The sequence below is a fragment of the Ornithorhynchus anatinus genome, chromosome 17 (assembly GCF_004115215.2).
Source record: "Ornithorhynchus anatinus isolate Pmale09 chromosome 17, mOrnAna1.pri.v4, whole genome shotgun sequence".
In the NCBI taxonomy this organism is placed as follows: domain Eukaryota; kingdom Metazoa; phylum Chordata; class Mammalia; order Monotremata; family Ornithorhynchidae; genus Ornithorhynchus; species Ornithorhynchus anatinus.
In genome coordinates, this window is record NC_041744.1 from 12741234 (window position 1) to 12808255 (window position 67022).

The 67022-nt window shown below is 50.2% G+C and overlaps 1 protein-coding gene across 2 annotated transcripts; it reads right to left on the bottom strand.

The window, feature by feature from the left end:
• Positions 1-692: 692 nt before the first annotated feature.
• Positions 693-40903, bottom strand: TBX4 (T-box transcription factor 4). 2 transcript variants are annotated; one of them, XM_029081599.2, is made up of 9 exons: positions 40875-40903; positions 34141-34296; positions 30522-30616; positions 17788-17907; positions 15478-15625; positions 6404-6556; positions 4774-4862; positions 4397-4632; positions 693-2790 (listed from the first exon to the last, which is right to left on the bottom strand). In XM_029081599.2, the coding sequence occupies exons 2-9, from the start codon at positions 34291-34293 to the stop codon at positions 2174-2176; spliced, it is 1611 nt and encodes a 536-aa protein (XP_028937432.1). In that variant the 5' UTR covers positions 34294-34296; positions 40875-40903; the 3' UTR covers positions 693-2173. The 2 variants fall into 2 exon arrangements, with proteins under 2 accessions (XP_028937432.1, XP_028937431.1); XM_029081598.2 differs by lacking the exon at positions 40875-40903 and adding an exon at positions 38032-38178.
• Positions 40904-67022: the final 26119 nt, after the last annotated feature.

Genomic DNA, 67022 nt, shown 5'->3' on the forward strand with positions numbered 1-67022 from the left:
GCTGCCCGAAAAGAGCTTGGAGCCGGGAAGCCCAGGCCAGAAGCCAGGGAGCAGGCTGGAGACTCAGCTGCAGGCTCCCCGTTGGTCAGGAAGAACCTTCTCTCACCCCAGGGGTTCTTGGTAAACACGGGAACCAGCTTCTCCAGCGACAGGGTCAGCCAGTGCTGCAAGTGAGCAAGGGCCATTATCTTGGAAAGAGAATTTGCTCTCTGGGTCTGCCCAGACCAATCCACAGGACAGTTTCCATCCCAGCCTTGCCACACAGGTGGACCTGACATCCTCCTGACAGATGGACTCGGGTCCAGCACCCCCGGCCCGGCTGTGCCCCAGGTTTTTTCCAGAGGTTGCCTATTGAAAATGGAAAGATATGAGGGACTTCCCTTCAGCTAAGACAACCTGGTCCCCCCGCAGAGAGAGATTCAATCGCTCCTGATCCTATGCCGGGTGTGCCCCATCCCTGCCGAGTCCAGAAACAGGACTGGGGATTCTCATTCCAGCACGGCCCTCCCACCTCTCCTTGTGACTCGCCTGCATATCAGACCTGGAAGTGGCATTTAAAAGTGACCAGCAGCTGGTGGCAGAACTCGGCTCTTTCTCCGGAGACTGGCTTGATCTCTCAGGCCGAGAGAGAAGCAACGTCAATCTCAATCCAAGGGACCCACAGTCAGGATTGAATGCACCCGGACACGGCAGAGTTGTAAAATGGCTTTATGTTCTGATACATAAAATAAAATGTCCATGCTATGTAACAACACATAAAGTTCACCACCTGTATCTAATGTGGTTTCTAATAGATTGATCTGTAGTATATATATATTTATATATATGTTTTATCTAACCAATTCTTAGTTTTTACATCAAAATGTGTAATAAAAAAATCTTAAATAGATGCCTCTCCAAAACCCTTGCAACATTCATTTTATTAAGTATTTTCACTTGTAAAAGCAAAGCTGAATTGGACATGTGGCCTGCATTTGTGATATATATTTATATAATATATATATAAATAGCTATTCAGCATGCAAAGTTTGTAGTGATTTCCCAAATGTAATTACAGTCCACACTAGTCACCCACGGAGTCTGGCGACTTTCAGTATGGCAGATTCAGTTGAAAATAGCCTCTGTGGCAAAGTCCTCTGAAGGACTCTGTCAGAGAAATTCGGGTTTGGGGTTCGCTGAGCTCCCTGGAATGGATTCTTCTGAAGGAGCTAGTGTTTTCTCAATTCCCGATTTACTGCTATGGGTCTGCTTCCTTCCAAGCGGGAAATCTCTCGGAGGTCGACCCCGCTTCGAGAAATGCCTGAAAGTCGATCCATAATGGCTTCCCAGCTGCCCTGCTCGGCTAGATTGGTTTTAATTCTGGGAGGCAGATGGAAACCATAGATTTCGGAGGGATTGAGGCCACAGCCAAGATCACTGACAAGAGGGGCAATGGGTCACGTGCTTTTCCCTGCTGACTGACTAGTTGATGACAATACTCTATAAGAATAATTGGCATCACATGGCACTTTGCACGTCCGTGGCCCTGCCCAGTTGAGGATCTCCCTTCCTCTTCCTCCTCAGACCTCAGGGAAGGTGGGAATTCTTTCCCCAAGATGATGAGAGAGGAAGCAGCCTGCCCAAAGCTGGGTGAGAGTCCGTGTCACCAGCCCCAGTCCTGGGCTGATGTTACACACATCCTTTCTCTCAGCCAGCAGCCCGGGGATTTAGAAAAAAAAGATCGGGGACCAACCCATGCCTTGAGGCTCTCAGCTCCCCGAGAAAACAGAAGCGGAAAGCCAGCAGATAAGAGCACCTCTGTGCCCCAAGATTTAGGACAGTTTCAACCTATGAGGAGACCTGTCTGCTTGAGTGAACTGGAATTGTGCTGAAAACCTCATAATAGTACACCACCCCGGCAGCCCCGAGGGGCTGTGTTGGGAAGAGTCCTGTCAGATAGCGACGGGCCCAGGCCAGAGAACTAAAGTTTCTTCCTTGGTCACTGTTCCGTCTCCCTGACACGGCATCAGCTGGGGGTCAGAAGGGCAGTGAACTGCCTTCCTCCTCACACCCTTTCTTTGAAACACGCGTTTGTGTGGGTTTCTCTGTAGTGCCGGTAACCCACGGGTACTAACACTGGATTAACACTGTCCTGGATCGTCGACGTTCTCTGTCGGGGCCCTGGGCCTCGGAGTCATCCGTCAGTCCAGTTCTCCACAGTTCCCATTCCTGCATGGTACTGTAAGGACGATTCTCTAGACAAGGAGAAGCTCTGGGAATAAAGGAATTCATTGGCAGTGTTCAGGTGCGGAGACGGGGGCTTCCTCTCGCAGCCCGGCGGGAGCCCACGCTCCCGGGGGAAGGAGGCAGGCGGCCCCCGCTCCCGGCCCGGGGCCTGCGAGATTTGGTTGTAGACGCTGAAGTGGGTGTTTCCCGGTGGCGGGGCGCTCTGGCTGGTGATGGAGGGGAGACGGGGCATCATGGTGGTGGCAGTGAAGTGGGTGGGGAAAGGCTGGTATGGCACAGTCTCCATCGTCTGGACACTGTAGCTGGTGTAGGGGGAGACTGAAGTCCACATGTTACAGCTCAGGGGGGGCGGGGGGAGGTCATCCACCGCTGACACCCCGGCGATCTCGGCCCCCGAGCTCGAGTACATACAGGCCTCCCGGGGGGTCACCTCGCTGCAGTAGGACGGACTCAGCATCTGTTGGTCATAGGGGGGAGGCGAGCGGAAATAGTGATCGTCTCCAACGGAGGAGGAGGCGTCCAGGTAGGAGCGCTTGCAGGGCAAGTCCAAGTGCCGGGTGCTCTCTGCCAGGACAGAAACAAACCTTTAAGGAGAGGCGCCTGCCGGACGGCCCCTCGGGTTCCAGAGACGTGGACCCTTCCTGCACTTTCCCGCCCACGGCACCGATAGGGCTCCCAGAGCTTTTTTTTTATCAACTGTGGTATTTCTGCAAGGCATGTGAAGGGGAAGGGAAGGAGTTAGGGCAGAATCCACGTGCAGCACCATAAGCTAGCACAACGCACATGAATCCTGCAGTTTAGGCCAGTGCTGACTCCACCTTGCTGCTTTCCCAGCTCTGCCACTTGCCTCCTGAAGGACCTTGGGCAAGTGTCTGAACTTCTCTGCACCTCAATTCCTCATCAGTAAAATGGGGATTAAATGTCTGTTGCTCATGTGGGACTCTGAGCCCCAAGTGGGACATGGACTGTTTCTGACCTGATTATCTTAAATTTACCCTAGGGCTTAATATGGTGCTTGGCACATAGTAAGCGCTTAACAAATATCACAATTATTATTATTATTTCCTAGTTTGAGTCTGGACAATATTGTGAGACTCCAAGGAGAAGAGGAGCTTTGGGACAAAGCCAGATTACTTTCATGAAAAATTCAAATAGAATGCTTTTGACTGGATTATTCAGGTAGCTGAGGTTAGATTGACTTCTCCTTGAATTTTCAGGAAAGATAGCTCTGGTTTCCTACTTTAGATTTGGCCCAAAAATGTAGAAACCATATAAATCCAAGTTGTTACAGTTGCTATTGTATTATGGCACATATTTCCCCAAAGAACATTAATTCCTAAAGTTACGTTCCTAAAACCTACATTGAACAGAAAATAGAAGGGGTTGGATTAGTCAAAGAAAAAAACACCTTCTATTTGGAAAGATAATATCTGTTCCTCCCACAGAGGATCCTGCTGATGCTGATGTCCCCAGTCCATCTGAAAACATTTAAGGGTTGTGGTTTCCATAACTTGGCGATTTCTGTTACCATAGAGATAGTCACTCTTTCCTGCACAGATAACCTGACCAGGGGGACTCTGTAGCCTTTCTCTTGATAAATCCAAGATGTCTTTGAAAAGGTCTTATCGTATCCTCTTTTTCTGCCTTACACACAGCACTCTACATTTACCAGGTACCTTGCTGATGGTTTTGGACATGTTTCTAGATAAGGTCTAAGGCCTTTTCAACTAGCTCTCCGTCCCCCATAGCTCACCCCTCACCCAGTCCATGTCCCTATTCCAGATCCTCCTACTCCACCTCATTCCCCTCTTCTCCCCCTTTCCTCTGAATTACTCAGTGGTTACACCATTATAGGAGTATGAGGGAGAGGAGTTGTTTGTGGGAAAACACCCTTTGTAGCTCTAGATAGAGCCCTGTATGGCCTAAATTCCCCAGGCTTCTTTATTTTGGCTTTAATCTCCTCCAGTATCTAAATATACATTTAGTCATCTGGTTATCCAGGAGAACACAAACAGCAAGGAGAGAGGAAGGAGCGGCGAGGACAAATGGCATGGACCGGAAGCATCCCCCAGGCCTAACTCTCTCGGAAGACCAAGCAAACCACTGCCAAGAAAACCTAGCATGACAGCCAGCACGAGGTGTAGAACAGTTCGGTCGGAAGGACAGTTACCTCGTCTCTTCAGGCAGTGATAGAAGAGCCCTGAGTCTCTCTGTGCTGGGAAGGTGTTGAGGGGCAGGTCCTGAGCATCAGCTGTGGCAAACTGCATGTGGGCTCCATTCTCATATTGATAGTGCTGCAGGGCCTGGTGGGGGCCATGCAGGGGACTCACATCCGGCTTGGTGGAAAGCTGAGTGGAGACAAGTCTCTGCCGCATGATGCTCTTGGAGATCACAGGATATTCTTTACTGTAAGGGGCGGGGGAAAGAGAGACTCAGTGAGTACCTGCTCTGGTTGTCCCTGGCCATGCCTTCCCCTCCCCTGCCCCTCTAGGCTTCAACCCCGCCAGGGTTCAAACCCTGGCGGGGAGGCACCGATTCCCTTCACACCTCTGTAGCCGAGCCACACGTAGGTCACTATCGTCGCTGCCCCGGAAACCCTTGGCAAAGGGGTTGTTCTCGATTTTCAGCTGGGTGATCTGTCACGGGAGAACAAAAAAAAACAGTCATGGGCTTGCTCCTTCCTGCACCAATATCCACATCACCAGGAGAGGCAGAGATCCTGTTCATCAAAGCCCCTGGGGACTTCTGGGGCCTGGGACCCAAGAAAGTAGTCATCACCCCACTTCTCCTGACTTGAGTCCCTCCTCCCCTCACTGGAGCCCATCTTCAGGCCCTGCTCTGCCATTTGTCAGCTGTATGACTGTGGGCAAGTCACTTAACTTCTCTGGGCCTCAGTTCCCTCATCTGTAAAATGGGGATTAAGACTGTGAGCCTCACGTGGGACAACCTGATTACCCTGCATCTACCCTAGCGCTTAGAACAGTGCTCTGCACATAGTAAGCACTTTACAAATACTAACATTATTATTATTATTATTAACAACTCTCCTTCCTCTTAAGTCAATCCGAACGGCTCTCCCATCCTCTTTTCGCCAAACCACTTCCTTAAAAAAAGTCTACTGACAGCTCACCTCCACCAGGAAGTCACCCCTAATTGACCCTCCCACCTAAACTCCAGGTGTTCCAGGAATCCCTCAACGACTATAGGAAGAGTGGGGAAAGTAGTCCAAGTGTGGAGATGGCACAGGTGATGGCTCGGAGGCAACGCTCCCAGGGACAAATTAGGGGAAAGGTATAAGCCTCACACCTTGTTACCCACACAGATTATTAGAGTCAACTCTCAACTATCTGGGTTATAGAAGGAGCGGCAGAGACGGTTGAATAAATGAGATCTAGGATCATCCCCAAACCTTATTTTAGCCAACAGCCTGAACCTCTACCCCTAGACAAACGAGGAGCTAATATGGAACCGCTTTGGGCCAGCCGGGGGCGGAGGCAAGGGGAGCCTCTATCCCAGGGACAGGACCGTCTCTTCCCCGAATCCCACGGCTCATTCTCAGCAGGCCTGTGCCCCACGATACTTATTTTGTGCTTTTTCCATCTGGCAACCCAGATCTAGGGGCCAGCCCGACCCGGCATCCCTTCCCGCGGCCGTGCCAAGGAAAGAGGAGAGAAGAGGAAGAGAGACAAAGCCGCCGCTGCCTCAAATCCTAACCACAGTGCTGGCTCCTCACTGCAGCGTTTCAGGCCCACATTCCTGGTGTGTCTCCCTAAATGCATACACAGTAATTACTTTTCACTTGAGATTTACGAGTCAGCTTTGCTGGTCATTATTAGATTTGCTTGCTGCTCTGAGTGGCATCCCCTAGTTTATGAGCTCCTCGATTCATTAGGCACAGGGTTGAGGGCTGCTGCCAAGGTATTCCTACCACCTCTCCCTTTGCCCTTGGCCTCCTCCTCCTCTAATGGCTACGGGTCTTTTCTGGGAACTGGTTGTCCTGTCATACACCTGGTGCCTGTTTTGGCCTGGCAGCTCTCGGGCTCGGTTTCTATGGGGTCCACGCGCGGTGCCTCCCCCCAGTCCCTGTTCCCTATTAGCAGGGCTATCGGGTGGGGGCTCCCGGCCGGCCTCACTGGGCTTCGGGCCGGCGGAGGGTGCGGGGGTGCGGGAGGGGTACCTTGTGGTTCTGGTACGAGGTGACCGAGATGAAGGAGGTCTCCGGGAACACGTGAGTGCAGAAAGCCGTGTTCTTGGAGCCAAAAGCGTTGTTTTCATCAGCCTTGACGATGTGCAGCCGCGGCTGGTACTTGTGCATGGAGTTGAGGATAATCTGGAAAAGAGCCGTCCCGTGTGAGGTCCCCCGGCCGCTGGGGACCGCATGCTGCCCGAATGGGGGCCGGTGGCCAGAGGGATATCCGGCACCTCCTGGGTGCAGCTAAGACCCCCAAGCAGCTGGGCTAGTCAGCCAAACTACGGCCCTAGTCCTCAGGGGCAGAGGCTGTAGGCAGAGAGTCCCGTCACCTTCCCCCTGCTCTCGGACTCGTGGCTGATCTGGCGGGAGACTCAGGGAGGAGTGGAGGGTGTGAAACCCTGGCCTCAAGCCATCTTCCTTCCCTCATCCCCCACTTACCCCAACCTCCCCCAGCCCGGCCAGGCCTAAACCTCCCTTAGCCTCCCCTTCTTCTACTCCCAAGGGCTGGAGCTCGGACAGGCAGAGCCGGAGCCGACGCTGTGGCTTTTTCTGGATGCCCTAGAGACAGAGGCTGCTGCTCCCCTATGACCTGGGGAGGCCCCAGGGCGACCCGGTTGGCCCCCAACCCCGCAGGCTGGGAAACGGCAGCCCCGATCGGAGGCGGGCGAGGGAGGGGCCCGGGCCCTTTCAGCTCGTCGCGGCAGGGCTCTCCCCACGGTAGCCGCGGCGGCATCGTGTGCCATTAAAATGTATTTTTTATTGTTGACAGTTTCCAGACAGCCCCCGCCCCCCACCGGAGGCAGAATGAGGAATTTGGGGCATTTTATCAGTGCGGCCCGGGCCGCCTGTTAACCCTTCCCCTGTCGGGCTCCTACTCCTTTTCCCTTTCCCTTTTAGCTCCTTTCCCATCCACCACAGGACCCGCTTCCTCCCAGCCCCACCGTGGCACAGTGGGGGCTGGGCCAGAAAAGGCCAGGGTCAGGGGAGTCGAGGGAGGGTCTGGCATCTGGAAGGGCCCAACCCGAGGGAGGTGGTGACGCCAGTCACTTCACTCTGTGCCTTAGTTATCTCATCTGTAAAATGGGGATCGAGATTGTGAGCCCCACGTGGGACAGGGATTGAGTATCCACGCTTGGCACATAGTAAGCCCTTAAATATCACAATTACTATTATTATTATCTCCTCACCCTGCACTTAGGTCAGTACTCCTTGACTTTGATAACCAACCCATCCCCATAGCACTTACATATATATCCCCATATTCTGCCACTTCCCCTTTGTGTAATTTTAATGTCTGTGGCCCCCACTAGGCTGTAAACATCTTAAGGATGGGGATTATGTCTACCTACTCTACTGTATCGTATGCCCCTACCAGTTTAGTATAGTGCTCTGCATACAGTAAGTGCTCAATATAGGCTATTCATTGACTGACCTGGAATGCCCCATCCTCTGCAATGACCTGGATGTGGGGCAGAGGTAGTGGTAGCCAGGCCCCTGGGCCTCTCTGTGAAGTTCCCAAGTGACAGTTGGAAAGAGAGGAAGCTTTGCAGAGACGGGAGAAGAGACGGCAGTAGTTTGGATGAGTCAAGCCTCAAAACCCCCAGTAGGGAAATAGATAGAAGAGTGAGGGAAAAGGCAGGGAGAGGAGGGAAACCTTTCTGCAGGTCATCTAGCTTCCGAAGAGCAACGTTTGGTGACAGAATGGGTGAAGATTAAAGACACCGTTTGGTGAGGTTTAGGGATGATGGGTGGATTTCATCCCCCTCCACAGGCTTTCCCTTCATCCTGACATCTTCCTGCACATTACAAGGCATGCCCAGATCTGGGCACCTACAGCATTTCTGGCCTAGTGGGGGACAGAGGGGAAGCACATGACTCTCAGGGGCAAAGAGCAGAGGGCAAAAATCTTTCTGGCTAAACCCAGAGGGACACTGCGAATTTGCAGCTGTTAGTGAAACTGCTGAATAACGCAGACACAGCTTCAGCGCAGGCCGACCAGAGACAGAAAACAGAGCAAAATGAGAGCAGAAATGCCTCAGCCTCATGCTACCTACACATACAAACACACACACACACACCACACACACACAGTATCTTCGCAACATATCTCCCCATCTCAATCGCCCTCCCTTCTCTGTCACCTTTGCAATTAAGTCTACACTCCAAAGCACTTAGTCGCCCCACCCACACTGCACCATGGTATAGTGGATAGAGCCTGGGCCTGGGAGTCAGAAGGTCTTGGGTTCTAATCCCGACTCAGCCACTTGTCTGCTGGGTGACCTTGGGCACATCACTTCATTTCGCTGTACCTCAGTTACCTCATCTGTAAAATGGGAATTGAGACTGTGAGCTTCTAAGTGGGACAGGGACTGTGTCCAACTCAGTTGGCTTGTATCTACCCCAGCATTTAGTACAGTGCCTGGCACACAGTAAGTGCTTAATAAATACCCTAATTATTATTATTATTATTTATATCCTTATACTTGGTTGCTTCCCCTTTCTGAAACTTTAATGTTTACCTACTCTACTGTATTTTGTTGTACTCTCCCAAGCACTTAGTACAGTGTCCTGCACACAATCAGCGCTCAATAAATACAATTGATTGATATTTGGTACAGGGATCTTGCCGCAGTAAGTGCTCAATAAATATTACTGATTGATCTTCCACCAGATTGTAAGCTCCTCGAAGGCAGGGACCATTCTACCTACTCTACTGTACTCTTAAAAGCACTTAGTATAGTGCTCTGCACACTGTAAATGTTCAGTAAATATTGATTAACTAAAGTTAGTGATAATTACTCAATTACTTTGTGCCCTGTAAAGAACCAAATCACTTTGGGGCCCATAATAGCCTATATGGTTCTCTTCATCAATCATATTAATGGTATAATGGCCAAATTTCCACTTCTCATTTTGCTATCCAGACACAGCAGACCCAAGAGATCAAACCTCGCCAAGGAGAGCAGGATGGAAGAGAAAATTACATCATTTAGTGACAACACCCCAAATGATCAGCAGTAACCAAGAGGGAAAAAGGCAGAAGAACAAAGAGACCCAGTAGCTGAGCCAGAAAGAGTGAAATCTCTCAAGCCCAAGCCAGAGAGGCAGAGTCACCACCCCATCACTTCTAGGAGAGAGGCGAGGCCAGTCGGATCAGTTGAGACAGGAAAGACATAAATGAGGAGTCTGCAGACAGAGAGAACCCAATACTCCCATCACATGGACGAGATAAAAAGTGAGGGTGAAACAGCTACAGGCACCTGTTCTGACATGGCCCAGTCACTACTCCTTCAATCACTCGTATTTATTGAGTGCTGTGTGCAGAGAACTGTACCAAGCACTTGGGAAAATACAATATAAGAGAGTTGGCCCTCCTCTCATTAGGGAATCTCTCTCAGCACCTCCTATTCCCTTTCAGCAGCAAGAGAAGTGCTCTTGCTATTAGCACTCTCAGCTCCAACAGAGAGGGAGATGGTTGGGGATGATGAGGATGATTCTACTCTCCCTGTTCTCACTTCCCCAAAGGCAGCTGAGACTTTGGGACGGAATACAGTGCTTTCCTCTAGGAGAAGGAGCTCAGAAAGGATTAAACACCACACCCAGGCTAGAGGTGGTCTTTTGGCTCCGACCCACTTGGCGAGAGGGGACAATTCAAACTCCCCTACCCTGGGGTAACTGGAGCTGAACTTATGCTCCATAAAGCATGGTTAGACTGTGTGTGACTAATACCCACTTCACTCTGGGTTGGCTAATTAACCAGTTAATTTGATACATGTAGACAGCCAAACCGGACAGCACGGGCCAAAATAATCCACATGGATCAAATTAACCAGATAATTGACAAATCTCCACTTCCTTTTGGGCTTTGCCAAGAGCCTTGATCTAAGGAGAAACCAAGCTGAGCAGACACAGCAACAATCCCCTGGCCTCAATGGGAAGGGAGATGGGCGGGTAGAAGAAACCTCTTTTCCCAATCTCTATGAATGAGTAAACTTTGCCAACACTGCTCCAAAAACCAAGCGGGTTAACCGGCCCATCATCCCTCTCTCCAGCTGTACAAACACACGCGGCCCACACAGACAGCGCGCTCCGGCTGAAGCTGCCCGCTACGCTTTTCCAACGCGGAAGCATTTCTGGAATTCCAATCACCAGTTATTCCCCACAGAAAAGAGTGTTCCCATCTAATAAATGGCAGCCTGGCCAAGCCCTCCCCACTCCCCCTTCCACTATGGCTGGCACTGCAAATTAGTACAGAGAAGAGGGAAGGATTTTTTCCATTGCACCTAGTGATGAGAGCAGCTCCAAAGATGTTCCCAGTAGTCATGGTATTTATTGAGTGCAACACACTGGATTAGCACTTAGGAAGGGAAAGCTGAAGCAAAGGACATACTCCCTGCCCACAGGGACTTTACAATCAAACAAATAGCTCACCCTGCAATGGCTAAAAACCTAGGCTCCAGAGCTTGACAGGTTTTCCACAAAAATTAGAAACCAGAATGTAAACTCCTTGTGGACAGGGAACGTGTTACTCCTTTGTTCTGTACTTCCCCAGTGCCAAGCACAGAGCGCTGCACCAAATGGGTGCTCAATGAATATTACTACTACTATTGTGATAGGGGGTTCTTTCAAATTCTTTTAGTAGCTGAACAAGGTTTGCCATTCCAGAGGAGCCAAAGGCTGCTTGGAATTGGCTATCCCAGCACCACCTTCTTCCTCTGGCCAAGCTGCCCCTGAATCTGAATTATCTCCAAAGTCTGGGCCTAATTCACAGAGAAGGCTTCATTTCTTGGTTTCCGGACAAGCAGGTGAAAATTGCCAAAACCAAATGGAACCCTAGAGAAGCAGCGTGGCTCATTGTAAAGAGCCCGGGCTTGGGAGTCAGAGGTCATGGGTTCGAATCCCGGCTCTGCCACTTGTCAGCTGTGTGACTGTGGGCAGGTCACTTAACTTCTCTGTGCCTCGGTTCCCTCATCTGTAAAGTGGGGATTAACTGTGAGCCTCGCGTGGGACAACCTGATTACCCTGTATCTACCCCAGCGCTTAGAACAGTGCTCTGCACATAGTAAGCGCTTAACAAATACCAACATTATTATTAAATGGAACACCTAGCAGTCCATTTAGAGCTGAAGGGAGGAAAGTGGTTGGGGCGGACCAAGAAGAGAAAGGAGTTGGACTTGGAAAAGAAAAAGACGGACGCAACTGGCGGATGACTTCCAAGGACTCTGGTACCACTGGTGAGGCACACTCAGTCTAGGACGCAGTCGCCCTTGTCTTCATTCTAGCAGACTAGAGGGAGTCAACTGTGCTCCTTGCTGCATTCTAGATGGAACTGGAGAGAAGAGGAGAGATTACGGGTAAAAGGGGCTTGTCCATGGTACCCGGCCCATTGAGAGTAAAGAGGAAGTCCTGAACCTATAAATTTCCCAAGTAAGCAAGCTCTGCTGGAGCCAAGACAGAAAACGGAATCGATTATTATTCAAGCTGAGGTGTTTGGAGCCCTGAATTTTGGGGATAATTGTCTCAATGATCCATTTTTTGCTTTGCCTGTAGACCTGAGAGAAGGGAAAAGAGGAATGAAAGAAGATAGGGAGAAGCTAAGAGGAAGAGGAGTCAATGACACGGCAGTTGTCCCTCATATCCTTTGTCCCAACAACTCTTCAGAATTCACACCTGACTCAAATCTTGCCGATAAAGCCAGCAGTTGAGCCAACTAGACTTCCTGCCTTCCCACACAACACAGGTACTAACCTCTACCCCACATGAGAGTGAGTTTTTCCAATTAGATTTTCAGTAGAAAGCTACCACAGCTATGAAACCTTGCGGGGCAAATCTGACACTCACTTGCTGACTAATGCTAGCAATGAGTGGGTTCAAATGGAGGAAACAAATACCAGGAGAGGCATTTCAATCTATCAATATGATTGCTTGATCAGTAATATTTATTGAACGCCTAGGGTGAGCAGAGCACCAAGTTCTAAACTAAATGCTTGGAGAATACAATAGTGTTAGAAGACACAATCCTTGCACCCAAGGAGCTTAAAGATGCAAATTACAAAGAAGAGGGAAAAGGAGAAGGGAAAGATGAATACGTGGAAGAATAAGGACTTAAATAGTAGAGTGTGTACATTGGCGTACAGGAGCGCTAAAGGTGGTTGCGAAGGCATCAGGGTGGAGGCCAATCAGTCAATAGTATTTTATAAGCACTTACTTTATGCAGAACACTGAGCTAAGCACTTGGGAGGATACACTACAGCATGATGCCTACCCTTAAGGAGTTTATAGTCTAATGGGGCGGTTAGAGGTGAGTCTTATGAACCACTACCCTGCATTCCAATCCACTCTAGGGCATCCTGATATTGGCACAGCTGATGGACACAAAGTGCCACCCTCCACCTTCCCCACCATCTGTCTCCACATTCTTTTGGCCAGCTTGGGTGTCCTCAGAATAGACATAAGTGTAGGTGGGTTGGAATTGGGGCAAGGCCATATGCCTTAGCTGTCAATTGGGCAGACATGAAGGCCAAACAAGAGGCCCTTACAAAGAAGCTCTATTCAGTCTTGCTGACTGGTGTCCTTAAACCAAGAATTCTCAAGATAAAGTTGAGCTCAAATGCAACAAAAACTGGTTCCTAATCCCACTTGCACTAGTAAAAACAAGACAGAGAGCAGTGTAACCATGAAGCAGCATGCGGAATTTACTCTTATCCTTTATTTGCCCCCACCCCAAACTACCATATAGTTAGCTCCTAAGGACACAATAACAGAATGAGAAAAGGCAATATGTACTCCTAACCCAGGTACCATGACCACCCTATGACTAGAATGACTGTTTTGTGCAACTGGCAGGGAAGGAAGGGGTGGTGAGGATGGTGTGATCAAGGGAGAGAAGGAAGAGGAAAAGGAAGTCAGGGAGAAGGACAACGTGAAAGGAGATTATAAGAAGTGTTTTTCCGGCTTTTCTGGAAGGAGAACCACTCCCCAACCCACTCTATCAACTCCCTCCAGTAGCCAAGTACGGGTACCACAACCATGGATCATTCCATTTTCACTTCCAGGAGGGGGAGTCTCCAGAAGTTTCCACCAGGTTTGAAGGTTTTATAGGGAAACATGATTAAAAGCTGCTGCATAAAATCCCTCTCGGGAGGCTCCGAGTCCCTTTTTAAACCTTGTTTGAGCTTTTTCCCATCTCACTTTTGGCAAGAGAAGACCTTTCCCTCTTCCCACTCCATAACCCCCATCCTCATGCTCTCGCCCAAGTTGCACCCTCCCCCTAGGGCCTGTGGATTAAAGAGGCGCCGCTCTGTGTGTGTGTAAGGGACGGGACGCTTGCCCATCTCAATCCTGCGCAGACCTCCTGGGTTCTAGGGCTCCTCCGCTGGGGCCCTGTGGGGAGGGAGCCTTGGTTTTGCCTGGTTCAAGGCCATATCCTGAGGGAAGGGAAGGGACAGACTGAACAGCTGTGCTTGGCCAGGGTCATCAGGCCCAGGAGGCTGTGAGGGTGATACGTGGTTTTCTATCTAGGAGGCTTAATGGAGAAGCCCTTTTCCCTTTATGCCCCACTGCCCTTCAAACCCAAAGAGATTAAAAAAAAAAAAACAGAGACAAAGATAGTGGGGCTTAGCTTAAACCCTAAACACTGGGGCAGCGATTTTCCTCCTCCAGGGGTACTACCAGCCCCGCCGATATACACTTTTGCTCAAGGAATTCTAACAATATTACAAAAGTCTCGAGACACTGTGGTATATATCCACGCTGTGGGCATCTCTATAGAGAGGAAACGTATTGTAGGATGAATATATAGACAACTGGACCTGTTCTACTTTCAATATGGCCCAAAATAAAAAGGTCTGCTTGCTTTTTCTACATCTGTCGTTCATAAACCCACTGAAACATTGAGCCTAAATTTAAACTAGTATAACCACCTAGATGGTTTGGTGATTTCAGAGCACTCATTTGGGTTGAGAATTTCATGCAGTATGAGTAAGGGTTTCCTTATTTCCTTATATTGACAATTGAATTTTAAAAAGTATTTTTATCTCTGGCCGCCTTGTGGATAGGAAAAGAGTTCACATATTTATAATGAAGGAGATAAAACACATACTAGGAGGTCCTCAATATGGATTAACAGTAGATGCTGAAGAACAAGCACCTAGGCTAAGAAAAGTTTAGTGTAAGAGGAGGGGGCCAGTTTGAAGAGTTCCCTACCCCTGCCACCACCAAAATGCTGTGGTTAGTCCTTCTAGTTTCAAGAAGCAACATTTCTGAGGACTCTTACCAATAGTTTGAATAATTCTTAACAGAAAAAAAATACAAATTTAAGTTATCTCTATGTACATACTTCATAGTTTAACTGTGGGCCATATGAAAAATACACACCACGCTCTGAAAATATGAAACCTCTATGTTTACTCTCACAGTGAAAACCTGTGCAGCATAAACATCTATGTTCAGGGTGAACCACTTACAGTTGTCCCTTACTGAGCTACTCCATTGGTGTTTCATTCAGGTTTCACAGGACTTCTTCAAAATGACTCTCGGTAGGACTATCAAGGCCCCACCAAAATACACACCCATTCATTACTGGCTGGGAAAATCTATACAATATCAACACATATTACATACCCACGCACTATACACAGACTACATACAATCATATCTACGGTCATCTTGGACCTCCCTGACACTGGCCGTCTAGTCTTGAACTGACCGGACAATATGGTATCTGTGCTGTGGAAGATAACTCCGTTATTTCCCAGTCCTACATCTGCAATACACATGAATTAAGATTTTCCAAATAAAACGTTCCCGCTTTTATGGGTCTGCCGAAGCCAGATTGGAAAATAATGAGCTTATGCAACCTGTTTGGGAGCACCATGCATCCAGCCTGGACCAAGGGGTCAAGGTCAAAACCCAAACTGAGGGCAAGAGAATTCCAACCAGGAAGTTCACCTGGACACTTGCCAGTGAGAGGCTGTAAGCACTCAGACGGCGGAGAGCCCCATCTCCTCTTTTGGGGCGAATTCTCCTCCCCCAGCTATCTAGAGGGGCCCCACACTCACGTGACCAAAGGGGTCCAGGTGGTTGTTGGTCAGCTTCAGCTTCTGAAAGGAGACCAGCTGCCGCATCCAGTGGGCCCCGGTGGCAGGGGAGTCGGGGTGGACATACAGTCTCCCAGGCATGGCAGGCTCGGCTTTACCTGCCACCATCCTGCCAACACAACAGCCTTTGTTAATTATTCCCATCTCAGATTGGTGGCTCTACCCTGCCCCTTCCCTTGTCCCTCAGACCCAGCCCACTGTTTGCTGATAGATTAATACAAAGCTCCAGCATCCATTGTCACTCAGGTGAGTGACAATTTAAGCAGGAGGAATGATAAGGAATTCTAGTTTTCAGGGGAAGCAGACTAGGGAAGCTGGAGAAACGGATGAGGAGACAACTCTGATTAATTTGTATCTGCCCTAGAGTGCCCTGTCTATCTTAGAAAAGTGCTTCACACATAGCAAGCACTTAACAAATATCATTATTATTAATATAACAACAAAACCTGCCTTCCCACATCATCTCTCTTAGCTTCCATTTCCCCATCTGTGAATGAAATAAGAATGATATCCTGGCAGTGAGGATTGCCAAGCTACAGTCTGAGCCCCTGGGTGCTACATTCCAAGCGCTTAGTACGGTGCTCTGCACACAGTAAGCGTTCAATAAATACGATTGAATGACTGAATGAATATGACATTTGCCTCAATTCACTCAGCAAGTCAGAGGTAGAGCCAGGACTTGAATCCCCAATCCAGTCCCGCCTTTAACGCGGGCTACCTCCAGAAACAGCAGCCTGTTTGCTGGGAAAGCCTCCAGAGAAAACTAAAGGTCTTGAAGCTCTTCGGAATCCAGGACCCCTGGCCAAGGCCATGATTAGGGCTGTGCAAGCAGATGCCCAGGAAACAGAACAAAGTTGGGGGTTGGGGAGTGGAGAGGAGGTGGGGGTGGGGGCTGGCTAGCAGTTTATGATTCAAGACTTGGGACAGGCAAAAGGAGGGGGAAGGGCTAGAAAACAGAATCACCTCCAGCTCCTCAAACTGTCCCTATCTCAGATCAAGCCCAAGGTGTTGTTGAGACCCGGAACCAAAACTCCTGATTCCAGGCAAAGCACTACTAGGGCAGGGATTGTCTCTATCTGTTGCCAAATTGTACATTCCAAGCGCTTAGCACAGTGCTCTGCACACAGTAAGCGCTCAATAAATACGATTGAATGAATGAACTTGAGCAGCATAGAGTAGTTCTAGTCTTTAAACACCTTCCTCCGATCCCCCCCCACCCCCCGTTACAAAATTCCCTGGTGGTGAGCTGTCAATTTGCACCTGAACACTACTGTCTCGGGTGTCAGTGTGCACAAAAGCATGGCAAATCCAGTTTACTAGCTTGTTTGGTAGCTCTTCAGCTATTCCTTTAGGCCATTGCCATAAGCAAAACATCTTAAATTTTAAAAAACATTCTGGAACCAAGACCACATCCTGAGCTAAAAGAAGTGAAGGGGGACAGGGTATTGAGAGATCTGTCTGCCAATGATAGCACCAAACAGCCTTTCATTTGGGTACAAAAAGTCTACCTGTTCTCAATCTACCTTCCCCAGGAAATACACGGGAGGGAAACGATGTAACTTTCCAAGAATAAATTGGTACTTGTCCCAAGCAAGAGGGAAAGAGGCTATTCACAGGACTAAGTTTAAAGAATAAAAAGAAATGCTCCGAGTATCTACGCATACATAAGCAACCCCTGACTACAGGTGGAGAAACTGAAACCCAGAAAGGAACAGGTCACAGGAGAGAAGGGAGATGAGGAATAAGTGGCTATTGGCCAGTGAGTCCTACATTTAGTCCCACTTTCCCAGTGAAACCAACACTGTGGAGAAGTAAAGATACAATTTCTGTTCCTCCCACAGGCTTATATCTTCCCTTTCTGGTCCCCTTCTCCAAGTACAGCTAACTCCCAATTATCCATAGATGGAAGGGAAAGGTGAGGGAGAGGAAGGAAATTACCCAGATGATCTAAAAACCTCATTTTAGCCAATTGCTTCGACCTCCCCTCCTCCAGCAGGCCTTTCACAAAGCCGCTGGCAAGGAGCAAAATAGGCTAAGCTTCCTCTCCTCGCTCACCTGCTATGGAAGGTGCTAACAAGCAGCAAAATGACGGAGAGGTGGAGAAGAGAAAAATGGCTTGGGAAATCCACAAACCGGATAATCGACGGTTGGTTTTGCTCTGGAATTGAACTTCAACAGGTCCCGGCAGAATGAAGTACTCCAGGGCACAATCCCTAGGCTATACAACAGGAGGGAAATAGCCAGGAGCACGAGGAGCCCACGGCCTCTTACCATTTGTTGTCACAGAACTTGTAACGATGATCATCCGCAGGGACAATGTCAATCAGCAAGATGTATTTGGTCTTAGGGTTCATGCCTGTAACCTTCACCTTGTAGCTAGGGAACATCCTCCTGGAAGAAGTCAAAAGGAAACGGATGAGTGGTCTGCCAGAAATGGTGGTCTGCCAGGGCCTAGGCAGGGGAAAGGGGATAGAGCAGACACTATTCAGAGTGTTTTAAAAGGGTACCTATACTCAAGTCTCAGCATCTCAGCGTCGCTTTCCTCTTTTTTTTCTCCCCCATCACAAACTGGAGCCTGGAGCACAAGACCAAGTCTGGGGTGAGCAGAGGATAGAATTTCAGGCCCATGGCCTGAATGCCGGAGTCTCCTCAGAGAGTTGGAGCAGTTGGACCCTGGGGTTTCTGCCAGCTCCTTTCTCCATGGTCTGGGATCCTCCTCACCACAAAATCCCTGAGATATTTTAATTGGCTTGTTGTTTATTTACAAAATTATTCAGATCCCCCCCGGCCCACCCTTATCCTAGCTCCCACTTCCAGACTCAGAGACTCCTGGAGTTGGCAGGGGCTTCCGGAGGCAGGTGCAGGTCTGACCCACCATGAACAGCCTGCAGTCTGCTGTATTTTCTTTTACAGTCTCCAGGGATGGAGCCTCCACAAACTTCCTGTAACAGTGGTGCACGGCCCCCGCGGACAAGAAGGTCTTTCCTAAAATGAATCCGTTCGGCTCGAGTAGTGACTGAAAAGTCCGTTCAAACACACTGGTCCCCCACACTGGTCCTCCCGGGGAAGGGGGGATGGGTTGGGGTTCTGTTATACTGTACTCTCCCAAGTGCTTAGTAGAGTGCTCTGCACTCAGTAAGCACTCAGTAAATGATTGAATGCTCTCCCAAGCACTTAGTACAGAGCTCCACAAACAGCGCTCGATAACTACGATTGATGGACCGAGTGGGGGGGTACAGAGGCCTCCCCCTATCCAACGGAAGGGCAGGGAATGTGAACGTGCATTCCCTCTAGCTCCTTGAGGGCAAGGAATGCGACTGTTTGTTCTTGTAGCGTACTCTCCCAAGTGTTTAGTCCAGTGTTCTGCACCCAGTAAACTTTCAATAAATACGACCGAATGAAGGGCAGGGCCCCTTGGGGGTCCGGGGCAGCCCAGGCCCGGGAAGCCCAGCCTCCGGGCCGACCCACCGGGCCCATGTTCCCCGTGGGGACCCCTAAGTCAGGGCCCTGTCAAGGAGGGGGGGTGGGCGGTGAAAGGACATCTTGTACGTCTCCCCCCAGGTCGCTGACGCAGGCATGCACAGCAGGAAGCCCCCGGCTTCGAAGGTCGGGGGGAGTGGGGAGGACAGGACTGGCCGAGGGGAGGCCAAGAGCCGCCAGGTTCCCCGGGCAACGGGCCTGTTGACTTTGGTGTGACCAGCCGCCCGCTCATGTCTCCAAAAACAACACGGGGCCATGGGGAGGGGTGGGGGGCCCCAACCCGCGAGGCCTGAGCGCCAGGCAAAGCCCAGCCAGCGCCGTGGCCCGAGGGGAGACCCCGGGGAAGGGTGGAGGGAGCCACTTGCCCACTCCCCGCATCCCTTGCAGCGACCTGCGGGGCAGGGGGGGCCTCTGCCCCGCACTTGCTCCTCCGGGAGGCCCTTGCTGCACCTCTCCCGAGCGGGGTGGGGGTCTGGACCGGGGTGAAAGGGGAGAAGGCGGGGTAGGCCCGGTGGCCCCCCGACCCCGCCCGCCTTCTTCCCCCGGCTCCGGGCGACCATTTTGTAACCAACTCGGGCCACAAAATGGGGGCGGCTCCAGCTGTGCTCCGCGCGGGCCCCCTTCGCGGGTGCCCTGCATATATTCCAGATGTTTCCCAAGTAATTAGCCGGGGCGAACGAGAGGGAGGGAGGGAAGGGAGGCGCAGGGGCCTCGGCCCGCGCCGCTTGCGGCCTCCCCTCCGGTCCCTGGGCAACGGGCACCCGTGCAGACCCGGGACGACGGCCCCCATCGTCCGACATCCTCTTCGGGTGGCCATGGGGGCCGGCGGGCCACCTGAGGGCTCTTTGAAAAGAGGAAACGTTCGCCTAAAACGGGGAGGCGAAAGGGAAAGGGCTTCAGCCTGCCGAGGAGCCGAGGAGCCGCTCCCCCTCGGACGTTTAGCCGACAGGCACCGAGCGCCCGGCCTGGCCCGGCCCGACCCAGGGGCGAGGGGCAGGACCCAAGTCCTCGCCCATTCATTCATACATTCGTTCGTTCGTTCAATCAATCAATCAATCAATCCGTCTTCAATCGCATTCATTCATTCGTGCCATCTTTCATTCATTCGTCTTTATTGAGCGCTTACTGCGTGGGGAACACTCTATTAAGTGCTTGGGAGAGTACAGTGCTGCAATGTACAGACGCATTCACATTCCCTGTCCGCAACGAAAGTAATAATAATAATAATGTTGGTATTTGTTAAGCGCTTACTATGTGCCGACCACTGTTCTAAGCGCTGGGGTAGACACAGGGGAATCAGCCTGTCCCACGTGGGGCTCACAGTCTCGATTCCCATTTTACAGATGAGGTAACCGAAACACCGAGAAGATCATCATCATCATCATCAAGTACAGTCAAGCATTCGTTCGTTCGTTCAATCGTATTTATTGAGCGCTTACTGTGTGCAGGGCACTTTACTAAGCGCTTAGGAAAGTATGATATAACAAACAATCACGTTCACATTCCCTGTCCACAACGAACGTACGGTCAATCGTTCATTCAGTCAGTCAGTCATTTATTGAACCCTTAACTGTGTGCAGAGCACTGTACTAAGCGCTTGGGAGAGTACAGTACAATAAACATACACATTCACATTCCCTGTGCACAACGAAAGTAACAATAATAATAATCATAATAATAAAGTACAGTCAAGTATTCATTCATTTGTTCAATCGTATTTATTGAGCGCTTACTGTGTGCAGGGCACTTTACTAAGCGCTTAGGAGAGTATGATATAACAGTCACGTTCACATTCCCTGTCCACAACGAACGTACGGTCAATCGTTCATTCATTCAGTCAGTCATTTATTGAACCCTTACTGTATGCAGAGCACTGTACTAAGCGCTTGGGAGAGTACAGTACAATAAACATACACATTCACATTCCCTGTGCACAACGAAAGTAATAATAATAATCATAATAATCATCATAATAAAGTACAGTCAAGTATTCATTCATTCGTTCAATCGTATTTATTGAGCGCTTACCGTGTGCAGAGCACTTTACTAAGCGCTTAGGAGAGTATGATATAACAATTAACAGACACGTTCACATTTCCTGTCCGCAACGAGCGTACGGTCAATCAGTCAGTCATTTACTGAACACTTACTGTGTCCACGGAACTGTACTAAGCGCTTGGGAGAGTACAATACAACAATAAACACACACATTTACCTTCCCTGCCCACAACGAGCGTACGGTTAATCGTTCATTCAATCGTATATACTGAGCGCTTACTGTTGGCAGAGCACCGTATTAAGCACTCAGGAGAGTATAACACGATAAAGACACATTCGCGTTCCCTGTCAACGACGAGCATACAATCATTCATTCAGTCAGTCATTTATGAGCGCTTATTATGTGCAGAGCACTGTACTAAGCGCTTTGGAAAGTGGAGAAGTAGCGTGGCTCAGTGGAAAGAGCCTGGGCTTGGAAGTCAGAGGTCAGGGGTTCGCATCCCGGCTTCGCCATTTGTCAGCTGTGTGACTGTGGGCAAGTCCCCTAACTTCTCTGAGCCTCAGTTCCCTCATCTGTAAAATGGGGACGAAGACTGTGAGCCTCACGTGGGACCACCTGATTACCCTGTATCTACCCCAGCGCTTAGAACAGTGCTCTGCACATAGTAAGCGCTTAACAAATACCAACATTATTATTATCATTACAGTAAAATAGGCAGTGGCATTCCCTGCCCACAATGAGCTCACAATCTAGAGTGGGGGAGACAGATGTCAATACAAGTAAATGAAATTACAGATATGTACATATGTGCTTTGGGGCTGGGAGGGGGGAAGAGCGAAGGGATAAATAAAATTATCACATCCCCCAGCTGCCTGCGACAGCAGCGAAGAGAAATTGGTCCTGTGTCTCTTTTTTCATTCATCAATCATTCACTCAATAGTATTTATTAAGCGTCTACTGTGGGCAAAGCACTAAGCGCTTGGGAAAGTCCAGCAGAAAAATACGCAGACACGTTCCCTGCCCCCAACCAGCTTACAGTCCTAGATGGGGAGACAGACGTTAATATAAGTAAATAAATATGACAGATATGTACAAAAGTGCTGTGAGACTGGGAGAGGGGTTGAATAAAAGGAGCAAGTCAGGGCGACCCAGAAGAGAGTGGGAGAAGAGAAAAGGGGGTGGTTAGTCAGGGAAGGCCTTTTGGAGGAGATGTGCCTTCAATAAGGCTTTGAAGGAGTTATTGAGCACTTACTCTGTTCCGAGCACTGTACTGAGCGCTTGGGAGATTTCACAGCTGGGGGTTGTGGCACATCGGGGCCAGTATAATAATAGTAATAATAATAATGTTGGTATCTGTTAAGTGCTTACTCTGTGCTGTTCTAAGCTCTGGGGTAGATACAAGGTAATCAGGTTGCCCCACGTAGGGCTCACAGTCTTTATCCCCATTTTACAGATGAGGTAACTGAGGCACAGATAAGTTAAGTGACTTGCCCAAGGTCACACAGGTGACAAGAGGCGGAGGCGGGATTAGACCCATGACTTCTGAGTCCCAAGGGAGGACACCCCTGACACTCACCACACGGCAGGGGCATTCTGCATTGTGCACCTGCCTCGACCTCCCTCTTTTTCGGCTGCGCCTAGTCTCCGCGGTTCCCGGATCTGGGGCCGTGGACTGTAGACTGTAAACTTGTTGTGGGCAGGGAATGTGTCCGTTTATGGTTTTATTGTCCTCTCCCAAGCGCTTAGTACAATGCTCTGCACACTGTAAACTCTCAGTAAATACGATTGACTGACTTCCCAGGTTGCTTACGCGGCTCTGAAAGGCTGATCGAGATGGGCAGGGCCATGTCCGTTATATTACTTTATTGTATTCTCCTAGGCACTTAGTATAGTGCTCTCTCGGCACACTGTAAGCGCTCAATAAATACGATTGATTGACTTCCCAGGCTGCTTATGCGGCTCTGAAATCCTGGGGAGGGGTCGGGGGGCGCGGGGGAGCCCCGGTGTCCGTAGGGAAACTGTCCTTGGATCCCGGCCTTTTTCGATTCCCAGGAGAGGCCCGGGAGCCAGCGGGCCCAATGCGGCCGAAATCCTTCAGCCGTCACAGGAAATGTCCCGGGACTCGAGAGGCTTCCCTCATTCCCTGTTGGGAAAGCCCGAGTCCATTGCATTTCTTGAGCGCTTACTGTGTGCAGGGCACTGTACTAAGCGCTTGGGAGAGTACAACACAACACTAGAACACACGTTCCCTGCCACAACGATTTTACAGTCTAGAGGGGGAGACTGACGGTAATATGAATAAATAAATTACCCATATGTTCGTAAGTGCCGTGGGGTTAGGGGGTGAATAAAGGGATCAAATCAGGAAGGCTAGAGAAGCTGATTTAGGGGGTCCTTCCTCGCTGGGGGTCTACAGGCTGGGCCATCCTGGGTCCCTTCTTCCACTTTCTGTCGACCCGACACCCCCCGGAGCCGGGACTCGGGGAGAAATCCCCTGGCTCGTGAGTGGGGGCAAGCAGGACCCTTGCTGTTTTTTCTTTTCTTTCTTTCTTTCTTTCTTTCTTTCTTTCTTTCTTTCTTTCTTTCTTTCTTTCTTTCTTTCGTATTTCTTGAGCGCATACTGTGCGCAGAACACTGCTTATCTTGTCTCCCCCTCTAGATCGAAAGCCCGCTGAGGCCAGGAAACGTCTACCAACTCCGTTATAATGCTATATTATACTTTCCCTAATGATGATGATGATGACGACGGTGTCTGTTAAACGCTTACTAAATGCCAAGCACTGTTCCAAGCGCTGAGCACTGTTCTAAGCCCTGGCTTAGTGCAGGCCTCTCCACACCTTAAGCGCTCAAGAAATACACCAGTGAAGCTGGCGTCCACCCCGTCCCCGTCCCCGGCTACCTCTGGCCTCGGCAGCAGCCGCAGAGAAAGAGAAGTGAATGACCAAAGCCGCAGATCCTCCCACGGGCGCCAGGATCGTGGCGTCGGAGAGGGGGAGAGCTGAGTCCCCGCCAAAGCCAGTGGCCTGCGGGGAACCGATAGGCCCCTGGCGAACGCGGGCCCTCGAATCTCACTTCTGAACTCCGCAGCCGCCGCTTTGGCCCTGCTGCCTACACAGCCGGGGTTCGGCCATTAGCGAGTGACCAGATAATCCCGGGATGTCTGCACTGCTCAGCTTTAGTGTCTGTGAGAAATACTCGAATATCACCGGTGGCTCAAGGATGTCAGAATAACAGTTACTCCCTGCCAGGCACGATGAATGAGCCTCGGAGTGACAATCCGGGTGCAGAGCGGCCAGGGGTGAAGCTTGGCTTCAGCAGGGCTCCAAAGCCCCCTCCTCACCCTTCCCCTCCTTCCCCTCGACTCCGGGGACAGGTCAGTGGTGGCCCCTTCCCTGGGCATCGAATAGGCCGGGCGGCCGGGCCAGGGTGAAGTTAGCACTGTATCTCATTTTCGGAAATGGTTTTAGGATAAACTTTGGAGTACACCCCTCCATGCGTCTCTCTCACCTCCTAGTAATAACGACTAGAAGCCAAGGCCCTCCGAGCAATTCTCCGTCTCGCAGGATGCGCATGGCTCTGAAGTTTCTTCAGACAGGGAAGAGGGGAATAGTGAGGCAATAATTCTGAAGACATACACCTCTCGACTCCTCAAAATCCTCCAAAGAGCTCCCGACTATTGTCTTAAGGGCTCAATACGGTGCCTGGCACATAGTAAGCGCTTGACAAATACTATAATTACTATTAAGGGCTCCATCGGCTCATTCTTTATCCCTCTGCTTTCCCTATAGCTCGCACTCTTTGCTCTTCCTAAACTGACCTTCTTTCTGTGCCCACCCCCCGACATCTCCGGCCTCCGATCCTTTGCTCACATTCATCCCCTTCAAATCCACCATACTTCAGCTTTTCCTCACTTCAAAGTCTTCCTGAAATCTCATCCCCCTCCAAAAGGTTTTCCCCAGCTAATTTTCACCACCTTTAATCGCGTCATCGCAACAGCCCTTTTTCGATTTTATTCCCTTTTGAATTTATTTCATTTTTCCGTGCTCTTGCTGTTACCAATTGTGTTTATACTTTTCCTCCCCCTCCCACTGTCGGGATACAATTTATGTCTGCCCGTCTCCTCCGCTAGATTTTAAATCCCTAAAGGGCGGGGTCCCCATCTTTTTACTTTTATTGAACTTTTCTAAGCGCCTAGTATAGTGCTCGGCCCCTAGTAAGCACTCAATAAATACTCAAGCATGAATAAATGAAATAGCAGCCATTTCCATGCATGGAATTCCCAACATCTCTAGCCAACTCTGACAGATTAACTAGCTGGATCAGTCTCTGTCTGCGACTATGATTGTCATTTGACCCCTTTTCTCACCTTGGCCAAAATCCCCTATCTAATATAGGGGTTTCCCCGTCTGAGCAAAGGGAACGGTAAAATGGCCCATTGGAGAAAGTGCCTGCGTACTAGAGGGATGAGGAGAAACGGAAACAGACGGACAGAGAGGCAGACAATTGTGGAAAGAGAGAAAAGGCAGAGACAGAAGCAAAGAGGAAGGGGCAAGTCAGCAAATTGACTCGATAGATGAAGGCTTTTCCTAGAAGCTGATGCACCAGGAGCAGTTGCTGTCTGTTGGCACTGAGACCATCTGTTTTGTTGTTGGTTTTTGGGGGGGGGGGGAGTTTCAGCTGATCCAACTTCAACCCACTTCAACTAAGGGGGACTTTCCCCTGCTCTTTGCCAGTGAGGTACAAAATAAAATGCAAATTGGCATATATTATTTTTAAGACTTTGTTCATCTTAAGCGGCACCTTGGGTCCATAGTCTGTTGCATGTGAATGATACCAGCTGGTCTGGAGTGGCCCAGAGTCCTCCATTAGACTGTAAACTTGTTGTGGGCAGAGAACGTGTCCACCAACTCTGCTTTTTATTATCCTCTTCCAAGGGCTTGGTACAGTTCGCTGCACATGGAAAGCTCTCAATAAATACAATTGATTGATGATTGATTCTCTGCCTCAGAGAATGATCATCTCGTCCCAGGAAGCCCTTGGTGCTGGAGTTGCTGAGGGTCCTATTTCTCATTTTCCACCCTTTCTCCAGGCGTCAGTGACCTCTATATGTGGGGTACTGTGGGGTACTGTGTGTCATCCAAACGTTCTCCTCCTTCCCCAGGAGCACTCCTGGGAACGGATTACTGGGGAGCTAGAAACACCTTATTTTTATGACAAATTAAGGTTTATCCCTCTAGACTGTTAGCTCGTTGTGGGAGGAGAACGTGTCTACCAACTCTGTTATATTGTGCTATCCCAAGCGCTTAGTGTAATGCTCTGCACACAGTAAACACTCAATAAAGACGATGGATTGATTGATTGACTAACCCTCATGTCCATAATCCACTTCTCCCCTTCAAACGATTTTTATCATTGTTACGTGCGTTTACATATGTCGATGTGGATTGCCCGAAGTTTCTCGAGGGCAGGGACCATGTCTATGTCGGGGTCAATCAATTAATTCTTTTGAAATAACAAATCAGTCACTCAGGGGAGAGTAATAAGAATCAGGTGTCCGACCCGATTTGCTTGTAACCACCTCAGCGCTTAGTACCGTGCCTGGCACATAGTAAGCGCTTAACAAATACCATAATTATGGGGCAATGTGGGTGGGGTCACGGAATTTTTGAAGCCGGAATTTTCGAAAACTATTTACAATGCTGACTTCATATACTTCCTTTTTTTTCCTGAGAGGGGGAAAAAATGTTCTCTGATCCAGTGAGAGCATCTTAAAGAAATATTTTCCGGGGTGCGATGAGGAGAGGACCGGGGGGGACTAATGCCATTTTAGGAAGGTCAGCTGTTTCTCTTAGCTTTTTTTTGATGGCATTTCCTTTTGATAGACTCTTGCTTTCAGAAAATACTTTAAAAGAGATCAAAGCGCTTTATCCCCGGGTCCCGTTTTCCCAGTGTATCCAAACCCTACTGCCCCTTATTTCTCTTATCACCCACGCCACTCGGCTCTGACGCTCTGTATACAGAGAGAGGGCCGTTAGCTTTGAAGTCCGGGATTAGCCCGAGCCAGATCCTTGCTTCAGAATAACAAACAATACAGGTTCAACAGGAGTTCTCATCGGTAGTTCATTTTTCAAACCCAAATTCACTGTCACTAACACAAGCAACATTGAACTCAACAGGCTACGGGGCCGATAGGGGAGATTAATCTGGTGGCAGAACCGTGACCCGGGGCTGAGAAGGTCAGACGGTTAGGAAATTTTCATTTTAGGAGGTTTATATTTAAATTTTTTGCGGAGCTCACTTTTATCTATGTTTGGGATAAAATGTTGTTTCTCACACAAGCGGGGGAGGGGAACGCGGAGATGGGGAGAAGTGGGAGGTAGAGAGTGACCGTGGGAGGATGGGGGAGAGAGCAAACTCCCTGAAGTCTCCAGGACTCTGTTGTCTGCCAGGGGCAGGTAAGGGACAGAGAGACTGGCCGGTATTTGGGTTTTGTCTCTTTACGATCGTTTGTTTATCAGTTTTACACATGACAGGGACCGACTCCTACCGCTTTTTAAGCCCTCGTGCCCCGTAGACGCTGCTTTCGTTGGTGGAAAACCCGTTCCGCCGCGCAAGAGTCTCGGACGCGGAGGAAAATGTTCCTTTCCGGAGTCCAGACAAAGAAGGGCCACTGGACCGCCGGTCCGCAGGCCTGGAGGAGCCACCCCAGTTCAGCTTTGTCCTTCCCCCTGCATCCGCGCAGAATAACTCTCATCCGGCCCAAGCAAGGAGGACTGATTTTTAAATTGCAGAGAAACGGGAGCACGTCCCGAATCGCCAGTGAAGTGAGACACACTCATCCCAGTCTGCCCAGTGAGGTGGAGGGTAGAGCAATTTGGGGTTGACCTGGGGATATAACAAAATAAGTGGGATAATTCAGGCCACCGGAGGGGTTCCCCCCCCCCCCACTCCCACACATACACATCCCAAATGACCCGGCTCATTGATTCAACACTCCAACTGGTTGGCCAGGCACTGCCCTTGTGTGTCTCTTTCAGTCCCTTTCTGACTCTCCTCTCTCTCCCTCTTTCCTTCCTCCTGGCCCTCGTACACTCCCGGGGCAGGGGAGGGTCCGGGATCTGTTGCTCTTTTCCCACGGGCAAGAAGGGGCTATCCCATCCCAGGCCCCGGCGTGAAGACCAAAGAAAACAAGCAGAATAGGCTCGGTACACACACGCCGCGTTCACACACGCATGCATAACCTACACGTGCACAAACCATACGCGCGCAGCACGAACACACATATGTACACATGCGTTTCCCTGTGCGTATTCCTTACTGTCACGGAGGGAAGAAAAGTGAGACCTAAAGTTGCACGTCCAGTTCTAGCCCGTGAAGCCTCCAAACTAGGGATCCGGGGATAGCTTGGAGGGAGGAAGGACGAGAGGAAGAGGGAGCTGGCCAGGGACTAAGGAAAGAGGCTAGGGAAAGAGGAAGAATGAAGGCAAAGATGATCTCTGTTAGGGAAACAAAAAGAGTTTTACGTCCTCATCCCGTAAATAACGGGAAAACTTTGTCGTCAGTTCGTTTTGTCGTCAGTTCGTTTTAGTGTCAGGCAGGTGCCACCCTGAAAGGAGCGGACAAATTTCTCTCGAGAGCCACGGAGGCTACGATGCTGCAGAAGATACCCAGGCGTCCCGAGGGGGTTTGCTGTGGGGGATGGGAGGTCATTTGCTTATGCTCCCTGATGTATAAGCAACTATACCTACCATTCTCAGGTAGACTTCCTCGCCCCCAAATCGTTCTATCTGATCTTTTCTCCACACTGATCCGTCTCACTCCCTACCTTTGACCTAGATTCCCTACAGCTAGAGCAAAACAGCGTGGCAGAATGAGGGAAGAGGGGTGGTGGTGAAGAGGGGATAACCTTTTGGGGAACACTAACGGTTAGCCCGATCCCACCTCCTGCAACATAAAATGTTTCCCTCTTCTTTTCCTCTGCCTTCGAAGCTCTCGAACTAGGCTTTCATAGACACACACAGAAGTAGAGAGATGGGATGGATACACTTAATTTGATCATCATAGACGGCCTATCGGGATAATTCTGAGTTTAAAGTGAATATTTTCCTCAAAAATTACCCAGTTTGGCCCTTTCCACTGCCTAAAATTACATGAAAATTGCTATATTTCCCCTTTTTATGTTGCCAGACTCACTACCCCTCAGGGCATATTACCTCTCCCTCCAGCTAACTTTACCAGAAAAAAAAACAAATGGGAATTTTTCTGCCTCCAGGTGGGGAGATGGAATTCGGAAAGAACTATTCCAGTCCACTTCACAACTCTAGGCTATCTTTCTCACGACAAAACCCAGAGGGAAATTGAGGCGATCTCCCAATCATAAAAGAAAAATACGGGGATTACTTAAAAACTCTTTTGTTATGCTTCTCCACAGGAAAAGCGGAATAGAGTTGGGGTAATACTCGTAATTGAGGGAGGGAAGAAATAACCTTTGGATTGAGGAAAATAGAAGAGTTAGGGATCCAAAAGACCCAGATAGACTGACTACATTAATCAAATTCGCCTGATAATTGCTCAACACTGCCCCTGTAAGCATAGCCTATATGTCTCTCTCAATCCCTCTCTGCCTCTCCTCTCTCTCCTTCCTCCTGGCCCTCGTACTCTCCCACAGACACCGGCGCATTTTAAAGATGTTTCCACTTTATAAATCACGCTCCTGGCAGCCGACCCAAGAGCGGTTCACCCCGCCCTCTCTCCCCTCGCCTTCCACCGCCTCCGCCCGAAGGAGTCCGGCAATGAATAGAGGGGGACATCCGGGGACCGAGCCGCCCCCCCCGCCAACACACACCAACCTTGTCCCTAACCCTCCCAACCACCATGTTGTATATTACAGTAAAAATCATCCAACCCCCACTTCTCCCTTCTGGCAGGGTCCGGAATCATAACTCTCTCCTTCCCCTGTCCGTTAGACAGGACGGGGTTTCAAGGATGCTTTGTGCTGGTGTGGGTGTACAGTGCTATGCACATAGTAAGCGCTCACTAAATACTATTGAATGAATTCAAGGGCTCATTTAGATGGAGAGAGGGGTGGATGCAATTCGGACAACACCCCGTTTTCTGCCAGGGCCGGGATAGACCCCAAGAGTTGAAGCCAGAGGCCCAATTCCCTCTAGAAGCCCAGTGCTTCCTTTCATATAGCTTGCATCACCGCACTTCGTGCCTCTGTCTCTCTATCGGTCCCAGCTTTGGATACGGGCTTCCCCTTGGCTATACCTGGGCACCGGAGTACCATCAGTGAGGTCCGGCCGTGCGTGCCCTGAGGCTTCATCCCTCCGAGGGCGCCTGGGTTGTGGGGTGAAACCTCTCCATTGGGTTTGTTCTGGACATAGAAACCCACAGCTCAGGTTGGAGGGAGGAGTCGGGGACGTGACCTTCCTTCCCAAATTCCCCAAGGCCCCCAATCCATTTTTCCCTCTTCCCCAGCCCCCCCCCCCCGCAACACATTCTCTCCATCCAGTCCCCTGCTGACCTTCCAGCCTTGGTGATGATCATCTCGGTCCCCGCTTCATGGAACTTCTTCCACAGCTCTTTCTCGTGCAGAGTTACCTTGATGTTCTCGATGGTCTGAGGGGAGTGGAGGGGGGAGAGAGGGAAATGGCTCACACCGGCCCCGGACCCCTGAACCTCAGTCTCCCACCCTCCGCCTGCACCGACCCCTCTCTCAGCCCCGTCGGACAAGTTGGGCCCTTGAAAAATTAGCATCAGGTCCAAAGATCCAGGAATCCGTGTCCCCTCCCTCCTTCTCCTGCCTCTTCTTCTCCAGAAATCCGTAAAGCAATCCCGAGGGGGTTCCCACTCTCTTTGAACCCCGTTCACACCCTTTTCCGCCCGCCTTAAGGAAATTCGAGTAGATGGAGTTTTCCCGAGGCCAGTCCGTTTTCGGGGGTCCGGGGGCCAAAACCAGATCCTGAGGGCTTTGGGGAAACGAATGAAGAACTGATGGAGTTGACATCAGCAGCGGTGATATCGGACAAGAGTAGTACCTGAGACAAAGTTTTGGGGAAGGGAGGGAGAGGTGTGTTAGCTAGCTCCGGACCTAGCAATCAGCGCCAAGGAGATGCAAAGCTGAAACCTAGGGGTAGCGGGGTTCCCTCTCAGAGCCCCCCACCCTCCCACCTGCCACCCGACTTGTCTCTTCCGAAGTTTAGGAGAAAGAGGAAGTCGGATACTACGAAATCTCTCTGGGCGGGGTCCGCGGTACCTGGAATACAGTCTCGCACGTTAGTTTTGTTTTCGGGCTTTTTTTAGATCAATGAACTAAAAACGAATATGTTGAAGAATCATTTTAGAAACGAATGCATCTTTTTCCAAAGCAGGGGTCTTTTATTTATTATTAATTCACGAAACTACATTTCCGCACTGATTCGGGGCAAGGGGAACGGGAGGGGCCAAGAGGAATACGGTCCTTCCTGCGAAGGTGGAAAAATAAAACACGGGGGAAGTGGTCGCTACGCGGCTCCGACGGGGAGCCGCTTTGACCCCCAACTCCAATTCTTGGGCCTTGATATGGACAGATGTTCCTCTACCTGGGTTAACTCAAATCAAAAACCCGTATTAAATAAAACCCCGCTATTCTCCGACTTCCCGGATAATGGGGGGAAAAGGCTGTGCAGTTTGTCCTTTGGGTTCTCTTCGGATCTAAACAGTAGAGGCTTCAAGAATAGGCAATGAGGTCAATGTTGGAAATTCCTTCTTTCCCCAACGTGTTACGAACTTTGCTCTTTCTGGAACTTATGGCGAGGGCGAAGACAAACTGCAATCGAAAATGTCCGACTGAGCGCTAAGGTAACACTTGCCCAAGCCTCCAGCAACCCTAGAGCCACCATTGATCTGAATTATTCTAGAAATTGGGGCTCCGCAAACCGAACCTCACGCCGGAAAGCGAACTGAGAAATTCTGGCAATTAACCGGTGACTAAGAAATTCGAGAAGAAAAAAAAACCGCATTGGCTACAATTCACCTCAAAACGGGTTGGGAGTTCCGTGTCCCCTCCACACACACACACCCACCTCCATCCCGAATTAATCGAATAAATCTCTCCATTTTCCGCTTCGCTTTGCCCAGGGTGACAGAGAGAATTGTACTTTCCAAGCGTTTAGTACAGTGCTCTGCACACAGTAAGGGCTCAATAAATACGATTGAATGAATGGAATACGACCTCGCCCCCCGACCCCCAAACCTTTCATGTCTTTCCAGCGGGTCCTTTTGAAGACCCCAGTGGGCCTCAGCCTCACCCCCGCCCCAGCCCAGCGCCCCAGGCCTGTCCGGTCTGACCCCTTTTCGGGGGGCTTTGAGCTGGGCGGGGGTGGGGGGAGTCCAGGAAAGGCGGTGATGGGACGGAGGAGAGACCGTTGCCCATCCCCTCCCTCCTCCTGCTCTCCCGCACTGTAGCCCGGGAATGTCGACGGCCGCTTCCTGCCCAGTGACAGGGAACGTGCGCCAAAAGCGGCATTTGGGAACACGAACGGTGCCCATAGTTGAGTGCGATGGAGCCCTTTTTACCTGTTGCTCCCGTGTAGACACGGGCGACGCAAGGAGCGGGTAGGACCCCGGGCCTCGCCAAAGCAGCCGGGCGCGGGGATGGGGGGAGCTGGGAGCTCCGGAGTCGCGGGGTTGCGACCCTCGAGCCCCGCAATCCCGGGTGCGGGGCGGGGAGAGCCAACTGGCCTGAACCCGCCCGGACGGCCCATAAAGCGGAGCTCCAAAGCAAACCAGACCCCGCCGATAGCGCGCCGGGCGAGGAGGGGGCTGGGGACGCGGGGGAAAGGGAAACGTTTATAGGCGCGGCCATCTGGGTCTGGGGCAGTAAATTCTTGATTTTTATGGCGGCTCGGGAGGGAAGGGCCCTGGGGAGAGCCCGGGATGTTGGGGGGAGACCGGGAGCCCCAGCCCGGCCCAGGGGAAGGGAGAGGAAGAGAGGGCGGTCCTGACCCGGGACAGAGAGAGACCCGGCACGACTCTGATCCTTGGAGATGGGGGAGAGAGTGAGAGAGACGCAGAGAGAGACAGAAAGGCAGAGAGAAAGACAGAGACACACAGAGAGAAAGACAAAAAGACAGAGACACACACACAGAGATAGACAGACAGAGAGAGAAACAGGAAGACAGGGAGACTGAGAAAAAGACAGACAGAGAGAGACAGAAAGATAGAGACAGAAAGTCAGAGAGACACAGAGAAAAAAACACTGAGAGACACAGAGAGAAAGAGAGGCAGAAAGACAGAGAGGAAAAACAGCGAGAGACACAGAGAAAAAGAGAGACAGGGAGACAGAGAGGAAAAACAGCGAGAGACACAGAGAAAAAGAGAGACAGGGAGACAGAGAGAGACAGACAGAAAGACAGAGACAGAGAGAAAAACAGCGAGAGACACAGAGAAAAAGAGAGACAGGGAGACAGAGAGAGACAGACAGAAAGACAGAGACAGAGAGGAAAAAGTGAGAGACACAGAGAAAAACAGAGAGAAGAGAGGAAAAACAGTGAGAGACACAGACAGACAGAAAGAAAGACAGAGAGGAAAAAGTGAGAGACACAGAGAGAAAGACAGAGACAGGAAAAACAGTGAGAGGCAGAGAGAAAGACAGACATAAAGGCAGAGAGAGACAGAAAGGAAAAAGTGAGAGACACAGAGAGAAAGACAGACAGGAAAAACAGTGATAGGCAGAGAGAAAGACAGAAAGACAGAGAGAGACAGGATAAACAGTGAGAGACACAGAGAGAAAGACAGAAAGACAGAGAGAGACAGGGTAAACAGTGAGAGACACAGAGAAAGAGAGACAGAAATACAGAGACAGAGAGAAAGAGAGAGACAGAGAGAAAGAGAGAGACAGAGAAAGCCCCGGAGTGCAGAAAGCTGAGGGGCTACCCTGGGCGAGGGCGGAGAGAAGCCCGGGTCGACTTGCCCCGAGACAGAGACAGACGGGCAGAGATGCCCCAGTGACCCTGCCCCGGCCCTGCCTCGCGAGCAATCGACGCTCGCCTACTAGGCAACCCGGAGATACCCGAAATCAACGAAACCAGACAAGCCAGGAGAGTAAACGGGCTGAGCCCCTCTCCCGGGCCCAGGTGCCGGTCCCTGTCCCGATCTCCTACCTGCTCGGTGTCCTGGCCCTGCGGGCTACTGAGCGGGGGGGCGCTTAGCCCGGTGCCGCCCAAAGCGGGCGACCCGGCGGCCGGTTCTCCATGCGCGGGGGCCGGGGCCCGAAAGCCCTCCTCGCTCTCCGACAGGCCCTTCTCCTGCAGCATCTCCTGCCGGACAGATGGACAGACGGACAGCCGGGTTAGCGCCACGGACCGTGACACTAGATCGCTCCGCTGAACCCCTTCTGGAGCCTTGACACCCCCCCCCCCCAGGCCTTCAAACGCCGGGCTGCCTTCCCGGACTCAAGGGGTCCGCTCCCGTCCGCTGACCGCTGACCTCCCTATACAGCGACTTCGGTCTCGGGGACCAAGCAGCTCGGCACACCCGAAAAAGTAGAGGGAAAGCGGCTACTGGCCCTGAGTAGGGTGAGAGAAGGCCTCTGGGGAAGCTCCTTTTATGTTATTAAAAAGTTAAAATGAAACTGACCCCCGGGCCTGTTCCCACAAGCTACCCCGGCCTGGGGTCTCAGACCCCCGGGCTCCTCCGCCGATCCGAAGAAAATTGAAACGATCATCCAGATTGTTCAGATCCCCTTTCCCTTCCGTTCTAAAAAACCAGGTAGCTGCCTCGATTTTCCACTGTGTGCTGGGTGTGGAGGACGAATATCCCAATAGCCAGGCCGGAGGAGCCAGCGAGGTCAGGAGGACTGATTTGAGTCTGATGTTTTGGCGTCCTAAGAAGCATCTCATCCATTTCTCCAGTCTGTCCTAGGCTCCCCAATCTGTCCCATCCTCCCAAATCTGTCTCGACTTCCTCAGTCTCCCCCAAACGGTCCCGATCTCCTCTCATCAGTCCCTAGTCCCTCAAATGCCCACCCCCTAGCCCCGTTCTCCCTGCTGCCGCGTTTTTCGTTTCACACTCCTCGATTCCCCTATTTTCAGCGCATTGTGGCAACCTATCGCTTCTATCTCGGCCCAATGACACCCTCAGTAGAGACGTCCGTCAGTGGACCGAATTCTAGTGGAAAAGAGGGAAATGGTCCGTCCGAAACTCTGCCTGGAGCCCCCTGGCAACTAGCGGAGCCGAGGTAGGAACTAGGCCCCGAGAGAGGGGATAGGCCGGGGTTCTTGGAGACCCTCTTTGCTGCCCGCGAATGGAGCCCCGTTCCCATTCTTAGTCTGCTGAGGGCCCAAGGCGGACGGCTCGTTCCCTGGGACCCTGACCCTATCCCCTCGCACCCCACCTGCCCCTCCTCAACCCCTCTTTTCCTCCCCTCCGCCCGGGTGCCGGGGTTACTTCCTCCTTCGGCTCAGCCTCGGCGACCCCGATAGGGAAGCTGCGGCCTTCTCCCTCTGCAGGCTTTGCCCCCGCGAAACAGGCCCCCCGCCCCACTCTGGCCCTTCCCCGGTTCCGTGGGTGAAAAAGCCAAGTGCAACCGGAGGGAGAAAAGTGACTGGGGAAAGTCCGTGAAATCAGTGGCCTGCTCAGAGACCAAACCAGCCGACAGACAGGCAGACACACGAGCTCACTCAATCAACCGGCGGCATTTTTTGAGCGCTTTCTATGTGCAGAGCCCTGCTCTAAGCGCTTGGGAGGGTATAACACAAGAAAATAAGCAGGCACGTTTCCTGCCCATAGTGAGGTTACCGCACATGGCCCATCCGCTCCCGAGGCGCCCCCTCCCCTAACCTCTACCGCCGGCGTCTTGCGAGGTCTTCCCCCCCATCCAGGCTTCTCCCTGCCGCACCCCAAGTCCCTTCTTCCGGGGTCTTTTCCCAAGATGGGAAAGAAGCACCAGGACCAGAACCCCTCCTCCCCAACTCCCGGGTTTCGGACCGGTTGGTCTCAGGGAGTTGGGGAGGAAGGCCGGTGAATGTGGTCCCAGGTGCGAGCGGCCACAGAGAGCAGCGTTCAAGCCCTTCCCCACCCTCCAAAAAAACCCTCTCTCCCACTCTGAGCTCTGCTCTGCAGGAAGCAGCATCCACAGGCCTTCAGGCTCCTTAGACGACCGGTGTCTAGAAGGACAGGGCCCGAGGCTCCCGCAACCCAGCCCCAGAGTCACCCCCCGGCCTGAGGTCCGAGGCTCCCGAAGGATGGGGCGGGAGACGTCCGAGGCCAGGGTCCTTCAAGGCCCGCTGTCGCAGAAAGGCCTGGATCTCCCCTTGTCGACACGTGGGGGACTGTCGCGGGAGTGACCTCGAGTCCCTCCATCGCACTGCTCACGTTCACCAGGGCCCGGCCAGTGGAAACCATCACGATTGCCGGCGTTCTTGTCGCCGTTCTGGTCCCCTGTCCATCGCCGACCCCGATACCACTATCGTGCTAGCCGGTCTGACGACGATCTTCATCTTCTTACTCTGGCGCATTATTCCTTTACGGTGGTTCCTTTTCTCGCTGCTTTCCTCCACGCTGTTGACAGTGTTCCTCTCTCCTTGGCCACTTTCGTTGGCATTTTTAGCGCCCTAAATTCTTCTTGTAGCTCTGATCTTTGTCGTTCGCCTCGTGGAGATTGTTCTCGCAGTGTTGACGGCGTGACGAAAGCTATTACTGTTCTGGCTGGTATGTTTGTATTTAGTAATGATATTTATCTTGCTCTGTCTGGGTGGGTGAATCTCATTCAGAACGGGACTATTCTTCTTACTCTGGTACAGACTTCCGCATTATTACTATTTTTCTGGTTACTGTTATTCAAGTTTTCAGCACCAATAGAGTTATTATCTTTGCCTGTTAGTTGCACTATCCCTATTAGTATTCCCATTGTTGGTCTTATTACTCTCTTTGGGATTATCATTGTTTGACATTTTATTTTTTGCAACTCGGGCAATATTAAACCATTGTTGCAACTGCTCCTGGACTTTGGTGATCAGTGATACTGTGCTAAGTTTGTTAATTTTGCCACTGCGATTCCCTAAATCTCTGACGGCCAGTATTGATCCTGACGCATTCTTGCACCTTTCTGGCTGTTTCGGGAATGCCAATCTCGGTTTTATTATCCCGCTTATTCCTTTGATTCTCCTGGTTAGTATTTTCCTATATTTGGAGCTTTGATTTTTGGATTCACACGTTCTTTTTATTCCTGTAGCAATAGTAATAATATTCCCGTGGCTTTCGCGACCTTTACTGATGTTAAGTGTTGTCAGCTTCTCTTCGGTTGTTTTCTGTTAACTTTCTAACTCTACCCGCGTTGTACTCATTCCTCGGGTGGCATTATTAATCACAAAATTATGGCTCTTAATATTGTGATCGTTATATCACAATCATAATTATATGATTATTGGCGTTATTCCGATCGTTCTAGTTCTTTTATCATTATCCATCACATTATCATCACCTCCCTTTATCACTGTTAACTATTTCTACCACCGTTTTGGGGGCCTGACTCGTGTGGCTAAATACAGCTCCTGTTCCTCTTAATTCTTTGGTTGTTCTTATTATTAGTCATATGATCCCGCTTTGTCATTATTCCTGAGGTTACTCTCGCTTTCGGCCCTTGGGTTGTTCGGATTAATCCCAGGACTGCCGTTTCTGTCAGCCTGACGGCTCCTTTCATTTGGGTTCCGTTATTAATGAAGTTTCCATCGCTCTCTCCTCTGCGCCTTTCGTCGGTCAAGTCGCCTCCATCGCCTGGCGACGGTCTCTAACGTCCGGGCTCCGGAGTCCCTGTCCTGTTGCCCCAACCCTGTGGCCCCGGGGTCAAGGCAGCCACCCCCATCCACCCCCCACCCTCACCTCGGACCCCTGTTCCTCTCTCTCGGCGACCGGTCCTGGCCCGGTCCGTGGGCTCCCAGCGGCCCGGGCCCCGAGGAGTAAGGGTCGGCCCGGCTCCGGGCCCGGACTTTGGGGTCCCCCTCCCGCCCTCTCCCCTGCACCCCCGGCTCCCGCCCCCGGCTGGGGACACTTACCCCGGCAGGCGGCTGGACTTTAGCTAGCCTGCTGCATCCGGCGGCTCCTGAGGCCCGCAGGGAGGAGGCTGGGGTGGGGGGACTCCGGGGTCCCGAGCTCGGAGCCGGCAGTCAGTGTCCCGCCGCCCGCCGCGCCCCCGGGGCCGGACACATCCCCGCTCTGGAGCCTGGCCCTTGATCTCCTCGGGAAGCTGCAGTTTGGGGCCTCTTCTCCCTCCCTCCCTCCTTCCCTCCCTCCTTCCCTTTCTCCCTCCCTCCCCCGGCCCGACCCCCCTCTCCCCCCCGCTGCTCTGACGTTGCTCTTGTCAATCAGAGCCGCGTCTGCCGCCCCCTCCCCTCCCCAGGGTGGGGGAGAGGGGGAAGCAAGTATCCCCCGGGCAGACCCCATCCCGCCCCCCCACCACCAGCATCTCCCTTCGGGCATCCCCGAGCCCCTAACCCGAGGAGCTAGCGAGGGAGGCTTTGCTCCGGCCTCTACTATCCGCCAAGGCCCCGCGGCCTCCGCATGGTTTAGATTAGGAAGGCAGAGCGGGGCCGGGCCGGGGACCCCAAAACCGGGACCTCACTGACTCTCAGAACAACCGGGAAACCGAGAAGCACATGGGGGAACATGCTCAGGCCCTGCCCGGTCCACACAGACACTCACACACAGGCACACGCATACATAGGCACGGTTCCACGCGGGCGCACCCGCAAGATGCAGGGTCACGATCATATGGACACGCAGGATCCCGCACATCCCGATGCCCAGGAGACACCCTCCACAGACGCAAACACCCAGTCACACGCACAGAGGAAACACACCCGTAAGCCCGAGACACGCGGGCCTACACGGAATGATTCCCTGATACACGGTCGCATCAACACGGGCTCTCCCATCCTCACCCTCATTTACACCTCAGCTCCAAGCACCCCAGCTACCGCGCACAGCCTCGCATGGCCACAGCTTGTAGATGACACCGGGGACGAGTTCGCCGTTCGGTTTCCCCGAATCCGGCTGAGACTTGTGGCCAGTGAATCTCCAATAGACTGACCGAGCAGGCCTCTGAAGGCCTCCCGAAAAAGGTCCCACCCGCATCTCCCGAGCCAACTGCACCTTCCCGCACCACCCAGCGGCTCCGCATTCTCTGGTGTGCGGGGTCGGAGGGTCCCCCGAACCACGGTCAGAACTGCAGCCTCGCCAAACGCCCCAGGGATGATACCACCCTCCTCGAGCGATTCTGCACACTCCAGCTACTTCCACCTGTGATTAGGTTAATGGAGGGTCTCTGGCCTCTGCTTCTCAGACAGGGAGTGGGAGAGCCCCAGTCACCCTCCCCACCCTCTCTCCCCGACCCGCGGGGGAAAATGAGGCTCTGAAAGGCGGAGGGTCGTGCCAAAAGCAGAGTCCAGGAGTCCTGACGCTCAGTCATGGGCCGGCTGGGGGTGAGAACGGATCCTCCGGGATTTCCCCCTTAGCCACTTTCTAGGCCTGAGCTCCCTCTTGGGCCCAATTTCCGCCAAAGCCCGCGGACCCGGGTGGGGGTCCTCTGGAGGTGATTCTGGGTCTCCCCGACGCCGAGGACCCCTATCTCCCCTGTTCCCACCTCCAACCCTGCCCCCTCCGCCCCCACCGAGCCCGAAAGACGCCCCTCCCCTTGGGTGGCGGATGGCAGCCGCTTTACTCCGGAGCGCGGGTGTGGGGAGGGGGAGTGTGAACCGGGGGGCTGGAGGCCCCAACTCGCTGCCTCCCCAGACTCCTGGAGGCCCTAATAACTCCCTGCCGCCCCGGCCTCTTCGAGCCCCCCGGCCCCAACTCCCAGACCCCAGAGAAGCTCCGAAGCCCCAGGCCCTAACCACCGCCCCCAGAACTGAAACCAGCTTCGGGCCTCATCCCCCCCCGCTTCAATCCGGATCGCTTTTACTCCCGCCTTCAATCCGGATTGAGCCCTATTTGTCCAGGATTTTTCCCAGAGGGCTCAAACGTCCGGAGTTATTCGGAAGATGCGGCCGCCGCCGCGTTTGAAAAAGAAAAAATTCACTGGGCGCTTGAACCCCACGCCGGGGACCAGCCGCCCCCTTCCCCAGTGGCTCCTCTCTGGTCCTGGGACGAAAGTGTGGGAGGAGGATGAGAAGGAAGCCGGAGCTGGGGAACAGGCCTCTCCCTGAGTTCTGGGGGAGATTTTATTGGGGACCCCCACGGAAACGGGGGTCAGAGAATGAGGGAACCTGTCAGGAAAACCCGAAGAGGCCCAGCCCACATTTGGGATCGGGGCAGAGGGACTGGCTCTCCCCGAGCCACGGGAAGGCGGGCATCAAGAGATGGGTCCGGGGGCGAGCAAGGCTCCCGTCCCTTCCTCTTGGACCCCCACCCCTCCTAGTCCTGGGGGATTAAGGGCTGGGAGCCGGAGGGTCCCTGGGTTCGGAGCCCTGCAGGGCTAGGTCGCCCTCGGGGAGGATCCACGGCTCCGGGCCCTCAAAGGTCATCGCCCAACCCCTGGGGAGTGGGGAAGAGTGGGGGAGTTTTACTGTCGGGGGCCTCCCCACCCCGCTTCCCTTCCTCCCCCTGCGGGCCGGGTCTGCGGGGATCCCTCCTCCCTCCAACTCTTCCGTCTAGCGGGAGCTTCTCTGTGGTCTGAGGGGTGACCTCTGGTCGCACGCGTGCGGGGGGAGGCCGGAAAACCTCAAACCTCAGAGAAATAGGCCTCCCGCACCTCTCAGCCTCCGGCACCCATCAACCACCCGAGCACGTTCATTCAGACGTGTTGATTGAGCACTTACTGTGTGCAGAGCACTGTACTAAGCGCTTGGATAAGCCGCCCCACACCCCTCAACCGCCCCGGATCACCCGCAAATCCCCCTACCTGCTCCGATCGTTCCGAGCCGTTGCAGAACGTTTAGGTCTGGGGCCAACGGCGACCGTCCCGTCGGAAGCGCCGAGGTTTCTCCATCCGCCGCCTCTGCAAGCGCTGGGGCCCAGATCGCTGGGGAAAGGGGGCGGGGGGGGGGGGGGAGGGAAAGAGAGGAAGGGGGAGGAGAGGAGGAAAAGGGAAAAACGGGTTTCCACTGCTCCCAGGCCTCGAGGGATTGGAAAGGGTTAACTCCCAGGGCACAGTCCTCCCAACGCCTTTCCCTCAGCCCCAGCAGACTGAGTGCACTGAGTTGGATGCCAGGACCCCTGGGTTCTTTCATCAATTCCTCTGTGCGTGTCTGTATCTTTGTGTCTGTGTGTATCCCTCAGACCTCCACCTGTAAAATGGGTAGATGGGTTGGGGTTATTGCGACCTAAGCCCTGAGCGGGGCTCTCTCGGCTCTGCCAGGCCATGACCGGAGCCAAGCAGGGAATTGGGCCAAAGCCAGGTGGTTCGGGGCCAGATTGCTGGGGATTTGGGGTCAGCTCTTGGCTGGGTCTAACCAAGGACACATGGCACTGGCCAAGCCCCATTTCGAGGGGAAAGCAATTGGGATCCCATCAGTGTTTATACGGACTCAGGAGTGAGTGGCATCTCAAGGCTGGAAGACTGTCATCGAGGGGTGGAGGCGGCAGTATGGTTTCTGCAATCAAGGTTCCTGAAATCTGGGCCCATGTGACTGTGAGAAGAGAGTGCAACACTTTTATTGCCCCCAGACACATTCTATTCAGATGTCCCCTTGGGAAGCCCAAGTCCCTTTATGTCAGTCCCCCCACCCCACCCCCACCCCGGCTCTTGGAAAGCCTCTGCCATCACATATACCTGGTTCCTCCATCATGCATCCATCATGTGGTCATCTTCCTCCAGTTCTCCCAATGCTGTGTGTTTTTTTTCACTTTGCCCAAGGAAATAGGGGCAGATATTGTACTACTTAGACTTTGAGCCCCATATGGGACAGGGACTGTTTCCAACCTGATTAAGTTGTACCTACCTCGTTGCTTAGAACAGTGTTGGACACATAGTAAACATAAAATAATAATAGTAATAATGAGCAAACTGTCCCTGGGAGTCACTGTACATAGGAGTTTGGTTGGACAGGACTTCCTTAGTCTCTGAGTGGTGGGAAGAAAGGTTGAAGCTTTCTTTGTTGCCCGGCTACAGGGAATGGGGACCAAGATAAGACACTGAGGACTGGGAAAGCTAGAAAAAGCAACAAGTTGATGATGATGGTGACCCCAGTCTGTAAAGTCTCATGGGGTAAACTATGGTGCACAACTTTGCTCTATTTCCTCCAAGGATCAGGCTGGTGTTGCGGGGAGTGGGGGTGGAGGCGTACATTGTAGCAGGAAGGATTTGAGATAGACATCAAGAAGAACTTCCTGGCCATCATTATTCCACTATCAAGAGGATGTGAATGCTCTCTTTACCTGTTTATCCTATCTCTTCTCCCACTATATCCCAAACTATGCAGTATGTCCATCTCAAGCCAAACTGCTCCCTGTGCCTTGTTCTCATCTCTCCCAACACTGACCTCCTGCTCACACTCTGCCCTGCTGCCTCTGCACATCTCACAGACCACTGCCCACCCCATCTTCAAGGCCCTTCTGGAATCATATCCCTTCCAGGGAGTTGTCCACAATTAATCTCTTAGCTCTCTATATCCCCCACCAACTAATAATAATGGTACTTGTTAAGCGCTTACTATGTGCCAAGCACCTAAACACTGGGGTAGATACAAGTTAATCAGGTTGGACACAATTCCTGACCCAAATGGGTCTCACACTCTTAATCCCCATTTTACAGATGAGATTACTGAGGCACAGAAAAGTGAAGTGACTTGCTCAAGGACACACAGCAGACAAGTGGCAGAGCCAGGATTAGAACCCAGGTCCTCTATTCCCAGGCCCATGCTCTATCCTTTAAATCATGTTGCTGCACTACCACTTTATGATATTAACTCCCCATAGAATTTATATACATCAATCTTGTTGCTTCCTTCTACCTGTAATTATTTTTAGTGTTTGTCTCTCTTGTTTGATTATAATTCCTTGAGGGCAGGGATCATGTCTACTAATTCTCTTGTTCTCTTCCAAGTGCTTAGTACCGTGCTCTGCATAGAGTAAGAGCTCAATAAATGCTACTGGTTGATTGGTTGAAGAAAGAAAAAGGACAGGATTCCACTTCCCTGCTGTCATCTTGGGCAAATCACTTAAATTCTTTGTGACTCAGTTTCCTCCTATGCAAAATGTTCTCCCTCCTGCTTGGATTGTGAGTCCCATGTGGGTCAAGAACTGGTTCCTACCTGATTATCCTGTATGTTCCCCAGCACTTATTACAATGCTTGCACAGAGAACTTAATACATACCACAGTTATTATTAAATTCCCTTTCAACCCTCAGGATCATGAGGTGGGGAGGCCCTTGTGTGAAGCCTGTGGTTAGGTCCATCAGACCACTTAACCAACCCCAAGGACAGTGGGAACTGGAGGGAAGAATGAAGAATCCAGGACTAATAAAGTTGAGGGGAGACTGGGTGCCCAAGCAAACTGCTGAGGGAAGCGTGTGTGCGTGAATGTGTGTATGTTTGGGGGAATGCGTGGGAGTGTTGGTTGTTGGCCATGGTTATGATTGCAAATATATGAATACTTATGTATATCTGTCTGCATGTGACCATTTGAGTGCTTTTGTGGTGGGTGGGTTAATCCATAAACCAGAGTCCCTAATTACCTGCCTGGTCCCCACATTCCTCTGTGTGTGTGTGTGTGTGTGTGTGTGTCTCAGGGGATGAGCTTCAGGCTTCTTGGCTCTTGCATATGACCAGATCTGAGATCTGTAATCCTCCCTGTGTCCCAAGGGAGAAGGGGAGAAAAGGAGTTGATAGTGGGGAGAGGAAGAGGAATTGTGTTCAACTGGGGACCTCATTCCTGCAGAGGTGCCCCATTGGTCCCCTCTACTCCAGGATCAGATCTCTGGTTTGTGAGCTTCTCAAGGAGTTGAGGGGGAGCACAGGAGGTGGGAGGAGTAGGAGAAGCAGAAGGAGGAGGAGGTGGGCAGGAAGGCTCCGGTGTGGGAACTCGTGGTTTGGTAAATGAATGGCCTCAGGCTTTTAGCCCAGCTCAGGGAAGGGCAGCTGCCTCCCCTGCAGGTGCTTCCCCCTCCTGCAAGGGCTCTAGCCCACTCCCCTGACCTCTCACCCTCCTGCTGTTCCCATCGGGAGCCCCACAGAGTGGAGGCTGCTAATCAGGGAGGTCCCGGCCAGACATAGCAGAAGTTTGGAAAAATACTTCCCAAGCCCCAAGGAAGAAGAAGAGGTGGATATTCCCGGAGAACCCTATTTGTCCCTTCCTGGCCAACCTTGAATCCCAGGCTGGAGTGGGATGGGGAGGGGCAGATCTGAAGCACTCAGCTTGAGAGCCTGTCAGGAATCTCAGATGCCCAGATAAGACCTTCAAAAGATTAGATTAGAGTTTAGAAGGGAAGGGATGCTCTCTTATTGAATTAACTCAGATGAGTAGAGTCCTGGTAGAGACCTGGAATAGCTCTTGCATAGTCCTGATATAGATCTAATATGACAATGATGACTGGTTAATCATAGATGAGTCTTGATCCTAAGACTTTAGGGGCACTACCTGCACTGGGCACAGAGTGCAACAAGGGAATAGGCAAGCAGGGGTGCAGCACAATGCATCTGCAAGCTTTGTCTTCATTATCCAGCTTCAAGCAGAACTGGGACTAGAGCCCAAGTGTAGATCTAGTATAGCCCTGATCTGGACTATGAATCCTTTGTAAACAGACATGGCAGGGCTCTAGACAGATTAAAAATCCTTGGCCAATCTGACCCAGCTAACCCTCAATCCAATCTCTTTCTGATTTGGCCAGGTCTGGCCTGAACTGAATGCTAAAGCTGCAACAGCCAGGTGTGAGCAGGTCTAGAAGTCACCACACCACCCTCCTGGATCTGCCCTGCTGACACATGCCCTTCTAACAGTAATTTATTTTTGTGTCTATCTCCCCTGCTAGATTATAAGATCCTTGAGGACAGGGATAGTGGTCATGAGTTCTAATCTTAGCTCAGTCACTCGTCTGCTGTGTGACCCTGGACAAGTCACTTCACTTCTCTGTGCTTCAGTTACCCCATCTGTAAAATGGGGATTGAGACTGTGAGCCCCTGTAGGACAACCTGATTACCTTGTATCTACCCCAATGCTTATAACAGTGTTTGGCACATATGAAGTGCTTAAATACTATCATCAGCATCATCTCTCCCAGGTGCTTAGTAGAGTGTTATACATGCATAGGGGCTCAGTAAGTTCTACTGATCAATTGATTGACTTGTACTCCCAGGGAGTCCAAGGGCAAATGAGTTCAGCCCACACCTGGCCAGGTCTCCTTTAGCCTGGCCTGACCTTGCCCTTGGGTTCAGGATTCCAGGTCACATGGGCTCACTTTATTCCATGAAGAGTTCAAGTATGAATCACCAGACTCATAGTCTTGAAAGAAGTCAGTTACGAGTAAGAATCAGAGAACTAAAGGGGTCTAATGGAAAAAGCCCAGGCCTGGAAGTCAAAATGACCCAGGCTGTAATCCTGACTCTGCCACGTGTTGTGTGACCTTGGGAAAGTCATTTAGCTTCCTTGTGCTTCAGTTTCCTCCCTTGAGAAATGGGATTTAAATACCTCTTCTCAGACTGTGAAACTCATGTGGGATAAGGACTGGGTCCAACTTCATTATCATGTGTCTTCACCAGAATTTAGCATAGTACTTAACAAATGCCACTATTATCATAATCATTAATAATTACTACATTAAAAATTGGAAGTATGACTCCTGGCTGGCAGTTTTCTAAGACATCCCTGACCCTACTGACCTTTCCCCTTTCCCTCTCACCCAAAGTCTGTAGGAGACATTACCTCACTGGAGTTCAATGCCACATTTAACCCTTATCACCAGGCTTGCTTACTGATCACCCAACTTCTTCCGAACCCAGGTTGGAAGCAGCAGGGAGTTGAGACCTCTGAGATCCATTTGCTTTTTTATCATCACGGGAGGTAGGGGATGACCAGGGGTAGAGATCCAGAGACCCCATTTTAGGGCATTGCTCACTCCAGTCAGTCCAGAACCCAGACCGGAAAAAGCATAGGGGCAGATCATCATGTGGGCTCCTACCTCTCCACCTCAGGTTTCCCTTGCAAGCAGGACAGAATCATTAAGAGCCCTTCAATCATTGAACACCTACTGCACGTGGACCACTGTACTTGGGAGAGTGAAATAAAAAATAAGTCATGGTCCCTGCCCTCAAGGAACTTACAACCTAATGGATTGAATTTGAAAGCCCCCCCCCCCCGATCAATCTCAGGAAGAAAGGTCACCCAACACAAGCACAGGGAGACACAGGACTTGGGTGATTCAGGAAAGAACTGAAGCTGAGCAGATTGTGGCCAAAATCTCCGGCTAACCATGTGTAGGCTACTCATCAGCTTTCCTCCTGCCCTCACCCACCCCCAAAATTCAGAAGTGAGAGAGTTAGTGCTCAGATGAAGGAAGAGTGAAGGCGCTTGCTCCTAAGATGCAGAAAATGTGTCTAACAACTCCATTGTAGTATACTCTTTCAACTGCTTAGAACAGGGTTCTGCACACAGTAAACACTCAATAAATGCCATTGATTGATGGTTGAGGGAGGGAGAATTTTGGTGTCATCAGATATATTTGTAGATTTGCATGTGTGCATTTATGAGGTTCACACATGCTTATGCAGGTGAATTTGTAGATGTGAAAAACTTTCTGGGTATAAATGGAGGAGTCACATGATTGTACCATGTTTGTGTGTGCACAATCTGGACCAAGAATTCCCTTGACTGTTACTCCAGGGGCTCAGGGCTCCATATCAGCCTCAGATTCCCTTCCTTAAAATGAGCTCTGTCCCTTCCTCACCAACCCAGCTGACTGCCCACATGCTTGCACTGCCTTCCAGGCCCCAGGACCCCTAGTCATAAGAGTTCTTGGTCAGTGGGTCTCAGCTAGGAGATTTGAGGAGTCCAGGTCCTCTCACTCAAGCTCCCTGGAAAGACAGTTCACTGAATTCCCATGTTAACTTTCTCAGTTCCCAGAATCAGTCTGCCTGGAGCTAAAGCTTCATCACTACCACCATCAATAGTATTTATTCATTCAATCATATTTGACCACTTCCTGGGTGCAAAGCACTGTACTGTGCACTTGGAAAACAGTTCAACAATAAAGAGACAATCTCTGCCCACACCGGACTACTGAGTGCCTACTGTGTGCAGGGCTCTGTACTAGGGGTCTATATTAAATGTCTCTCACCCTTCTAAAATCATTGTGGGTACAAAATGTGTCTGTGTTATTTCATACCCTCCCAAATGCTTAGTACAGTGCTTTACACACAGTAAGTGCTTAATAAATGTGAATAAAAAAAGGTGTCTGGAGGACAGAGAGCTCCTTAAGGGCAGGAAACAAATCTGCTAATTCTGTTGTATTGTACTCTCTCAAATGTTTAGTACTTAGTAAGTGCTCAATAAATGATTGATTCCTGCCCTCACAATAATTGTGATCTAATGGGATAAGACCAGCTAATATAAACATATATATATGCATTATTTAAAAGATCATTTGCAAGAATATAAGTAAAACTCAAATAGTTCCATCAATAACAGGTGGTTCAGGTATGGAAAGGACCAGGATAGCTGTTGGGTAATGGGGGAGGGATTAATAGGAATATTTCTAGATGAAGTGGCTTTGCAGGGAGGCTTTGAAAAAGGGGGTATTTGGTCCATCCAGATGAATGGGGAGGTATTCCAGGGTCTCATGGGTGCCATGGGTGACAAGGGTGGTTGGAAAGCCAAGAGCAAGAGACAGTGAAGAGGTTTCTTTATTATTAGTAGTAGTAATAATAGTATTTGTTGAGCACTTACTCTGGGCCAAGCACTGTACTAAGTGCTGGGGTAGATTAAAGATAATCACATCCTACATTCCAAGTAGGAGGGAGCACAGGTATTGAATTCCCATTTTGAAGATGAGGTACTGAAGCACAAAGAAGTTAAGTGACTTGTCCAAGGTCACACAGTAGTTAAGTGGTGGAGCCAGGATGAGAACCCAGGTCCTTTGACTCCAAGGCCCATGCTCTTTCTCCTAGACAATACTGTGTCTTTCTCCCCTTTCTGTGGCTGAAGGAAATTCTCTACCTCTTTTTCCCCTTAGGCTTAGAGCTGCCTGTTGGGCTTCTGCTACTGTTGAGGCCTGAGACTGCTGGGTAAGAAGGATGTCACTCTGCCATGAGGTCTTCCCAAATCCACAGAGAACTGGACAGGTGACAGATCACCAGGGAAGAAGCCTTTTCAATTGTCAGAGATGGAGATTTGTGTGTCTGCCAGGGGAAAGTTAGAGAATGGGAAAGGGGTACTTGGAAGCAAGAGAAGTTTGGAATGAATTCTTCTCCAGGAGGTGGCCTGCCCCCATTGAGCTGAACCAGGAGGGAAGGGGGCAGAATTCCAAAGATGGGGAGGAATTCCTCCCCTCCCCCAATGAGGGAGTTTCATGCTAGAGAAATTGGCTGGGCTAAAGTTTGCAGCCATGGTTAGAGGAAACTGTCCCAGGAGAGTTCTTGGTGCTCTTCAGACCAAATTTGGCCCCCTTTCCACCTTCCTCAGCAAGTTCAGGTGTCCTTGCCTCCTCATGTGCTTTCACTTCCTGTCACCGCTGGTGTTGTCCTTAGCCACAAGGAAAAGAAGTCTACATGCCCATGCCATCAGGGGCAGGAGATGGGAGGTAGAATCACTCCCATGCATGGCTCCTCAAGCTAGATCCCAGCTCTGCTCATCCCACACTCACAAGACCTGAGAATTTCCAGTAAAAAGGATTCAAAATGGTGGCAGGAGGCCTGTTAGTTCTTTCAAGACCTTACCCCCTTCTAATCCTCATCCTCTCTAAAGTCCCTACCTCCACCTTGGTCCCCATCTTCCAAATTTAAAGTTAACATCTGCAGCAGGATGTGCTACCAGGCAGTTGCAGTAGGTCAGTGGTTAATCTGGTCATTTTTACACCTCTCCCAACCATCTTGAGCCCAGAAGATAGAGTAGGGGGATGGACAACGAAAAGGTTTGAATCACAGAACCTCCAAATCATGGCACTGGAAGGAGACTTACCTCACCAGTGCCCCTCCCTCTGAACAAGTCAGCACTCAAACCATTCCAGAGAGACAGCCAACCTCTTGAGGATGAAGGTTTTAAGTTTCTCTTGGTAATATATTTCAGGATTTTAGACTTTACTAAGAAATTTTTCCTAGTTAATCCAGCAATAGTATATCTATATAAATTGTATACTATTGGTATGTCATAAGCCCCTGGGCTCATATCAACCAGGACCTTCCTGGACCAGGGAAGTTTTAGTGATATATAGTAAAGTTAAATCACACCACCAACCACCAAGGTTACTGTTTTACCAACATGCAAGGGAGTGATACAAACACACTCCCACTCACTCCACCAAGGATCCACTATGAGTGTGTTGGTCAAAGGAGTCCATCCTGCCAATGCTGCTTCTTTCTGATTCCAAGTGCTGCTGCCTTCTGCTTGAACATTTGCTCTCTTGCATGCTGCTGCTTCTTGTACCTCCTCTGTGTACTTCTGCTCCAGGTGCTTCCTCACCACTCAAAGTGGCTGCCTTTTATCTGCCTTAGGCCTCACAGCTGTGGCTCTACATGACAATCATTGATTGGTTCAGGCCTGTTACTTGGTAGAGCAGGGAGAGAAGGCCATGCCTCCCTCCATGCTCCACCCCCACAGGCTGGCAACCACCTGTTCTCAAGTAGAGCCCCCGAGTGCCAGTCTCTTCCCTGTTGTTGTTCTTGGAATCACACACAGTCAATAATAAGGCAGCTTGTTGTGGGCTCTCCACAAAATACTTTTTATATTAATGTCTGTCTCTCCCTCTAGACTGTAAGCTCACTGTGGGCAGGGAACATGTCTACCAACTTTGTCGTATTATACTCTCCCAAGCACTTAGTACAGTGCTCTACACACATTAAGAGCTCAATAAATAATGATGGTATTTGTTAAACACTTACTATGTGCCAAGCACTGTTCCAGGCACTGGTGTAGATACAAGGTAATCAGGTTGTCCCAAGTGGGGCTCAAAATCTTCATCCTCATTTTACAGATTTTACAGATCATTTTACTGAGGCACAGAGAAGTTAAGTGACTTGCCCAAAGTCACACAGCTGACAAATGGTAGAGTCAGGAGTAGAACCCACAACCTGTGACTCCCAAGTTCATGCTCTTTCCACTAAGCCACGCTGCTTCTCACGGATGATGATGATGTGTGCTGAGCACTTTATTAAGCACTTGGGAGAATTCAACAGAGTTCAGAGACACAATACTTGCCCTCAAGGAACTTTCGACCTACAAGGGGAGTCTATGATCTAGTGGGGGAATCCTAATATCTCACCTAAATCCCTCTTGTTGCAAGTTTAGTCCTGTTATTTTTTTGATGGTATTTGTTAAGTGCTTACTCTATGCAAGACACTGTACTATGCACTGGGGTATATACAAGATCATCAGGTTGGACAGAGTCCCTGTCCCACAGAGGGCTCATGGTCTTAAACCCCATTTTACAGATGAGGGAATAGAGGCTCAAAGAAGTTTAGTGACTTGCTTAAGGTCACACAGCAGTCAGGTGGCAGAACCAAGATTGGAACCTCGGTCCACTGATTCCCAGGCCTGTGCTTTATCCATTAGGCCTCATTGCTTCTTGAGTTGTCCATCTTGACCCGCCTATGACAGAAATGGAGGCGAGCTTGAAGGTGTCTCCTGTCGGGATCAGTAGATGAGCCTCAGTTCTGATATTTCAGGACCAAGTACCTGTACAAGGGAATTGATTATACTGATAGTAGTTTGCACACTCTTCCACCTCTTCCTGTTGCGTTCCCACTGGGGTGCCTCAGACAACTAGTAAGAACCTGGCAAATCGGAGTGTCAAACATTGCAAAGTGCCCATGAAGTCTGGAAGTTCACTGCAGGTGGAACCAGGACTAGAACCCAGATCCCCTGATTCCCAGGGTAACTTTCTTCCCACTAGACCAACAGCAAGGCACTCCAGGGGCCAGTTTATGCTCTTGCCTAACATCCTAGGGCATTTTTGGTAGTGAGAGGCCATCATCATCATCATCCAAAACATCAATAGTATTTATTAGGTGCCTGCTAGGTGCAGAGCACTGCATTAAATGCTTGGAAGACTACAAAAAGGTTAGATGAGACAATTCCTGTTTTCACATATCTTATAATCTAGCTGGGGCCAGATTTCCTCTCCTTGTTTCCCATCCATGTCCCTCTTGGAGTATCCATGAGAAGCAGCATGGCCTAGTGGAAAGTTTGCAGGCCTGAAAGTCAGAGAACCTGGGTTCTAATCCCCACTTCCTTGCTGTGTGACCATGGGGCAAGTCTGTGCTTCAGTTACAGTGCTCCAGAGCTTAGAACAATGCTCCAGTGTTTAGAACAAGGCTTGACACATCGTAAGTGCTTAACAAGTACTATAATTATTATCTGTAAATTGGGGAATCAATATCTGTTCTCTCTCCTACCCAGACTGGGAACCTCACATGGAACAGGGACAGGTCTGGCCTCATTATCTTGAACCTACCCCAGGGCTTAGTTCAGTGTTTGGCATCTTGTTAGTGCTTAGCAAATATTATTATTATTATTATCAATCAATGGTATTTATTGAGCGCTTACTATGTGCCAAACACTCTACTAAGCTCTTAGGAGAGTACAATACAACAGAATTAGCCACTTGTCAGCTGTGTGACTGTGGGCAAGTCACTTAACTTCTCTGTGCCTCAGTTCCCTCATCTGTAAAATGGGGATGAAGACTGTGAGCCCCACGTGGGACAACCTGATTCCCCTGTGTCTACCCCAGCGCTTAGAACAGTGCTCTGCACATAGTAAGCGCTTAACAAATACCAACATTATTATTAATTAGCAGACATGTTCCCTGCCCATAATAAGCTTACAGTCTAGAGGGGCAGACAGCCATTAATATGAATAAATAATTTATAATACATAATTCAAAGATATGTACATTAGTGCTGTGAGGTTGGGGGTGGGGTGAATATCAAGTGTCCAAAGGTCACAGATTAAAGTTTATAGATGACGCAGAAGGGAGAGAGAGCTGGGAGAAACAGGGCTTAATTAGGGAAGGCCTCTTGAAGAAGGTATGACCATAATAATACTTATCATTATCATTATTATTATTATTTGGGGCTGAGCTGAGTTGGGCTGAGCAGGGATGAGCTTGGGTTCTGATTAGCAATGCCTGTGTCTTCCTCAGAGCTGGGGTGAGTTTAGACTCAGGTCCACTTGGTATACCTAAGGTGATGTGGTGAGATCCTGAGGGAACCGCTGAGCCCTTGAGCTAATTGGCTCATCCCACAAAGGGAGGGAGCAGGGGAAGGAGTCACTGGGGCTCAGAGCTTCAGATCTGGGGATTAACCAATGCTTTCTGCTGCTCTGGCACTTTGTGAAGTTTCTCCTTTGAACACACCTTATTTATTGGGTTTCATTTAACCCCAGCCTTGTCCTCCCGAGATCATTTATTTGGTAACTGTCACTGGGGGCTGCTCCTGCATTAACCTTATAATCCTATTGATTTCCTCATTGTTGGTTTTTCTTTGGCCGTGTGGGATTTATCCCCGGCCCTGTTCATTACCGACGAGACGCTGCCCAGGAGTCTGGGGCCTGTTTGGAAATTGTGCGTCTGGAGCCCTTGTTAGGTTCCTGCTCTCCCAGCCCAGGGCCTCCTCGGTCTGCGGTCCCTGATGGTCTGCGGTCGGCATTGGAAGGATGGTCTTTGACTGTGGCCGGCCCCATTGGGATTTCTCTGAACTGGTGGCAGTAGGGTGGGGGGAGTTATGAGTGCCAATAGGCGCATGACTCGTTGGAACCAATTTGCCTGATGACAACTCAGTGGCTTCCTGGTGCCAGCCTGGCCCGGCTCCCTGAGTGGCCTAAGAGGCTGCCCATCTGGCCTGTGGTCCTGTATCCCACCAATCTCCAGCTCTGTTTCCCCTGGAGATCCTCCCCCATCCACCATCTTGGAACCTAGATCCGCAGGGGAATTGTGGAGACCGAAACCAAAACATCCCAAATGATGTCGTCTGGGGGGAGAGGAAGGGGAAGTAAATGAGTTCTGATCCTCTCCACACCACCACCACCCAGGAGCCTGTGGTGATTCCCTGCCCAAGTACATAGACCCAGGGGACGTGGCTTCAGGAAAACCAGCCACAGCTGCAAGTCCCAGACACGACCCCAGCCCGTTGTCTGGGGGGGATTAGCTCCCTTCTCTTTCCGGCGGGGGTGGTCTCTGCAGGGGGTAGCCGGACTCCCCAGTCCTTGCCTGGGGATGGAGAATGACTCCTCAGCTCCCTCTCTGGAGCCCCCTCAGCTCCCCGCTACCAATAGGGAGGGTCCAGCTGGTCCCTTGGATGGGGCTGATTGGGGCACTTGGTTGTGTCCCAGCTCAGAGCCATTGGGGTCCCTCCGAGCCATATGTCATGGAGACGCTCATTTCCCTTCGGTTTGCGGGAACAGCTCCGGGGTAACCTGGTGTGTGACCTTGGTGTCAGGAGACATTAATGACCTCCATACGGGCAATAAACAGGCAAACAGGCAATTTGGGGGAGGGCTGGGGGGAGGGGCAAGCAGGAGGCTTGTTAGTGTTTTATTCATTCATGGGGTGGACGCAATTAGCCGAGCTCCTTCATTTCCAAAATGGACGCCTAGCGTCTCTTCTCCGGGTTGGAGCCAGGGGTAGATAGAGAGGAGGGAGAAGTGGGGGAGAAGAGATCTCTGGCATTTCTCTTCTAACTCCAGATTGCTACTTGCTAGTGAGTTCATAGAAGAATGTAACTGTTATATTGTTATGCTGTACTCTCCCAAATGCTTAGTACAGGGTCCTGCACACAGTAAGCACTCAATAAATACAAGTGATTGATTGAGAAGTCAACAGAGAATCATAAACCCTTCAGACTGGTGAGACTCTCCACAGTTCATCTCACCTATCCCCCTGCTTCTGCACAGGATTCCTTCTTAAACTATTCCAAGGAGATGGGAACCATTCCAAGTAGACAGGAGAGCTATCTCCAAAGATGATGTTCCCCATTCCAATATCGTAGGGATTTAAGTAAAGAGTGATGATGATGATTCATTCATTCAATCACATTTATTGAGTGCTTACTGTTGGCAGAGCACTGTACTAAGCACTTGGACGATGATGATGATGAAGTTCTTCCTGAAGTCTAATCTAAATCCCACCTGCTTCAGTTTAATCCCATTGCCCGTCCGCTGTCCTCTATGGAGATGAAAAACAGCTAGTCATTCTCTTCATAAACTGCAAAGGCCTCTCACTAATCCAGCAAGCATAAAATGCATTTGATCCTCCCTCACTAGGTTGTAAGCTTCTTGAAGGCAGGGATCGTGTCTACTATCTATCTCTATTGTACTCTCCCATTGCTGGGGTAGATACAGGATAATCAGGTCTCACAATTCACTGAAAATGTCTTTCAGTTCTGGTCTGGGCTCTCCGTCTCATGTGCCGTTATCTGAGATCCTTCCCCTCTTCTTTGGGCCAATATTTTCCCCAATGTTTCATCAGTTTTCTGGGAAGGAATAGAAATGGCAAATTTTCAGGGTAGTCGGGCTGAAGTTTAAAGTCTCTCTCTCTAGAAGTCATAAATTTAGTGTGCTGCTGGATTAGCTCCAACTTAATTAGGTGGAAACAGTGTGGCCTAATGGAAAGAGCCACTGGCCTGCTGTGAGACTTTGGGTGAGTCACAACTTCTCTGTGCCTCACTTTCCTCATTTGTAAAATGGAGTTTCAATACCTGCTCTCTGCTCCCACTTCGACTGTTAGAACATCTAAGACAGGGGCTGTGTTCAATCTAATTATCATTTGTTTGCCTCAGCGCTTAGAACAGTGGTTGGCACATAATAAGTGCTTAACAAATACCACAGTTATTTTTATTATGTGGGACAGGGACTGTCAGATCTGATTGTTTCCATCTAACTCAGTGCCTAGTACAGTGCTTGGCACAGAATAAGCATCCAACAAACAATACAATTATCATAGTCATTGTGTAACCAGCCCCTTTTAGCCTCCCTTACTTCACACGCAGCGACACGCTTTATGGAGCGATGCTGTGGGTGGAGAGGAAAGGTGGGAAGCGAACTTTTCATATGGAAGAAATTTCCCTGAATCAAGTTTCAATTAACTGCAATAACTATGATTGATTTGCTCATATGGTGGGATGTTTAGTTCTTTTTTTTTTCATCCTGCAGAGAAATTGCATTTGACTGTCACATTAAATTCCCTCCTTAGAGGGACCTGCAGCCAGCAGGTTTATTAACATTTTACACTTACACAGCACAATTGTCCAGGATTAATGAGCTCCTTAATCCCTCCCACAACAGCTCCTCTTGCCCCAGAGACCCTGCTTCTCTCCCCAAAGAGTCCCTTGCCTTTGTTCCTCTCAATAATAATAATGATTATGATGCTCATTGTGGGCAGGGAATGCATCTATTTACTGTTGCATTGACCTCTCCCAAGTGCTTAGAACAGTGTTCTGCACACAGTAAACGCTCAATAAATACAACTGAATGAATGAAAGAATGGTATTTATTAAGCGATTACATGTGTCAAGCACTGCCTCTATTCTGTTAGGCTGAGTTGACTTAGTAGAGGAAGAGAGCTGCCAATCTGCTCCCAGCTCCTACTCCAGGCTGGATGGATTCACCTATCTTGTTGCCTACCCCTCACCAACCTTCTGCCTCTGGCCTGGAACTTCTTCCCCCTTCTTATCTGACAAGTGATCACTCTGCCCATCCTCAAAGGCTTATTAATAATAATAATAATGTTGGTATTTGTTAAGCACTTACTATGTGCCGAGCACTGTTCTAAGCACTGGGGTAGACACAAGGGAATCAGGTTGTCCCACGTGGGGCTCACAGTCTTAATCCCCATTTTACAGATGAGGTAACTGAGGCACCGAGAAGTTAAGTGACTTGCCCAGAGTCACACAGCTGACAAATGGCCGAGCTGGAATTTATTAAAGGCACATCTCCTCCAAGAGACCTCCATTCATCAGTTCACTCATTCAATTGTATTTATTGAGTGCTTACTGTGTGCAGAGCACAGTACTAAGTGCTTGGGAGAGTACAATACAAGAAATACAAGAATAAACAGACACATTCCCTGTCTACAGTGACCTGACTAAGCCCTCATTTCCCTACTCCCTTGCCCTTCTGTGTCACCTTTGCATTTGGATTTGCCCCCTTTATTCACCCCACCCTCAGTCCCACACCATTAATATATATACCCATAATTTATTTATTTGTATTATTTATATTAGTGTCTAGACTGTAAGCACCTTGTAATTCGGAATGTGTCTACCAACTCTATTGTATTGTACCCTCCAGAGAGCTTAGTACAGTGCTCTGCAAACAGTAAGTGCTCAATAAGTATGATTGATTTATTGATTAATTCATCACTGTCATGGTTCCTGCTTTTTCAGTGGCTACTTCCATCTTTCTCTTCTAAACAATACATCTTAGTCCTTGAAAATAGTCTTAGCTTCCCTGCATTTCTCTTTCCCTGACATGGCAAACCCAACTGTGTTTATATCAACCACACATCGAAGGGGCAAATGCTTTATGTTTTCAATATCTTTTCAATTTGCTTTATGCTTAGTTTCAGTCCTCCTTCACCTTTTCAAGAACCCCAACAATAACCAGATTTAGCTGTTGTTTTTCCCATAAATACCGAGCATGTTAGACACCAAAAATCAGCCAGCCATATTTGGGCTCATTAAGCCAACACCTAAAATGTCAATAGAACACTTAATTCAGACATATATGTGCTTCCTGGCCTGATTTTGACATTTTGGAATTTGGTGACAGGGATTGAGGGGTAGCTATTAATTTTGGAAGCAAACAAGAAGGCATCTTTCCTCCTCCTCCTCTGATATTTTTAAAACAGTGACACAAGAGACTCCTAGTTCTGAGCTCAAATCCGACTTCTGCTGATGACTTGCTGGGTCACTTTCTTTAACTTGCTTCACCTCTTTGTTTCTGGATTTCCTCATATAGAAAAGGGAGGTGAGGAGTGACCCTAACTTGCCTATCAGGAATTTGGCACAGCATTAAAAATATTGGAAGGGACTAATTAAATACGTGGCTATAGTAGAATCCTAGGAACTATAGTTACTTATTTCCTCAGGGGTGATATTAGCAGCAGTAGTAGAAATAGTATTTATCAGTAATAGTTTTTTTAAAAATTAAATGCCTACTGGACACAAAGCACTGTACTAAGATCTGGGAAAAAAAGACACAGGTGAGAATTTGATTTTAGTTTCTGGCTCCTGCAGAGCTCACAATCTAAAAATCATAGGGTGTGTGTTGGGGCGGGGGGGCGGGGGGGACGACAGATTGGTGACAGACACAAAAGGAAAGATGAAACAATAAAACAAAAACAATACAAAAGAAAAGGACAATGATAAATACAATAAGAGTAATAGGATTCGGTTGGCTAGAGAAGCCAAATTTCTGGCAGCTCTCAGTCCCACATTTCAACTGTGCAAATGAGTAAAGGACAGAGCAGAGGGTCAGTGGGGTGGACAGGTGAACTCCTGGGTCCTGAAGGAATTTGCCTTCCAGTCCCAGGCCTGGAGGGGTTGGGGGTTTGTGGCTTCCAATAAATCTAAAGTTGTAAAGGCAGTCCGTTAGGTAATGATAATAATTGTGGGATTTGTAAAATGCTTACAATATGCCAAGCACTGTACCAAGCAGTGGGGTAGCTACAGGATAATCAGGTTCCACATGGAATTCACAGAGTAAGTAGAAGGGAGAACAGGTAATTAATCCCCATTTTTGCAGATGAGGGAACTGGGGCCCAGAGAAGTGAAGTGGCTTGCCCAAGATCACTCAGCAGGTAAGTGGCAGAGCTGGGATTAGAACCCAGGGGTCTCAACTGCTTGGTATATAGTAAGCGCTTAACAAATACCATCATTATTATTATTAACTTCCAGGCCCTTGCTCTTTTCACTAGGTCACTCTGTTGGGGGTGGAGGACGGGGACGCTCTGTAGGGCTCGGGCATTTGACAGCCACAGCTCCAGTGGCGAGGGAGTGAGTGAATTCCCAGCAGTCCTTAGGTGAGTCAGTGAAGGGGAAAGGATGCTCCACGGCCTTCAGGATGTCAGGAGGCCACAGCTCAGGCCGTCCTCAAACTCCTCCTTCTTTCCTCTCCTTTCAGCTACCCTCGGGAGATTTGGGAAGATGTACCCTTCAAGCCAGATGACTGAGAGGGTGAAATCCAGACCCAGAACTCTGGGTGGTCTTCATCCCCTTTTGGGTCCAGGTATAGAAGGACTGGACTGAGAAGCCTTTGCTGATAGACCCCAGTGAGGGTGGCTGTCAGGGACATGAAGTCTAGGATCTCTTAGGGAAAGGGACTGGAGAGTCCTCTATAATAATGATGGTATATGTTAAGCGCTTACTATGTGTCAAGCATTGTTCTAAGCATTGGGGTAGATGCAAGCTAAACTGGGTTGGACACAGTCCCTGTTCCCCCGTAGGGCTCTCAGTCTTAATCTCCGTTTTACAGATGAGGTAACTGAAGCACTGAGAAGTGAAGTGACTTGCCCTGGGTCACACAGCAGACAAGTGGCATATCTAGGACTAGAACTCAGGTCCTTCGGATTTCCAGGCCCATGTTTTATCCACTAGGCCATGCTACTCTATGGCGGGTGGAGATGGAGAAAGCAGCTCAGTCTAGTGCAACAAGGGGAACAACCCCAGCCCCTCTGACTCAGGAGGATGCTGGTGAGATAAAAGAGACGATGCACCCCAATAAAATTGCTTCCCCGGCCCTTCTCTGGTCCCCAAATTTGGCACAATAATTACTTTTATAAAAAGTATGACAACCATAGATACCGTGTGCTTATTAATAATAATAATAGTAGTATTTGTTAAGTGCTTACTCTATGTCAGGCACGGTACTAAGCACTGGGGTAGATACAAGTTAAACAGGATGGATGCAGTCCCTGTCCCACATGGAGCTTACAGTCTTAATCCCCATTTTACAGATGAGGGAACTGAGGCACAGAGAAGTGAATTGACTTACCCAAGATCACACGGGAGACAACTGGCAGAGCTGGGAATAGAACTCCTTGAACTCCGACTAATTTAACGCAACGAGGGTGAAGATTGGCTATTAGAAACCCTGCCTACGAGCCAGGTGTTTCTATCCCAGCTCTGCCACTTGTCTGCTATGTGACCTTGAGCAATGTGATTTGCTTGGATCTACCCCAGCGCTTAGAACAGTGCCTGGCGCCCAGTAAGCACTTAAATACCAGTTATCATTATTCTGGAGGAGTAGCGGGGGGCGTTTGAGAGAAGCCCGGTATGAGAATGCATTAAGGGTTTGAGGGGTGGGTAGAGAGAGTCAGGGCCATGGAGAGAAGCCACGGAGACTAGAGAGAATCCTAGCAAAGCGCAGAAACCAACCGAGTTAGGCTGCAACACTTAACTATTGGTCTAAAATGGACGTTTACACAACTAAATCCTGACTACAGCATTTTCCAGTCCGTTAATTTTCAGCACCACCCTATTTTCAGGGGGTAGAATAAACGTAGGAGCATTTCCATAAAAAGAGAAAAACAGCATCCTCTTCTCCTGAACAGTCGGCGCCCCTCCCTGGGGCATTCCCGATAACTGAGCTGCTAGGCAAGAGACAGTAGGGACCCCTCCCCTCCCCTTCCTTTCCCCTTTTCTCTCTTTTCCCCTTTCTATCCCCTCTGTATCCTTTTCCCACCCCACCCGCGGAGGGGCTGCGTGCCTGGAGAGCCACAGCAGCCCCTGCTTTCCGAAATCAATCATCAAACAATCGCTCTCCAGCGATTGAGCGCTTACTGGTGTGCAGAGCATGTACCAAGTGCTTGGGAAAGTCCAGCACAACAGACTGGGCCCTGCCCACAAGGAGGTTACATTCTAGATGGAGAGACAGACATTAAAATAAATTATGGCAATGTGCATAAATTCTGTGGGGCTTAGGGTGGGGTGAATAGAGGGAACAAATCCATGTTCTAGGATGACGCAGAAAGGAGAGAGGGAGTCGGGGGAACGAGGGCCTAATCGGGAAAGGCCTCTTGGAGGAGGTGTGCTTTTAATGCTGCTCTGCCCTGCACTGTGTTGCACTGCTCTGTGCTGCTCTGTGGTTCTGTTTTGGACGGCTGTGCGCTTCTTTGTGATGCTGTCTTCTGGGCTGCTGTGCATTGCTCTGCCCTGCCTTGTGATGCTCTCTTCTAGGCTGCTCTGCACTGTTTTGTGGTACTTTGTACTGGGCAGCTCTGAGCTGCTCTGTGGTGCAATGTCTAGATCTGCTGTGTGCGACACTGCCGTGCACTGCTCTGCACCTCACTGCCTGCCACTGCTTGGGAGGGATGTGAGGAGCGACGTGCCAACAGGTCTAATGCGCCCATGTCAACCCCTGGGCCCGAGCAATAGACTCCAGGCCTCCGCGCTGCATCTGGGGGGCTCCGTCTGCCAAGAGCCCTGGGTCGTCTGTCTTTCGCCGCTCTCCGCCGCTGCCAGCCAGATTTCTCTCATTAAGGATGTGCGCTTTGGAAACCTGCCCCTTCCCACCCCTGCCCCTTCCCACCCCCATCCTCTCCTCCCTCCTCCTCATGGATTAACTGGCCTTCGTTGTCTGCTTCCTCTCCCCGACCCCATCCCACTCCTGCGTGGCCGGGCCTAGCCGGGCCTTCTCCCAGTGGGTGCCGGTTACACCCCCAGACTCATTACAAAGTACGTTAGAAGGGAGTGACCCCTGATGCTCTGTCTCTTGGTCTTCACAGGATTTATGGCCACGCCACCCCTTCCCACCCCCAACCACTGGAAACCATTCCACGAGGGAGATTTCACAAGACCCTGGGGGGAGAGGAGGAAGGGGAATAGGAGGGGAGAAGATAAGGAAGGGGTCAAGGAGAGGAGAGGAGGGGAACAAAGGGAGGGAAGAGTATCCATAGCTGTCATATTCCCAACATGAGAGAATCAAAAGCAGAAGAGTTCCCACAGCCTCAGTCTCCCCATCTGTGGATTGGGAATAATAATAATAATGGTGATACTTCTTAGCTCTTACTCTGTGACAGGCCCTGTACTAAGCACTGGGGTGGATACAAACAAATCGTGTTGGATGCAGTCCCTGTTCTGCATGGGCATCACAGTCTTAATCCCTATTTTACAGATGAGGGAACTGAGGCAGAGAGAAGACTACTGCCTCCCTCTTCTCTTACTCCTTCTCCTTCGCTCCCCCATCGCCCCGCTTCTCTTTTTTCCTTTTTTCCTCCTTTTCCTTATTTAACATTAATAATAATAATAATAATGGTATTTGTTAAGCACTTACTATGTGCCAAGCAGGTTTCTAAGCGCTGGGGTAGATACAGGATAATGAGATTGTCCCTTGTGGGGCTCACACTTTAAATCCCCATTTTACAGATGAGGTAACTGAGGCACAGAGAAGTTCTCCTCTCACTTTTCCCAATCTTTGCCTCTCCTCTCTGAACCCGGACTTCAATTAGTGTAGAGCACTATATTAAGCGCTTGGGAGAATACAATAGAGTTAGTAGTCATGATTCCCACCCTTAAGGAGTATCCACTAAAGTAATGTACAGATAGAAGGAAGAAGGAAAAGGGATTATGTGTAATAATTAGCACTCAAGCAACAGGCTATATGGGAGTTTTATACAACTGGAGGTTGTGGGTACACAAATGCACAGAAATGCTGAAGGGGTAATTGGGGGTTGTTGCGAGGTGGAAGGGGTGATGATCAGGGGTGAATAGAAAGTAATCCCCTCTTCTCTCCTTCAGCCAGGTTCTTCTCCACTCCCCAGGGGTGACCTTTTCCTGGAATTGATTTGCTCCGATTACTGTTGGGTTTGGGGCTCTGGGTTTGGGGCGCTTGAGTGTGTGGCGGGGAGTCTCTCGGTTTCTGTCTTGACGGCCCTGGGAGATTCTTTCATTCAGTCATATTTATTGAGCGCTTACTGTGAAGAGCACTGTACTAAGCGCTTAAGAAGTGCAATTCAACAACAAATAGAAACAATCCCTGCCCAACAATGTGCTCACAGTCTATAAGAGGGGAGGGAGACATCAAAACAAGTCAACAGGCATCAATAGCATCATTATAAATAAATAGAATTATAGATATATACAAATATCATTAATTAATCACAGCATCAATAAAAATAAATAGAATTAGAATTATAAATATGCACATATATTCACAAATGCTATTGGGCCGGGAGGGAGGTAGAGCAAAGGGAGCGAGTCAGGGCGATGGGGAGGGGAGGGGGAGCAGAGGAAAAGGGGGGTTTAATCTGGGAAGTCCTTGCCAAGATCCTTCCCCTCATGCGCCCTCACTGTGCAACCATCCTTCCTGTCTCTGTCCCCACCCTCCTGGCAAAAAAAACCCAAAAACAAAACACGTCCTTGAAAAACAGGGAGGGGATTGGGACAAGAGGGGAGAGAAGGGGGGGGGGCAAATGGAGAAGAAGGGAAGGACCTCCCTGGGCCCTGAGCCCTGTCATTCAATCAGTGGTTTGGAACACTTACTGTGTGCAGAACATTGTTATAATAATAATTTTGGTATTTGTTAATGCTTACTATGTGCCAGGCACTGTACAAAGCGCTGGGGTAGATGCAAAATAATCGGGTTGGACACAGTTACTGTCCCATGTAGGGCTCACAGTTTCAATTCTCATTTTACAGATGAGGTAACTGAGGCCCAGGGAAGTGAAATGACTTGCCCAAAGTCACAGAGCAGACAAGTAGTGGAGCCAGAATTAGATCCCATGACCTCTGACTCCCGGACTCGTCCTCTGTCCACTTCGCCGTACTGCACTAAGCGCTTAGGAGAGTACCATGCAATATAGTTGTTAGACACGATCCCTGGCCTCGAGGAGTTTACAGTCTAGTTAGGGAGGCATGTTTTAAAATAAATTACAGGTAGGAGAAATGGCAGAGTATAAAGAAAGGTACCTAAGTAATCTAGGGCTGGGGTGCGGTGTGTATCAAAGCATTTACAAGATACAGACCTAAGGCACAGGTAACGCAGAAGTTAGAGAGAATCCACGTGGCTTAGTGGATAGAACACGGGCCTGGGAGTCGGAAGGACCTGGGTTCTAATCCCAGATCGACCATTTGTCTGTGTGACCTTGAGCATGTCACTTGATTTTCCTTTGCCTCAATAACCTCATCTGTAAAATGGGGATTAAGAAATTGAGCCCCAAGCGGGACATGGACTGTGTCCAACCGGATTATCTTGTAACTATCCTAGCCTTAGTCCAGTGTCTGGCACACAGTAAGCACTTAGCAAATACCACCCCCTCCCAAAAAAATAGGCCTATGCAGAGAACATAGGGTTGTGGGAGGCACTTAGTACAGTGCCCCGTGCCCAGGGCAGATCCCTATGCTAAGGGGCGCTAGGCTGGCAGGGAGCTGCACCGAGGGCTCCCAGGTCCCTAGCTAGGGATCCGTGGGTGTGGCTGGGTTCAGGGGGTCCCCATCTTGGCATCTCCCTCTCACCCCATCCCGCTAACTCGTTCCCGCATCCCTCCCTCCGGAGGCCAAGGGGCGGGAGAAGCGGAGAGGAGACCCCAAACCCCTAGACAGACGGGCCTGGGCTCCGGACCCCTCTATCCCAACGGCCCCGGCTATCCCAGCTTTCTTGGTCGGGCGAGGGACGAGTGGCGAGGAGTCCTGCAACTAGAGGATCCCGCAAAAAAAACCACCCCAAAAACAAAACCCTTCCTCGAAAAACAGGGAGGGAGTTGGGGGAAGAGGGGAGAGAAGCCCGGGTGGGGTGGGGGCGGTGATAAATGGAGAAGAAGGGAAGGACCTCCCTGGGCCCTGAGCCCTGTTAATCAATCAGTGCTATCGAAGACTTACTATATGCAGAATACTGTCCTAACAGTAATAACTGTGGTATTTGTTAAGCGCAGCTTGGAGCTTCAGAGTCCTTTGGAACCCCGGTTGGACCCTCCCTCCACTACCCTATCCCAAAATACACAACACATGCACACAACCTGACTCTTCCCCATAAACAGGCAGACACACAGGCAGACAACATACAAGCACCCTCCTACTCTCTCTGTCTTTCCTTTCGACAGGTTCTTTGTCTCCCTTCTCCCTGCTGGTTCCTGGAAGCCCCTCCTCCCCCCCCGCCATGCAATGCTTCAAACCCCCAGAGCCAGGCCACGGGTTTTCTCCCCGGATATGGGGGCAAAAATCAGACATCTCCCAATGCCCTTCCCTCCCCAGCTGGGCCTCGTCCTCTCCCAGTGATGAGAGGGTGTCCCGGCCAGGGGCTGGGCTGAGCTGGACCCCAGCGGGATGGTCCCATAGTCCCTGGCCGCTCTCTCATCGCCCCCTGCCGGCATCCGCCCGCCCCTGCAGCTACGCGACCCTCCCTCAGTCGGGCTGAATAATAGTAATTATGGTATGCGTTATCCGCTTTCTATGTGCACAGCACTGTTCTAAGCGCTGGGGTAGATACAGGGTAATCAGATTGTCCCAGGTGGGCTTCACTTTTTTTTTTAATCCCCATTTTTACAGACGAGGTAACTGAAGCACAGAGAAGTGAAGTGACTTGCCCAAGGTCACACAGCAGACCAGTGGAGGAGCCGGGACTAGAACCCACGACCTCTGACTCCCAAGCCCGGGCTCTGTCCACTGGGCCACGCTGCACGGACGCTGGCTGGACCCTGGCCCTCGGGGTCAACGCTGAAGGCCCGCGGTCAAGAGCGTCCTCTCTGTGACTCCAAACCAACAGATGCTCCCTGCAGTTTATCTGACGGGAGCCTCTAAACTGATGGGTTGTCTCTTCCCTCAAATCATAATAATGGTGGTATTTGTTAAGCGCTTACTATGTGCAAAGCAAAGCGCTGGGGGATACAAGGTGATCAGGTTGTCCCACGTGGGGCTCACAGTTTTAATCCCCATTTTACAGATGAGGTGACTGAGGCCCAGAGAAGTTAAGTGACTTGCCCAAAGTCACACAGCCGGCAAGAGGCGGAGGTGGGATTAGAACCCATGACCTCGGACTCCCAAGGCCGGGCTCTTTCCACTGATCCACGCTGCTTCTCATAAGGCCCGTGGTGTAGGGGCAGCATGGTTGGTATTCAGTGAGTCAAATGATAATAATAATAATGGTATTCATTAAGCGCTATGTGCCAGGCACTGGACTAAGCGCTGGAGTGGATACGAGCAAATCAGGTTGGACACAGTCCTTGTCCCACGTGGGGCTCAGGCTCAATCCCCATTTTACAGATGAGGCACAGATAAGTGAAGTGACTTGCACAAGGTCACACAGCAAGGGGTGGAGCTGGGATTAGAACCCAGGTCCTTCTGACTCCGAGGCCCGCACTCTTCTTACTAGAATACGCTGGTTCTACTCCTGTCACTCTCGGGTTGTCTTGGGAATGTGACCTAACCCGGGAACAAGGTGTCCTGCTGGCTTGGGAACCCCAGAGGATCAACCCTCCTAGGAGTTCAAAAGTTACTTCCTCCTTGGTGGGAAAGAGGGAAGTGGTAGGAAGGGAGAGCTAACAAAAGACAACAGCGTTAGAAGTGAGCCACGCAGTTCACAACTGAGCCACTAACTTTTTCCTCCTTCCTGAGGTTGGCAGTTTCCCTCAGAGTGGTCTCATGGCACACTCTACCGTCAAGTGCCGTTATGAAGCCACGTCCTCTCTGATTCAGCATCTCCTCTCTGGATGGGAGTGGGCCTCGGGTCCTCTGATAAAGTGAGTCGGGCAGCTGAGGTGGCGGGGAGGCAATAGAAAGATCGTCCTCATCAACCTGATTTGGATTTCCTGATTTGGACCTGATCATGTGCATTCCTCAGCAGCCTCTGCCAGAGCCATTTTCAGGGCCCTCGTCAGCATCTACAGGAGCCAAAATGGCTGAGGCAGGTTTGACTCAGCTCCAATCCCTCAGAATAAGTGACGGACAATGGGAAAGGCGTAAATGTATCCGGAGGTGGTTGTCTACCTTCCCCTTTGCCTTCCCTCCAATCACGTTTCTCAAATTCTGGGCCCCTGTACTGTGATGTCCCAACATCCCTACTTTTTCCTGCAATTTTCCTATTTTTTTCCTTTCACAGCTGATACAGCAAGGTAGTTCCACTTTGGCCCCTGAAAGAAAAGGGAAAGCTTGCAAATCAGCAAAGAAGAAACATGGTTGGATTTGGCTAAAAGACAACTCAATCCTTTTTGTCCTGGAGATCTCTGAATATTGACTTGCTTTGCGGTCAGTGGCTCCAGGGATTATTCCTTTTTCGATGCAACTTGACTTTAAAATTTATTTTTGAAAATGCAAGGCAGCAAACAGGTTTTGACCACTTATGTTTCCATGCTCGATAAATGCAATTTTATAAAATCTCTCACACTGATAAGAATATTTGGTTTACTGGAGCTGCCCAATTTCATTATGGAAAAAGAGGTGCCAGGAAAACATGGAATGGATAAACCTAAGTGCTAGAGGTTGCCAGGTGGGTAGAGGAGAATGAGAACCCCAGTGCTTAGGTGTTAGGGAGTGCTGAAGTTGCAGTAAAGAATAGGAGGGGAAGATGAGAGATTAGTCAGGGAAGACTTCCTGGAGAAGATGTGATTTCATGACGGCCTTGAAGCTGGGGAGAGCAGTGATCTGCTAGATATGAAGAAGGAGGGAGTTCCAGGCAGGACAGTGGATGTCAGTGGGAGGGTGGTGATTGGAAGCTAGAAAAAGGCACGGTGAGTAAATTGACTTGAGAGAAGCAGTGAGTAAACGTCCTCCCACACTCTTTCCCTCCTTTTCCCAGAGCCCGGAGCCGGTTTCCCACGTCTCCGAGTTTTAGATTACCCAATGCCGCTAGATTAGCACCTCTTCATCTGCCCGTCTAGTTCGGGGACCCAGGAGCTCAGTCCGATGCAGATTTCTCTGCCCGGTGAGCTGAACGCTGCAGGCCTCTCTTCCCCCTTCTTCCCTCTTCCACTCCCTGGTCCC

Coding starts and splice junctions, on each gene's coding strand:
- TBX4 (XM_029081599.2), bottom strand. CDS start 34,293: ATGCTGCAGGAGAAGGGCCTGTCGGAGAGCGAGGAGGGCTTTCGGGCC. Junction 6,557..15,477: donor ACCTGGACCCCTTTGGTCAC/GTGAGTGTGGGG, acceptor GCTCTTTTCCAG/ATTATCCTCAACTCCATGCA. Junction 4,633..4,773: donor CGTGTGGCTCGGCTACAGAG/GTGTGAAGGGAA, acceptor CGCCCCTTACAG/TAAAGAATATCCTGTGATCT.